Source organism: Mauremys mutica, chromosome 10 (genome assembly GCF_020497125.1).
Source record: "Mauremys mutica isolate MM-2020 ecotype Southern chromosome 10, ASM2049712v1, whole genome shotgun sequence".
Taxonomy (NCBI): domain Eukaryota; kingdom Metazoa; phylum Chordata; order Testudines; family Geoemydidae; genus Mauremys; species Mauremys mutica.
In genome coordinates this window covers 30,240,667-30,294,840 of record NC_059081.1, presented here as the reverse complement: position 1 = coordinate 30,294,840, position 54,174 = coordinate 30,240,667, and the positions used below count along the sequence as shown (strand labels likewise).

The 54,174-nt window shown below is 41.9% G+C and overlaps 1 protein-coding gene across 2 annotated transcripts; it reads left to right on the top strand.

Annotated features, from left to right (window-relative positions):
- Nucleotides 1-15,842: 15,842 nt before the first annotated feature.
- On the top strand, nucleotides 15,843-46,703 carry LOC123343454 (cytohesin 1 interacting protein). 2 transcript variants are annotated; one of them, XM_044978596.1, is made up of 8 exons: nucleotides 15,843-15,875; nucleotides 30,147-30,196; nucleotides 30,606-30,660; nucleotides 37,389-37,491; nucleotides 37,615-37,708; nucleotides 40,201-40,270; nucleotides 45,007-45,073; nucleotides 45,810-46,703. In XM_044978596.1, the coding sequence occupies exons 1-8, from the start codon at nucleotides 15,852-15,854 to the stop codon at nucleotides 46,274-46,276; spliced, it is 930 nt and encodes a 309-aa protein (XP_044834531.1). In that variant the 5' UTR covers nucleotides 15,843-15,851; the 3' UTR covers nucleotides 46,277-46,703. The 2 variants fall into 2 exon arrangements, with proteins under 2 accessions (XP_044834531.1, XP_044834530.1); XM_044978595.1 differs by lacking the exon at nucleotides 15,843-15,875 and adding an exon at nucleotides 25,161-25,347.
- Nucleotides 46,704-54,174: the final 7,471 nt, after the last annotated feature.

Genomic DNA, 54,174 nt, shown 5'->3' with positions numbered 1-54,174 from the left:
AATTTTAAAGATTTGGATCTTTTTAATATCAGTGAATGTGGAAAAAATAGAAGAATCGAGCCTATGAGCTCGTACACTGTAATTCAAACCCAGCTTGCATTTAAAAACAAACCAGGCCTGATCCACCTCCCACTGAAGTTGATGGAAAGTCTCCAGTTAACTTCAGTGAGAGCTAGATCAAGCTCAGAGTACTTCCAATTACTTTTCAGATATGGTTTTATTTATATGAGGCTGTATTTTCAACAACGATCAGTGCCTGCAATTGGGGCTAGATTTACCAAAGTGCTCAGCATCCAGCAACTCCTATGTATTATTCTCACTATTCCCTTAGGCTTTATCCATCTACTAAAGAAACTAAATACTTGTGTATTTCCCCTACAAAACACTGACACCCAGAGAAAATTTTTTAAAATGGTCTATAGCACAAAAATGAACTATTAAAAGATGTCTAATATTCTTACTCAAAATCACTTTTGGTATTCTGAAATCCAGTGTAAACCCAATTATTTTAAGTAACTTTTAAAAAATGGCTCCAATGCAGTTTTGGATTTCTACTATTCATTCTGTACTAATATTACTTTTCTGTGTACAGTATCTAATACTAAAATAAAAACTGAACCCACAACTGCCTTCCTCATAAGTTTTAATCTTGCAATTTTCCTTTTTTTAGTAACACGAAGTTGTGCTAGACCTGTTGTCGCATCAAATCAGGCAGCATTTTTATTTAAACTATGGAATTAAATCATGCACAGAGATAATTTTAAAGAAACAAGGCTGCTGCTGCTATTCTTTGGAGTGTGGCTTAGATGTGCATTGAGCGCTACAGATAATAAAGATAGTATCCCTGCTAAGGATTTTCTATTCTAAGTAACTGTCCTTCATATATGAGCATAACTCCCATGTTAGATTTCTATTATAAATATGATGTGCTTTTTAAATTCTATGCTGCAGATTGACTACTAAATGCTAGAAAATATCACCTGCCCCAATCTAATTGCTACCCAACAAAATCCTAACATTTAGACTACATTAATGACAGTAGATTACAGATGGAACCAAGCACTTGTGGGATTCTGTAGTGCCCTAGTGAAAATACTGGTAACAATGAATTTATCATGACATAGTGAAAGAAAGGAAACAAGTTTGATAGGAAAATTTCTGACTACAAAGAAAAACAAATAATTATATAATTTTACCTTTCCCACATCTGCTTTCATCTTCCAATGTGCAAAATAAATTGTCCTGCCTCTTACCAACTCATTTTATTCAAAATAGGTTTTCCAAGTCATGTCACTTCATTTTTTTTCATGCTCTCACTCTCTGTAAAATTATATATGTAGGTTTATCTCTTTTCTTAGCTGCATTTTCATGATTCTCTTTGTTTCCCTACTTCTTCAGTTTTTCTACCTTTGCTTCTATCAGTTTAAGTCCTTATTTCTTTATTTATATTATTTTCTCCTTTTTTTGTTTGTTTCCATTTCCCTTATGGAAAAATCTTATAGAATTTAATAGAAGATTTAAAACGTTTCTGTAGAATTATTGATCCATCCTGGAATTTGAATTATGCTCCTCTTAAAGAATTGTATAGGTTGCTTCAAAAAGATTTCCTAAATTTCCAGCCCAAGAGGAGACCTTTTTTTTCTGTTTTGGTCTCTGCCCCATGTAAGCTCATTGTCTCTCTTTAAATCTGAGCAGATTGTGTATTGAGCCATTGCTGAGTTACAGTGGGGAAAACTCTACTTGTTTGTGAGGAATGATTGATTCTCCTGGTTTTCCTCATTTCTGGGACAGGGACTATCTCAAACTAGTAGAATATTTCACAACTGAAAATATTTTAATGTGTGGCAAACATAAAGAGGCACAAGTTACCAATTTGTGCTGCCTGTTAGTGGACCCAGGGACTCTTTTTTTCCTTTTGAATAAAAACCCAGAAAATAAAATGTAAAAACTTGCATTAATGCAACATTAAGGTTACATGGTTTAAATCTTAACTTTTGCAGCACCTGACTTTTTTTTTAAAGTTTCCTCTGTGAATGTTAACTCTGCCACAAACTAAAATCCTGACATTGTTTTGCTATGTTTATTTGCACTAAACCAAATTTATCTGAATGAATCCTATGTTGAGCCTATATTTTTAGCCCTTATTTAATACCAGCCTTCTCATTGTTACTTCACTATTCTCTGTTACAATTCTTTATTACCTCACATCAATAATTATAAGTAATCTAGGAATGAGGACTATGGAACTTGTATCAAAGTTTTTACAAGAATAGTGTGAAATTCTTCTCTCCAGTTTGCAGTGTGAGTCTCTTACCATAGTAAAGGTCTGTATTGCTCTGCAGATGAAGAATGTAGAATATACAGTAGATATTCACATTGCACATTGGACAGAATCTAGCCCTATTTTCATCAGCATTTGAAACAAGATATCAGACTTGCCTTAAAACACCTTCTGTTTAACTTTACAGATGTTAAGCTGTAATTTGTAATGTTGTAAACTTCTCCCCACCTGGGGCCAGCTCAGAATTCTATGGAATTCCTTAAGAGTTTTGCCATTGACTTCAGTGAGGCAGGGATCAGGCTGCTACTGATTGCAGTAAGGTAACTCAGATGCAGTGAGCAAGATTTGGCCCAAAGACCTGAGCAGTCTTCAGGCAAATCTTTCACTGAAGTTAGTGGGACTGATTATGATTTCAGTAACACCAGCATACATCAGGAACAATTCCATGGCAGTTAATGGAGTCTCATATGAGATGAGAATTAGACCCAACGGGAAGTTTCTGAGGCGAGAGTTCAGGATTGCAACCTAAATAAAATAGAATTTACTGTGAAAACGATGCTGGCAGAATGCATCTCTATATATGTGAAGATTGTGGCTCACAAAAACCCCATTGTTCAGGTACTAGTTTTATAAAGTTGTTTTTGCTGGTTTCTAAAGCACCATGCTACCTATAGTATGTTCTATATAAGAAATAGAACTAATTATTAGTTGCCTTGTATAAAATAAAATCATCTTAACAGCATATTGCAAGCTATATATTTGTGATTTGAAATACTGTGGTAAGAATTATCTTTTGACACATTTGTCTTCATGAAGTTTTTAGAAAGACGTAAACGTTCCTTTTATTAGACTGCACCAGTGCAGGGAAATAAGCATTAAAAAGAACAAAATATTTCTACAGTAGGAGACGTGCAATAAATTGTATCCAAAGGCTTTGAATGTATTTTGTGGATAAATGGACTGAATGCATTTTAAACATAACTCTTGAGTTTTAGTGACTAACTTCTCTTTCGGGACTGAGCTCCATAAAATGTGTAGTGTTTGTCAATGTACAAGTCTCTGTATAAGCTGTGCATTTTATAGAAATATTAATATTTTATCTAGAAGTAACAGAATATTTTAGAACTTGGTAAAGTACCTAAAAGTGATTAAATCAATCTCCATACTGTAAAATATCTAACTTAGCATATACTGTAGCAAATACAAAATATTTATTTTTTAAAAAATGGTTAATGTTCTTGCTTAATATTGCAGCTGCCTCTGGATGTAAATAGTTTGTTTAAATGTTGTATTTTATATGCATAATTCACATATTAGATTTTCAGAAAGTGGCAATTGTAATAAATTAAGTACTTCGCCATTGTTTCTGTGAAGCCTAAAATTCTATTTTAAATTAATTAAAAAAAAAGAGTTGTATTGTCTAGATAATGCTTTCTGCATTGTTGCATTCTCTTTCAATAATGGGTCCTGAAAACCACTTTCTATAGAAAAGGTCTTAGGTGTTTGAGCATACTGGATTATATCTTCCCTGGCATGGAAAACTTTAAATATTTGCATAAGATGCAGTGTCACCTGTCTCTCTGCCACAACTTCCTCTCCGATAGGGGAGACTGTGTAGTGGCCCCCACACACCTCACTCTGCTGGATCCTAAAGCTCATGCTCTGTGCATACCCATAGATTTTAGGCTCTAAATGGGGTTGCTCCACTCTTCCCCAGACTCCAGTGGCAGATTGGCTAAAAAGGCTGCTAAATTGCCACTGGCTGCCTTTCTGCCCACTCTCTGGGGTTTCTGAATGCTGGAAGGGTCGTTTACTGATGCCTTGAGCAGCAGTAACTTATCATTTGCTTCCTCCGTTCCAGAGCCCCGGGTAGTCTACTTTCCCGAAAGCGTCACCCATGAGTTTTGCACATTGTTTAGGCTTCAGTACGAAGCTGATGAGCCAAATTTTCTTCTCCGTTATAACAGTGTAAATCTGGAGTACTCCATTGATTTCACTGGAGTTGGTCTGGAGTAAGAGTCTGTTTAGCAAAAATTAGCCTGAACTTAGTAGCACTTTTTAAAGTCTATGCATATGACTCCCTATTGGACTCTGTCACTATTGTCCCTGGATTTTAGTAGCACATTTAAATACATATAGAAATGTATATTGTCAGCATATGAGCCTGAGGAAATGGTTTGGACTAGGAAGAAGAAGCAGAGAAGGGGCCCATGGGTGGGAAAGGAGAGGACCCCGAGTAGAAAAGATTAAAGAAGGTGTGACAAAGTCAGGCTGGATGGCTGCAAGAGGGTGCTGGAAGGCCAGTATGTTAGCCCTAGAATGTTAAAGGCCCTTTCCCCCTACAAGCTGAGAAGGGGTTACCTCAGGTCAATTAGGGACACCTGAATCCAATTAAGGGCTGCCTGAGACCTTTTAAAACCCCCCTCCTCCGGTGAGAGGAGAGGGAGAGACAAGCTGCTGCCAGGCTAGTCGCAGCAGGGAAATAAGCTTCTCCCGAGTGAGAGGCTGTGATCCCTCTCATAGGGAAAAAGCCAAGTCTGAGTGTCTGCTATGGGAAGGACTGACACTCCAGGGGCAAACAGGACAACACCCTGCCCCAGTGAGGAGACAGGAAAAAAGGTATCCTGTTTGGTTTTTTTTGGTGAGACTTTCCTTTTTGTTTGGAGGATTGCCTCTTAGGCTAGGGTTGCCAACTTTCTACTTGCACAAAATCAAACACCTCTGTCCCATGTGCTGCCCCTGCCCCCCACTCACTCCATCCTCCCCCCTTTCCTCTGTTTCTTGGTCTTTCCACCCTCACTTTCACTGGGCCGGGGAAGGCGATTGGGGTGAGGATTCTGGCTGGGGATGCGGGCTCTGGGGTGGGGCCAGAAATGAGGAGTTCAGAGTGTGGGAGGGGGCTCCAGGCTGAGGCAGTGGGTTGGGATGAGAGGCGATGAGGGCTCTGGCTGGGGTTGTGGGCTCTGGGGTGGGGCCAAGGATGAGGGGTTTGGGGTGCACGAGGGGGCTGAGGGCTGGGGGGTGGAGCGGAGGCGTTTGGAGTATGAGAGGGAGCTCTTGGCTGAGGCAGGGGGTTGGGGTGTGGGAGGAGGTATGGGCTCTGGGCTGGGGGTGCAGGTTTTGGGGTGGGGCCAGAAATGAGGGGTTTGGAAGGTGGGAGGGGGAACATGGCTGGGGTAGGGGGTTGAGGCATGGGGAGGGTGAGGGATCTGGCTTGGAGTGTGGGGGTGGGGCTGAGGGATTTGGGGCACCTGAGGGGGCTCTGGGCTGGGGCTTGAGGGGTTCAGAATGCAGGAGGGGGCTCTGGGCTGGGACAGGGGGTTGGGGAACAGAGGTGTGTGAGGGGGCTCTAGCTGGGGGGGTGGGCTCTGGGGTGGGGCTGGGGATGAAGGGTTTGGGGTACAGGAGGGGGCTCCAGGCTGGGACCGAGGAGTTTGGAGGGCAGGGGGTTGGGGCCTGGGAGGGGATCAGGGGTGTAAACTCCATGTGGCGCTTATCTCAAGCAGCACCTGGAAGCAGTGACATGTCCCCTCTCTGGCTCCTATGCAGAGGCGTGGCCAGGTGGCTTTGTATGCTGCCCTGTCTGCAGGCGCTGTTCTGTGGCTCTGTGTGTTACCCCATCCCAGGTGCTGCCCCCGCAGCTCCCATTGGCCACAGTTCCCGGCCAATGGGAGCTGTGGGGGTGGCGCCTGGGACGGGGACAGAATGCAGAACCCCCTGGCTGCACCTATGCTTGGGAGACGGAGGGGGGACATGCCGGCTGCTTCCTGGGAGTTGCGCGGTGTGGGAGGCTAGCAGAGCGCTTGCCAGCCCTGCTACGCAGCACTGCCAACTGGACATTCAACAGCCTGGTCAGTGGTGCTGACCTGAGCCACCAGGATCCCTTTTTGACAGGTGTTCTGGTTGAAAACCGAACACCTGGTCACCCTAATTTAGGCTGACCCTGATGCCTACCCTGAAAATACGGTCAAAGGGGGAGAGGCCAACACTGCCCAGAGTTGGGCTGATTTATCCCAGGCCCGCCATTGCCAGAGGGGGAAATGCTAAGTCTGGTGAGATTAAAGAGGTACCTTGCCACAAAGGGAATTGATGTCCTGACCGTGGTGGCTGTGCCTATTAGTGTGAGTGACACTGGTGAGGCATGAAATCACCCAAAACAAAATGCGGAACATTTAGCATAGAATTCAGTGAAATCATCATCCTTCTTCTCATGCTTCTGAAGACTAGGTACAATAATCACAAATCCCAAGTGACAACATAATATGATGGAACTTTGTAATTGCTTGTAAACATGAACTAAGCAACATTAAAGAGGCAACTGGTGTCAGAATATTTAAGGCAAAGATTTTCAAAAATAGCCACAGAATTTAGGAGCACATGTCCAATTGACTTTCAGTAGGATTTGTACTCCTCAGCCCCTTAGGTACTTTTGAAAATTTTTCCCTAAGTAACTGTTGTGGTTGCAATTATCCATGATTTTAAAAAGGCCTAATTCAAATGTGTAGATCTTGTGTGTGTATGTATGTATGTTTACCAGCTCTACAAATGTATATGTATATAAAAACAAAAAGGCAGGACATAGCTCTTTCTGATATCTGGAAAATGCCAACCACACTCTGTAAAAGCAGCAAAGAATCCTGTGGCACCTTATAGACTAACAGACGTTTTGCAGCATGAGCTTTCGTGGGTGAATACCCACTTCTTCAGATGCAATTAGTGGAAATTTCCAGGGGCAGGTATATATAAGCAAGCAAGAAGCAAGCTAGAGATAACGAGGTTAGATCAATGAGGGAGGATGAGGCCCTGTTCTAGCAGTTGAGGTGTGAAAACCAAGGGAGGAGAAACTGGTTCTGTAATTGGCAAGCCATTTACAGTCTTTGTTTAATCCTGAGCTGATGGTGTCAATGCATTGATGACCTTCCAGAAAACACCATTCTAGCCACCATGGATGTAGAGGCTCTCTACACAAACATCCCACACGCTGATGGAATACAAGCTGTCAGGAACAATATCCCTGATGATGCCACAGCACAACTGGTTGCTGAGCTCTGTGCCTTTATCCTCACACACAACTATTTCAAATTTAATGACAATATATATCTCCAGATCAGTGGCACTGCTATGGGCACCCGCATGGCCCCACAATATGCCAATATTTTTATGGCTGACATGGAACAACACTTCCTCAGCTCCCGTCCACTCATGCCCCTTCTCTACCTACGCTACACTGATGACATCTTCATCATCTGGACCCATGGGAAGGAGACTCTGGAAAAATTCCACCACGATTTCAACAGCTTCCACCCCTCCATCAATCTCAGCCTGGACCAATCTACACGGGAGGTCCACTTCCTAGACACCACGGTGCAAATAAGTGATGGTCACATTAACACCACCCTATACCAAAAACATACCGACCGCTATGCCTACCTTCATGCCTCCAGCTTTCATCCTGGACACACCACAAGATCCATTGTCTACAGCCAAGCACTGAGGTACAACCGTATCTGCTCTAACCCCGCAGACAGAGACCAACACCTAGAAAATCTCCACCAAGCATTCTCAAGACTACAGTACCCAGACGAGGAAATAAGGAAACAGATCAGCAGAACCAGATGTGTACCCAGAAGCCTCCTACTGCAAGACAAACCCAAGAAAGAAACCAACAGGACTCCACTGGCCATCACATACAGTCCCCAGCTAAAACCCCTCCAACGCATCATCAGGGATCTACAACCCATCCTGGACAATGATCCTTCACTTTCACAGGCCTTGGGTGGCAGGCCAGTCCTCGCCCACAGACAACCTGCCAACCTGAAGCATATTCTCACCAGCAACTGCACACCGCACCATAGTAACTCTAGCTCAGGAACCAATCCATGCAACAAACCTCGATGCCAACTCTGCTCACATATCTACACCAGCAACACCATCACAGGACCTAACCAGATCAGCCACACCATCACCGGTTCATTCACCTGCACATCCACCAATGTAATATATGCCATCATATGCCAGCAATGCCCCTCTGCTATGTACATCGGCCAAACTGGATAGTCTGTAAGGAAAAGGTAAATGGACACAAATCAGACATTAGGAATGGCAATATACAAAAACCTGTAGGAGAACACTTCAACCTCCCTGGCCACACAATAGCAGATCTTAAGGTGGCCATCCTGCAGCAAAAAAACTTTAGAACCAGACTTCAAAGAGAAACTGCTGAGCTCCAGTTCATCTGCAAATTTGACACCATCAGCTCAGGATTAAACAAAGACTGTGAATGCGTTGCCAATTACAGAACCAGTTTCTCCTCCCTTGGTTTTCACACCTCAACTGCTAGAACAGGGCCTCATCCTCCCTGATTGATCTAACCTCGTTATCTCTAGCTTGCTTCTTGCTTGCTTATATATACACCTGCCCCTGGAAATTTCCACTACTTGCATCTGAAGAAGTGGGTATTCACAGACTAACACGGCTACCCCTCTGATACTTGAAACCACACTCTGGGCACTCTCCACACAATCATAGTAATAATCACACCCTACATATTTTAGGGAACTCTTTGCTTGCCACATATGCCTCTGTTTTAAAAACAGGTTTTTAAGTTCTTAAATTGAGCTAGGAGTTCTGAACAGTGTCTAATCTGCCTTTGGTTGTTTCACTAGCAAGGCGCTTGCTGTCTGCTGCGTGTTTGTGAGAGCAGTCTGCCATCTGCTGGAGTACAGTAAGATGTCATCCATCTGTTTACAGACTGCTGTTGGGTTAATGATGGATGAAAAAATCTTGTGTGTAGAGGAAATCAAGTTTTGCCCTTTGGCTGCATGTGTAAATTTTCTCTTTCAGATTTTTTTTTTTACCATGAAGAAAAAAGAGCTGCTTTGCTGTTTGGTGAAATGATGCCCTATGTTGTTGTAGTGTATGTATGTACAGAATGTTTTTTGATGAGTATAGCTCCTCAAACAAAATAATCTATACAGGAAAACCCATTTTTGGTGGGATAGTTGCATCTACAATGAGGGCTTTTGCGTATATAAAAATGTCATAAAACCCATCATACACCTACAGATATTACTATGCCAGCAAAAGTTTTAAGTATAGACTTGGACTTAGTGGTTCGGCATATAATATGTCAAGTGTTTGTGATGGAAGGTGTTGGAGAAATGTAAGGTATTGGAGAGATTTTTTTATGCGGCCGAGGGGCTGTGCACAATTGTCTGCCCTTAGTAGTGTCTGTAGTTCTCACTTTTGCAACCACAAATCAGGAATGTATTTGTCAGCAACCCTGAGGTTTTTAAATCAGGCTCTTGTTAATGCCATTTTTGTTTTCTTTTTATTTGTATGGTTTATTTATTGGGATTTTTCAGGGGCTGATGGATAGTGGTATTTAGGGAAGTGTGTGATCTTAAGAGTGCCAGCGAAAGTATGAAGTAAAAGCCTTCAAAGAAAATAAAAAGGGACAAAAGAGCAGAACTAAAGCAAGAATTATCCAGAACCAATGGGTCTGTACAACATCTTTATTATGCTCTGGATATAGACTCAGTTTCTTTCCTCAAAATTTATTTCACTTGCTTGTAAATGAATTGTAGCATTTCACTATGGCCTCTATAAATACCTCTGTATCCTTTGCTGAATGTAACTTATTCCAACAATGTAAATCACAAGACAGCAACTTATGAATTTTTCTCTTAGCCAGTGCACTCTGTTATGCCTTTGGAAGTTAGAGGCGGGTGACTACATTTTAAGGTTCTGTCACTTACTAACAGAGTTCAGGGACAGGACCAGATCCTGCTCTCACTTATACTGGTGTGAATAGGAGCAGGATGTGGCCCATAGTTGTCCCGTGTTTGGGACCAGAAGAAATAAAAACTAACTCTAAAGAGAAGGCAGGAATTTTCTTTAAAATCATTCTACACTTGTGCTTTTCAAAAGTGTAATATTCATTTCTTCCAGAGGTTTAAGTGAATTTGTAATAACTTAATTAACTAAATGTTCCACATATTGTATATTAAGTCTTGCAAAGATGTTCTTTTGATATGTCACAACCTTCCTTTTAAGAAAATAAGCTCCCATGGGCAGGTTTCGGAGCACATGGTTGGCACTCAATAAATAATCATGGTACGACTGAGTTGAAAAATTCAGAGCTGAATCCAGATCCAGCCTTAGGGAATGGGGCAGTGTTTGAAGTTAGATTTGGTTCAAGCCAGTCTGAGAAAATGAAGGATGGTCTATTGAAAACTGCTCTCATGGCACAGGTGTGTTGCAGCATCAACAACAGCATTACATGTCCTGTTTAGAAATGTATTTCTAGAGACATAAAGATTAAAAATATAGTAGGAAAAAAGTAGGGTTAGATAGTTGTAGGCCATCTGGTGGATTGACCAAGATATTGCAGTAGTGGTTGTATACAGGGAAGTTTGAAGGGTTTAGCTTAATCTAGCTTCAACAGGGAAAGAAGTGAGATGAGACAGGCAAGGCTTGTGCAAAGTCATGCTCATTATAGATTTTTGTAATGATATTAACATTCTTTGAATACCCACAATAACATCAGCAGCCTGTACTGTAATGTGGTTTTTCATTACAACCCCACAGGGAAAGGAATAGAGGTAATGGTCGAATAAGCCAAGCAAACACCTTTTGGTATTAAGGCAGAATTGCTGAGTCTGATTCACTAGCAGCAGAAAAGAACATTAACAGGTACACTACAGCAAGTAAAGAAATACTGAACACCATATGCAAAACATTTTGTTGGCATTTGCCCATGAATACAAAGCTATTTCTTCCTTCAGCTGACTCCTAATAATATGGTGAAATCTTCAATTTCCAGATCCTGTTTTATATACCAAGTTCCTTCTTGCAAATCTGGTAGGTATTTTCTAAGACACAAATATAAACTTTCCTGCTGTGGAAGTGAAACATCAAATGACTAGGAGACAAAATGCAAGGCGATTTTTTTTTTAGAGTGCTTCACTAAGTAATGAAATGAGTATCTGCATATTTTCTATTCTTAATATTGTGTTATGTAGCAGGTGCTAGAACTTAAAACTACAGGAGAGGAAACAGCTACAAAAGTTATATGGGAAGTGAAAGATGGGGTGCAGAAAAGTTACATGAGATTACTGGAGTTGGTATGAAATTCAAGTTCAGATGGACTTTCATAGCAGGGAAAAATTCAAATATATTGAGTTTAAAAATAAATCTATTTACCTTTCAGATGTTTCATGGCCCACATCTTATTACCACCTTATCACTCAATTTCTCCTGTTTTCTTCTTCAATCAAGTCACAATGCTGAGTCATTAGATTATATTCTTACATCAAACTAATATGTCAGGGACACAGGGCTGTGACAACACTGCAAGAACAAATAGGAGAAGGTGAACACTAGAGGAAAATATTTTTATTGAAACATTAATGTAATACAGGTACTATAACAGCAATACTGAAACTGGCTCATGACAGTCATCTTGTGTAAACATTGCAATGAACTAATGTGTGTGTGGAGGGGTGTGCATGTGTACACATGCTCTTGCCTGCTGTTGGGTGGAATCAGAACTGTTAAGCCATGTGTCATTGGGTCTATACTGTCAACAGCTAACAGATTCTGGTAGGGAGCTGTGCTTTTAAACCAGGATCTAAGTTCTATCCCTGCTGTTAACAAAATGGCTATAAACTCTCATCCTTTCTGCTGAAGTTCCATGTAGCCATGGCATGCAGCAAAGTGACGACAATCATGATGTTCCTATGTGTCCATAGATTTGTTACAGTATTAGTTTGTTTCACTTTGGAAGCCTTTTTTTAGCTTTATACATATTTTGCTTGGCAATTTCAGTGAGATGTTCTAAAAACCATTTATAAATTGTGAAATCATGATACACTGATCAAGCTTTCACTGCACCATTGGTCTAGATCCGGGGTGAGCAAAGTTTTTGGCCCGAGGGCCACATCTGGGTATGGAAATTGTATTGTGGGCCATGAATGCTCACAAAATTGGGGGTTGGGGTGTGGGAGGAGGTGAGGGCTCCGGCTGGGGTGCGGGCTCTGGGATGGGGTTGGGGGTGCAGGAGGGTGCTCCAGGCTAGGACCCGAGGGGTTTGGAGGGCAGGAGGGTGATCAGGGCTGGGACAGGGGGTTGGGGTGTGGAAGGGGGTCAGAGGTGCAGGCTCCAGGCAACACTTATCTCAAGCAGCTCCCAGAAGCGGTGGCATGTCCCCACTCTGGCTCCTATGTGGAGGCACAGCCAAGCAGCTCTGCGCTCTGCCCTGTCTGCAGGCGCTGTCCCTGCAGCTCCCATTGGCCATGGTTCCAGGCCAATGGGAGCTGGGGGGGCGGTGCTTGGGGCGGAGCCCCCTGGCTGGAGAGGGGATATGCCGCTACTTCTGGGAGGCAAGCAGAGCCATGGCACATGTGGAGTGGGGCAAGCCCCCAACCCCACTCCCCGGCTGGAGGGTGGGAATAGGGCAAGCCCCAGACCTCACTCCCTAGCGAGAGCTCAAGGGCCGGGGAATCTAAAAACTTCTGAAGGGCCATAGTTTTCCCACCCCTGGTCTAGATTCTCAATTGGGGTAGCTCCATTGACTTCAGTGGCATGACAGCAATTTATACCAGCAGGGGATTTGGCTGATTGGTTTTTGATGCAGCGTTTGCCTCTGGATGATTTACACCCACAAGTTTAATTATTTCCCTAAGTTGTGCGGCACTTGAGTTGGTTTGTATTAGTTTAAAACTGCATTACACGGGTTGTGTGAATTGCTGCTGAAGCCCTCGATAAAACACTTGTCTATTAGATTTATTTTGAAATGACTTGGTTCTTTCCTTCTAAATGTAAAGCTCTGTTTAAAATTCACTTACCATAAAAGACCTGGCAAAAACATCTTGTACTTTTATAGATATTTGCAAATCTGAGATGTAAACATAAACTAGAGTTATGTGGAGACTATTGACCTGATTTTCAGAGCACCTGCAACTCTCATTTAAGTTAATAAGATTGAGGGTGTTCTGGGCCTCTTGAAAATCTGTCTATTTGTCTCATAATAAAATCTATTGTGTAAAAGTTCTAAACTTGATTGGGAAAGCAGATATAGCTGCATATGTTAAATTTGGGTTGTAGAATTAGTTGGCATGCTAGGGGCTGAACTGAATGCCACTTGACTTACTCATTTAGGTACTCAAACCGTTATTCTGAGTCATTGCATGGTTCATATGTTACTTATGAGATGGAAAAATTTGTGGTCCAAGAGACGAGGCGCCACTTTCTGTAAAATGTGCTTCCGAAGCTGAAATATGACAGTTTGAGTTTAGATTTTATGTATAGACAAAACCTTATAGGACACTTCTGTGGGTTTTTCTACGTTTAGAACATGATACATGGAGCATAGATATCTTTTTGATGTTACACAGCAGTTTTCAGCATCTATCCACTGCAGCAAAACTAGACTGTTTCACAAGGTATGGAATTTTTCAGACTAGACCAACTAACTGGGACATTTTTATTTTACCTTTCCAATAAGATCACTTAGGGGCTGAATTCTTCTTTCAGTTACAGGGTACAACTCATGTTGATGTCAATGGGAGTTGCACCCAAGAAGTTTAATGCAGAATCTGGCCTCTAATGTCCCAATATTTCTCAGCTTTGTTGTGGAACAACTAGAAATAAGGCTCAGTAAATAAGACCAAGGACACGGGGGAAAGCAAAGTAATTTCCCAGTAAGAAAAGGATGACCGAGAAATTGAATATGGATGGGACAATATAGGCAGCTGATATAGAAATAATGGTACTGAGAAAGAAAATGATAGTTCTTTTGATATACTTGCAATAGAGCAGCAACTGGTTGCAGTTGGCTGCTGGTCAATATCAGATTATTTAAAAGGTTTCACAGATTGCATAGTTTACCAGGATAATATTTGTCCCCCACCCCTCCCAAAATAGGGCTGGCTACAGAAATCAGAGCTGGCCCTACAACTGACTGGACTTTCTGACCTCTGGCACTGCAGAGTCTGCAGGATTTAAAGCTACAGACTATCTGGAGGGCCCAGGATGTGCCAGATGCCAGAAATTGCTTTAAAGTACATAAAGTACACTCCTCTAAGGCAGACATTCTGCTGCTGAGGGCCTAGAGTTCATGTTCAGCTCGGGTCTAATATCTTCATTTTACAGGTGGGAAACTGAGGAGGAAAGTTTTAAGTGACTTTCCATGGCCACAGAGTAAAAGGATGGTGGAGCAAGGATTAGCACTGCCTCCAGTGGGCTGAAACTCAGGATTTCCAGTTTGCGAGAAATTTAGGCATTTAAAAATTTGGTTTTGTTCCAAATTTTTCAAAATTTCTTGCAAACCCAAAATCCTCTACCTTTTGTTCCGGAAGCACTGACACATGGTGTTTCTGAAATGAAATATGCTCCTGGGACTGGCTGCTGCTGACTGAAATTGACATTCTATTGCAGTGCTGAAAATGACAATGCCAATTGCACTCTGCAGCTGCCAGGGCTCCCAGATCTGCTGTCCCAGGGACTCCTGGGCTAGCTGGGTATTTGGGCTGCCTGACTCTTGGCACAGCTGGCCCAGGAGTCCTGAACCTCTGGGGTCCTCAGACTGCCTTGGAGCCATGGATTCTGGAAACCCTGGGGCTCCAGCAGGTGAGGTGGCAAGGAACCCAAACTTGCAAAGAATTTTGGGTTTGTCGAACTGGCAGGAGACTTGTTGGTTCTGACTAGCTCTGTTCCTGACTGCTGACCTTCTGCTGATTCCCCTGGTCCACGCTGTCTTCTAAATTAATCATGGTTCTAGGTATCAGGACTTTGACAGCCAGGCAGTGTAGAAATGAGAGCTCATATATTAAAGACAGAGACCATAAACCGAGAGCATGCTGTCCTTATTCATGTGATGTACTGTTTAGTAAGGACTCAAGTTTGTGAGAAGAGAAGGCACAGCATATTTTTTAAGTGCACAAATACTCAGCTCAGTCTGAGTCTGCTCATGCTTCTGGAATCATCTAGTTCACATTGAACTGACTCCAACATATTAGCATAGTCACGCCCACATTAATATTACATCATTTTACTTGTATAATCCCATTCTGGTAACATAATCCACCCTGACATACATCAGTGGCAGCAACACAACTAAATGATTCTGAAAATCTTAATGTCTGTATGTTTGTGTTGCTTAGTTACCAGGCACTTTGTTGTCTCCTGTTAATACTCAGTTGCCAGAGTTGCAAGTTGACCAAATTTGTGTGTTTATTTTCTGGTGGGAGCTCCAGTGTGTCAGGAGATGAGTCACTTGATTTTAAAAAAGGTAAAATGAAACAAAATCACTTAAGGAACTGAAATGCACAGTTTGTTTGCAGAGATAATCAGCAAAATAATGGCAAATAGGAAAAATATAACTGGGATTGAGTCACAGAGGAACTGTACCTTACTCATCTTGTGTTAGCAAGTAAAGAGCTGTCATTGCTGAGATAACTATCTAGTTTGTATTAAGAGAAATAGGCTCTTTCTGGTCTACCATAATTTGTTTCCTTTTACTCTAGCTGCATTCATCTAATCAAGTGGTGTGGAGGAGGAAGACTGGAAGATGTGTAAACTGCTCTTAATAAATGTAAGTGGAATGAGTGCTGGTGAAAGGAGCTAGGATGAAGAACTCTATTTACCACAGAATAGGGCCAGCATGGACAGTAGCAATGAAAGCTGTTTTACCCCTTCTACCCCAATTTTGATCCAGAGAAACTACTTCCTGTCTCTGAAGTTATTTCAGCTTTTATGCGCACTCTAATACCTGTCACCTCCCTTTTCTGAGGTGAAGGGCCTGAACCTGATGTTTTTGTTTTGTTTTTATGTATAATGTGCACGCTTGTCCACTAGAAAAAGGACAGAGACCACCGTGAGTTCATTACACATCAGCCATCCAGATGCATTTATACAGTGCTTTTCACTTGGAATGATCTCAAACACTTTATAGCCTATTGATATACAATGAAATGCAGCAACCTCTCGGGTTGAACACAGCCACTACCTAATTGTAAATCTGTTTGAAAATATTCCATTGGCACTGCTTTGGGACAACAAATGGGTTTAGACTAAATTCATTTTTTGCGTGTGGAAAGTGTCTGCTTTCCATAGAAAAAAAATAGGTATTTTTGGTTGAAAAATTGAATACCTGAAAAACAAAATATTTAAATTTGGAAATTCAGATGAGGTGGCTCATGAGAGTTTCTTTGGCTGCCTTATGTCCCCCTTCTCCTCTATGGGCTGGGCTGCATCTTCCACCATGCACCATGACCAGGGTCTCCAAGGTGCATCATTTCCCCTCTCCAAAGGAGAGCCATAGTGCTTCATGGGAGATGTAGTTTGAACCCTGGTATATAAAGGAGAACAGGAATTAAGGCATCTGAACTATAACTCCCACTAGGCCTTGCAACAGCACTTCCAAATTGAAATATTTTGGGTTTTGAAAAAAGTATTTAGGTTCTGGATCCAGGGCTGGTGCAACCATTTAGGCAACCTAGGTGGTCGCCTAGGGCGCTGGCATTTGGGGGGCGCCATTTTCTTCGGCAGCGACCGTGGCAGACAGTTCTTCATTTAGGCGAGGGAGCTGGGGCAGGGAAGCGCAAGGAGGGCAGCCTGCATCAAGTAAGGTGGGGAGCGGCACGCAGGGGAACTTCCTGCCCCAGCTCACCCCTGCCCTGCCTCACCTCCTCCCCAAGCCACGACGTGCTCGGGGAGGAGGCGGGACAGGGGTGAGCTGCTTCACTTCTCCCGCCTCCCAGGCTTGCGGCGCCAATCAGCTTAGGTGCCGCAAGCCTGGGAAGTGGGAGAAGTGAAGCGGCCACGGGGAGCTGCTGCAAGGGGGGCGCCTAAGGGCGGAGGGGGGGAGCTGCCACGGGGGGGGCCTCAGAGCGGGGTGTGGGGGGGCATAAGGTGGACGTTTCGCCTAGGGCACAAAACATCCTTGCACCGGCCCTGTCTGGGTCCTTGGTTCATGTGGCCCTAGCCAAGCACGAGGGTGATCTTCAGCTAGGAACAAACCTTTGTGGAGTGTTATATTTGCATATAGAATCAAATTAGTTAATTTAATGGTCAATCAATTAATGCAATTGACTAACATAAGATCAAGGGGACTCATACAAGAAGAAGGGGACATTCAATAACATCGAAAGGCAGCAAATTCAAAACCAATAAGTAGAAATTCTTTTATGCACAATGAACAATTAGACTCTGGAACTCATTGCCATAGGATGTTGCTGAAGCTTGCGCTTAGCAAGATTCAAAGTGATATTGGACATTTATATGGATAATAAGAATATCCAGAGTTATGTTAGTAAATAAATAAAAAATAAAAGGAATAAAACCCCATATGCTTCAGGTTTTAAACCAATCTCTAACTGTTAGGGGTTAAGTGGAGACTCTCCTGGAGGGCAGATTATTCCAAATCTGTCTATAGCATGTTATCTTGCACTTTCCTTTGAAGCATTTGATGCTGGCCACTGTTAGTGTCAGGATACTGAACTGATACTAGCTGGATCTCAGATCTGAGTCAGTAAGGGAATTCTTATGTTCCTATGAGTTAGACATTAACACAAAAATATAGGCTAGACAGGACCTTAGAAATTTCCCAAGTAATGAGTTGTTTTAACTCTGCTTCACTTGTGAAATCTGACTAGGTTGCATAGGAAAACTGTGGCAGAGCCAGGAACAGACCTCCGCTCCTTCTGCATTCTAGTGCTATATCTGAACTACAAAGGTATCCTTTGTCTCCATCTTGTTTTCAGAGTCTAGTCAGGGAAAGGTCATGTCTGCGTTAGAATATTACCAGCTAAATTATGGAATAGGTTTTAAACTGAATGAAATATTTGTACTCTAATCAGGGTTTGTTTGTTAGATCAGTTTGCTGCCATTCATGGACCTATAGTTCCACTAGTTTTTGACTGGTTCTTTTTCAGTGTTTTTCCATTTGCTGTTTGTATTAAGATAACATATAGGAGCCCTGTCATGGATCAGGACCCAATTGTGTTAGGTGCTGTACAAACACAACAAAAAGAGAGTCCCTGGCCTAAAGATGTTACAGTCTAGAGAACTGTAGAATCCAGCACTACTGAGAAAACAGCATTCATTCAGCTCCATCCTATCATTGATTTTTGTTGGTCCACTGGCAAGGACTGAGCACTAAAAGGACTGATTTGTTAGACTGCTAGAATCTCTCTAATCTGAACTATTAATACCATGCTAAGACCTATAGAAGACACCTAGAATGCCAGCACCAGCACTTTCTTTGGAAGATCCTCAATATAAAGTGGCACTAATGTCAGTTTCCTCACAGAGGCCAACCTCTTCAGTGTTGAAGCCTTGATTATCCAGCACCAGTTGAGATGTAGTGGGCATTGTGTGCGCATGCCTGATGTACGCCCAACTCACCAAAGGAGAGAAGAAACAGGGACGCCAAAAGAAAAGCTTTAAAGACACCCTCAAGATAAACATCAAGAGATGTGGCATTGACACCACACACTGGGAGACAGCAGCCCAGGATAGGGATAACTGGCGAAGATTTGTCAGAGAAGAAATGTCCACTTTTGAGGAAAACCGCCTCAAATGGCCTTGCCCGGTCACAGAAAAATGCCAGAAAAGAAAGGACAGACTACTGTCACACAACAATCATGGCCCAACCCGGTCTTCCAACACCACCTGCAATATCTGCCAACGAGCTTGTGGCTCAAGGATCGGACTCCTCAGTCACCAAAGGACCCATGAAAAATAAAACCCGTGAAAGAGATCATCCTCGACCTCGAGGGATCGCCGATGATGCGAAGAGCAGTTTTATCATATGTTGGGTATTCAGTCAGTCTACTTCTTGGGAACTCATATACTGGGCAGTTAAAATTGTAGTTCAGGTCGGTTCTTTTCTTTATCATCCCTCCTGGTCTGATTTGCCAGAATGTTTACAATTTGGTCTTGCTAAGCAGATTACAGCATGCAATGGTTCTAATGTTCACCCTCTGGGGATATTGATGGAACTAGGAGACTGATTTGTAAATTCTCAGTTTTCAGCATTCCATGGGGCTTGTTTGCAAAGAGAATTTAGCTGCATGAAAAAAGCCTGATGTGAATGATTTGGATTACAAGAAATAAAAATACAAATCGTTTTTTTTTCTGGCATAGTTACATCCTTTAATTGAGGAGGGGATGTATTCCGTTCTTTAAGATTTGTCCAGATCTTCTGCAACTGGAAGATAATTTAGGTGAAATAAATTCTTTGTAGACATTGCCCTCAAGTATATGAGATGCCTGTACAATTTTTAGGGGTGTTTCTTCCAATTAAAATCCAGTGTTTGCTTTTCTTTTTATTCACCATAGCATATTCAGATAACCCTAACCTGTAATCCCTGGCAGTACTCCTGGGAAAGTGGAGAGATGGTCTTGAAGGCTCCATTCCTACAAACACTTGCACACACATTTAACTTCACTATGGTAGTAGTCCCATTGATCCAAGGGTTGCAGGGGTGGGGCCTAAGGTATACCAGGATGTAGTTATTGTGATGGATGGCTGAATCCCCTCTATTTAAATCTGGAGGGGAACAGCAATGGTCCTGAATGGAAAAATTGTAGCCTGGTTTTCTTCTGTGTTATTAGTAGCAGTAGTGTATCAAGGGTAAACCTAGGTAAATGGGGTTTACCCACTTCTCATTTGGCGAATGTGGTGTTTAGGTTAGGTTAATTTACTTGCTTCTTCTTTTACCACAACACTACTGAGTAGTAGGTATTATGGTAGAGCCTGGCAGCTCTAAACAAAATTAGGGTACCATTATTCTAATCACTGTGCAAGTAAGAAACAGTCCATGTCCCAAAGAGCTGTCAATCTAAATATATGAGCCAGACAATGGATGGGAGAATGGAGTAGTTGTTGTCTGGGTCTGGTTCTTTTAGAGCCAGGAGTCAGTATGGCCCATTATGGAGATAAGGGTTAGCTACAAAGCTCAATCCAATCCGGATCCAGCTTGTAACCCCACCAAAGTTCTATGTTCTGCTCTGGGCTATGATTTGGGCCCACCTCTATCCACATTATACATAAAGGGAAAAGACTCCATCTGTGCCAAGTACAAGAAAATAACCGCATCAACGCCAAGGTTAGAACATCATGAAGAAACTTAAATTTGTGGGTAGGGTTTCTGTGACACATAGTCACCCTTTGGTAATGCTGGGAGAGCAGGAACTTGTAGAAGACAGAGAAGAAATGGCTGAAACAGATGTGCTGTATCATGTACCTGGGGAATATCTGATTTGCTTTACACATTTTTCTGAATTAAAACTGCAAACTTGGGCAAAATTTTGTGAAACTGATTAAAAAACAAAACACCCCCCCACAAGTAATTGGTGGGATTTCACCACTGTGCAGAGCCAGCATCTGAGCTTGTGCAGGAAACTTAAGGCCTGGGAAAGTCTGTGGAAAAATTCAGTGACTGTAAAAGACATTGGATTTGGATGATGGAGTTCAACCCCCAACTCATGGGCAGTCCCATGGTACTACAGTACAGTTATTCCATGGTCATTGTTTTAACCTAGCAGTTGGAACATCAGGGCCTGTGTGGAGAATCTGGGTCAAGAGCAGATTCATTATCATTATTTTTATGTTTATTTTGGCAGTGCTAGGGACCAACTAAGATCCAGACTTCACTGTACTAGGCACCATATAAACACAGAGTAGCAGATGGACACAGAATGGGGGAAGGGGTATAACACAAGCAGAGTGAACAATATGATAGCAGCAAATATCATGATAATGCCACCATTTAAAAACAAATTTGGGGTAGTATTTGGAGCCAGCATAAAGACCTCTTCCATGGCACGTAGGCATCTGCTTTGCAGCTGCTATGCAGACCCTGCATGGGATTTTAAATGGTGTGGAAAGTCTTGTGTAGACTATCAATGCTTAGGAAATTTCACCCTTTTAGAAATGTTACACTGGTTTAAATAAGCAAGTCAATTTGTGAGGATTCTGGCACCTTTCTCCAAAGCATCAAGAAGTGGCCACTTGTAGCCCATTGGTAATTTTGCCAGTCTGGAAATTCCTATCGGTCTTAAATCTGATTTTACATTTTTGTGACTTTTTTTGGTTTTGGTGATTTGACCACCTGCCTTTCAAAAACTTTTTGTGCTACTGAAACTTGCCATTGCTGGTATTCATTTTGAACAGCACCAATATACAAGCACCACAGGAAAGGATTTGTGAATGTGAAGGACTTTAGAATAATGGCTGGATGAGGCTTCAAATCTCTTCAGTATGTAAAATGCATGCTAGGTAGTTCAGATCATACTTCAAGCCATTCGAGGTTTCCTTCCTAGCACAAAAGATTGTGTGCTCTACATTGCTGCAAACTTTTATAACAATACAGTAATTGTCCAAAAGCATATAACAACACACTTGTAACCTGCCATGTTTTGTACTACTATTGCAGAACACTGTGGGTTTGTCCTGAAGTCACCGGGAATTTTTCTTGAGAAGGAATGCAAGATCAGGCCCTATATTATTTAAAAAAAAAATAGAATAAGAGTATTCCCTAGCAACTCTAGGGATTATGTGAAGTAGATGTTTCCCTGGCTATCCAGTAGAGCAGTGGTTCTCAACCTTTTTTCATTTGCAGACCCCTACAAAATTTCAAATGGAGGTGTGGACACCTTTGAAAATCTATTGTCTGTAGAGTTGAATTCTGTTCAGTCAGTTTTCAGTCTGTCTTTCACGGACCCCTTAGATACAGTCCGTGGACTCCTGGAGGGTCCGCAGACCACAGGTTGGGAACCACTATGTGAGAGTAGCTTGCAGAATTCACATATGTGCTGCAGTGCAAAGAACATCTTGAAGGCGGCTTTACTGCTCTTCACACTCTAGTGCTTGTGGCCGGTTGTCAGTTGATTCACAGTTGTACAGGAAACCAGAGCTAAGGCAAATCTCCTTTTGAGCTAGACACTGGAAACAGCTGAGTTCAGATCAGATAGGGGGAAAATAGACTTACTACAGCTGAAAAGAGATTAACAGCAGCTAAGAAAATGAATTGTGCTAGCAATTACATTCTACTTGCTTTATATTTTTGAAAGGGGGGCCCCCATTCACCACTTCCCAAATATGTTGTTACTGACTTAAAGCTTCTGTTTTGTCTTTCTAATTTTCAGGGTGATAAAGGGATCAGATCTCTGCTTTAAAATGAATATATGGCTGCTGTATCCTCCACAATGCATCATTTAGAGCCAGTAATCTTTTTGAGAGATTCCACTCTCACCCCACTCTCTCCCCCAGGGCGTTTTACTAAAACTGTACAAGTAAAAGGGAAGTACAAACCAGATCTAAATCAAACATTGTATCAGATTCCACCCTGCATAATATGGATACTAAAAAGAATGCACTGAAAATCCATGTTGCTAGCAGAAGATAAGGAATTAGAATCTGTAACTTCTGCCCTAGTCTGAAGTTTTGGCAGAGTTCTCTAACCCTTCTTGTACTTAGCTCACCACAATCCATATTCTGTGTGATCCATGACCCCGTGATTTTATGTGCTGGAATTTCCTTTTGGTGGTTGGGAATTCAAGACATACGTAGTTTTTTAAAGGTACATAGGAAGGATGTGTTGAGAAAAAATAATGTAACTTCTGAGATTCTGTGATAGTCTGAAGCCCTAAATCTTCTGTTCAAGATCTCAAGAACCTGCTAGTACTAACCACTATAGATGACAAATCCTGATGACTTTAATGTTCGTTTCACACTCATCCATGAGTCTCAAGTGTTCATCTTCATACACTGAACAAAAATGAAAGTGAATTTCAGAGAACTTCCATCAGACCATTCAGACTCCCCCAGAGGCTGGTTTTGGCCATCAGAAAATGGCATTCTTGGCAGAGCAACAGTTCTGGGTTGGCAGGCTAGACAGGATTTCTTGCATTAATCAGCTTCAGAACTCTGGTGAAGCATAGGTAATTCCTTGTTTTCTCTCTCACATGTTTTTGGCTGTTAGGTTCAAAGGAGGTAAGGCTGGTGGATCTGGCAAGCATCTCAGGCTTATATTATACTTGTATTGACATCTTCACACTCCATCTTTCTGCTTTGTTGATGTCTGAAAGTGATAATGTCAACTTTTATACAGGACCTATAAGAAACACAAAGAGGTGATTTTATATGTGTGTGTGTGTATGTGTTGTTTGGAAAGTTCCTGTATTCTATCCCCAGTCTCTTCTTGAACTGTTTAACTGTAGCTAGTTGGTAGCTGGGCTCTCTCAAATTTGGGTTTATGAAATGTCATTTGCCTCTTTTCTATTTGTGACGTACTTCTGAAATTGTGGTCTATGGACTTCTTTGTTTCCCCATAAATAAAATATTTTGAGAACCAAGCAGTGAAGAGGCTGCGCTAGGAAGTTTAAAAAAACCAACCAAACAAAAAACAAAGAGAATAAAAAAACCCAAAACAAAACAACCCCAACCAACTGTGACCCATTCGCATGTCCCAGCAGCAAGTGGAAACAATACCAGCAAAAATGTGCAAGGAAAAGGAACCAGTTATAAAATTCCATCTTCAAGCTATGGATATTTACAAAAATCAACCATCTGTGTGGCGGCCTAGGCCTATGTAAAAGTGAATGTGGTCCCAGTCCTGCTCTGACTTTACACTAGGTGAGAAATCCTCTCTATCTGGCCACATACAACCTGTATCATGCCCTTTTGTATCATGAGAGAGGTATAACGGAGTCTGATCAGGGGAGAGAGTCCGAGCCATTGTTTGCAATGTGGTGCTCAATATCTTGTGAGTATGCAGTGTGTGTAGTGACAGACTGATGGGTGATGTGTGTGGTAGAGCCTCCTCAGAGGTGCTGAAACTAGGGGTGTTGGGGTTGCTGTTACGCCCCATGGCTTGAAGTGGTTTCCATAATATACAGGGTTTATAGATTGGACCCCCACTATGCAAATTGTTCCAGCACCCCTGCCGCTAGGACCTTGGAGTGCCTTTAGGTAGCACTGTAGCTGATATCCATTTGAGCCCACTTGCTGGGGGACCAATTTGGAGGGGACAGTTTTCTGACTTCCTTGTCTGTCTGTGGCTTGCCTGGTGTCACCATCCTTCTCAGGCCCCACCTACCAGCAAACTGACCATCAGCTGTGAAATACCTAACTTTATCCTCATGCCATGGCCCTCTCTGACTGTGAGCTGACTGGCATGCTCCTCCTCCCCTCATGGCTCTGTCTATGGGTTGCCTGGTATCGCCTTCCTGCTTGCCTGGAATGACATACATTTTTCTTTTTGGAACAGAATTGATAATTAACAGAAAAATGCAGTTTCTCTTTTAAGAGCACCACTGTGCAGGAATAGTGCTTTCTTGCAGTGAATACTTTCTGAGAAGTCCTTTTAATTCTTTCTGATGTCCCTAACTCTTCACCGAAGTCATTATTTGCAAAAACATTAATTTTTGTCATGTCAATGATAATTTGAGGGATATGAAGGGACATGGGGGTTGGACTAGATGACCTCCTGAGGTCCCTTCCAACCCTGATATTCTATGGAGCAAATGTAAGAATGAATATGTCAAATTCAGGGACATTTTTAAAGCAAGATGGTCTTTTAAACACAAACCATCATAGAACATAAAAACTGCATGATGTGAGTTCTGCTTGTATCCAGGAGTGGAAAAACAAGCAGATTTCTTTAATTGCAAAATGCATCTCCTAGCTCTCCCATGAGCTTAAAAACACCATTGAGTAATGTTGGCGATCTGCGAGAAGTGATTTATGTAACATGCACCTAAACCACAAGTCACATGGGCTCTTTCTGTTTGCTACTTTTGATTGCTTGCAGAGGAGGTTATAGTTTTAGTTTCCTCAGCCAAGCAATGTTCTTTAGCAATGCCAGTCTAAGTGCCCTTCGTCCAACATGTCCTTAAGAAAGCTCATTCAGCAAAACCGCAATGCCAATTTTGTGGGCTACTGTGTTAGTCCAAGTTACACACCTTACTTAGATCCAATGTGCAGTCCCCAGATGGATAATAGAAGAATTCAGAGTCTGGCAAACACAGTGGGGACGTTACCAAGGGGACGCAAACAGGTACGTTTTCAGTTTTTGACATTGTGGAAAGTCCAATTTTTGCAGGACAGATAACTTGTTTTTCTATGTGGTTTCTTTTTTAATTTCTAAGGGTATCAACATGTGATTGTTAATGGTTTGTTGTAGAATGTAGCAGGCCACATTCTACCTTGGTTTAACTTTAATACAGTCAGTGGAATTACACCAGGGGGAATTTGTTTTCTTGGAATGTGATTAAAACCTTTAAAACAAAACACTAATATGGTAAGTTTCTAGGGCAACTCGGAACATAAAGTTCTTTTGCAGCTAAGTCACTAGCTGTGCTGCATCAGGGTTTGTTCTGTTTACAGCTGTGTTGAGAAAACTCTCTTGATTTCTGGGTTTTTCTGATCATTTAATTTACTTTGCTCCGGTATTTGGGCTTTTGGTTCCCTCATGAACTGCCTTCTAAATCTATGATTGAAAGCACCTCTCATTAGTTGTGTCCATCTGGTTTGAAGTATTTTGCTAGAAGTGATTCTTATTTGAATTGTTTCTCAATACAGTATTCTTTGTTTTTCTTTTTCTTTCAGAGCATGACAGATTTCTCATTGAAATTGGCTTTTAAGAAAGCCCGTTTCTATTCTTGCTAATGCTGTGAATTGGCAAATAAGCACTTATAGGATATATCTAACAATCTAATGAAAAGCAGTCTAAATTGAAAGTACGTAAAACATATTAACACAAATTATCAAAGAATATGTACATACTGATTGTGCACTTAAGCATTCACTTTGTATAACAATATAAGTGCACTTAATCCTTCTCTTTGTACAATCCTGGAGAAGATAAAGCAGAGCCAGAACTAAACAGATTAATGTATTTCTGTGGAATGCTGTTGATGATTCTTTAAGTTACAACTTCTTGTGATAGGCACAGTTTTCTATGGTTTTCTGTTGCAATCATGACTGATTTAGAGATAACATCTACAGTAACGATTGTGACGTGACCATGTTTGTTAAAAATAAATTGCAACACATGTATTTGCTATGAGAACCACCCTATGCAAAGAAGATGGATACTTTAGAGAAGTAGATCAGTTTAAACTGATGTGCCTATTTAACTCTCACAAACAACCTGCATCTAACACTCCTCCCCAACCTACATCTAACACTCCTCCCCAAAAACAAATACATGTTTCTGAAATAAGATTTGGACAGAGATGGTTGTTTTATGATGAGGCACAGTTTTATCCCTCTGAAGTCTGTCATATGTTTTATTATGTTAGCTTGCAGTCCATAGACATTTTTGTGATACAGGCCAGTAGTTCCTCATTTGTAATATACATTTTGGCAAGAATCTTTGCTTAAAATTAGTGTTAGCCTTTTCAGAATCCTTCCTGATTTCTTAAATACTTTTCTATTTGGCTGAAATATCAAGTTGTGGTTTTCTGGCATCGTGAATGTGTGTATGCTGTTGGACTCCACCATGCATGGAGATAAGAGTATTCCTGCAACGATGAGCGGTGTCACACAGACACTCCTATACCTGTTCACACATGGGGATTTAGTCACCCCAATAACTCCTGGTGAAACCTAGATCTGCCTTTAGAAATGCTGGAATTAGCATTAGCAAATCAGCATTTCCTTTGCTATCACAGCACTCCTGGAAGTACCGCTGTGTAGATGCAATACTCCTACTGTGGGGTTTTCAAAAGTGCTCAGCATTGGCCTAATCCTACTCCAATTGAAGACGATGGAAAATGGACTTCAATGGGAGCAGAGTTAGGCCAAAACTGTGGTCTCTGAATCCCAACCCAGGTGGTCTGTTCTTCTGGTGTATCTCTATTTCTCATTGGTGTCAGTAGAGACGGTAATAGGCCCATTTGGCTACTCGTGGATGAATGCTGGCAGAGATAAGAGTGGCTTTGTGGTAAAGGCACAAGAGTGGGAGTCAGAAAGATTCAAATCCTACTGCTGGTTCTTGTGTGATCTTGGTCAATTAATTATCTTTGCCTCAGTTTCCCCATTTATAAAACAGGGATCATTCTACTTGAGTTTCTCATGGGGCGAGATATGGTGGGTAATGTAATATCTTGTACTGGACCAACTTGTGTTGGTGAGAGAGAGACACTTTTGAGCTTACACAGAGCTCTTCTTCTTTTCATAGGGTGTTAAGTATTAATGTTTGTAAAATGCTTTCAAGTCCTTTGCTGGAAGGTGCCAGAGAGGTGTAAAAAGTATTCGTGCTATTAAAATACACTGTTGGCACGATAAAAATATTAACTCTGATTAGAACTACCTACACCCAGGAGCAGCCCTACCCATTTTCCATTTTGCTGAACAGGATGGAAAATATTTTTAGCACCTGCCACCCTTGGAGGAAAAGGAAAATAAGAACTGAGCGGCACAGCAGTTCAGCATGCCCTGGAAGACACCTACCTTGCTCTCCTGCCCCTAGAACCAGCCTTGCCCATGCCCTTTACTGGCCTTGGAGCGCCACATATTTCAGACTGCATTTGGAAGGGTTCCCAAATGTTTTGAAAAACACGCTGCATGATTCATGTACATTATATGCCTCCCAACGTCACTCCCAATAATGCATTTGTGATACACCTACAGTCCCCTAGTAAGATAGCATGTCTGGGGCCTGTGGATTCTGGCCATGTGTAGGCTAGGCTGTGCCTGATTGCAGAGAGCAGGTGTTCAGACCTGCACAGCTCAGACTTTGATCAGGTTGTACATTTTCCACAGTGCACAGCAGTATAGTTTCCACAATATCAGTCAGGGCTTTGGAGCTGTGCTCTGGCTCCGCTCCAGCTCCAGGCAAAAACCTGCAGCTCTACTGCTCCAGAGCTGCTCCGGGCTCCACTCCAAAGCCCTGATATCAGTGAACATTAAGTGTCATTCCTCCTATCTGAAAGTTCCACAAAATACTGTCACATGTCATTACTACATTATGCAAAATAGGTTCTAGAATCACAGGAAACACTTCAGCTACTCGACCAGCGCAGGGTTTCCCCCTACAGAGTACGGCCTATTGTCCTTTCCAGTTTTTAAAATGTCCCAAGCAATTAAACTCCCAGCACTTCAATTGCGGGGTGAAATCCACAGTCGAACCAGTCTCACTCTCAAAAAGATTTTCTTATTATTCAGCTTAAATTTTCCCTCTTCATAGTCTCAGCCCATTACTTTTAATTACAACTGCTTTCATTACCCTAAACAACCCCTTCCATTATGTTTACAGCCTTCAAACTCTTCAGCAGATATCCTAGTCATCGCTTAGCCAAGTTACGTACCTCTCCAGGGCTTTGGTTTTGAGGCACCTGTTTCTGAGCTTTTGAAAGCTGATCACAAAGGTCCTAGGTGGCCATTCCCAGTACAAAAGTGTGCTGTGAGTTACTTAATACTTCTATTGGCCAGTGGTAACACAATATATCAATGGGTTTCATCTTTATCCTATTAGCAGCAGGATCATGCCTGACATTTGGCTATACAGATATTGGAGAGTTTTTCAAATAAGGCTTGATTCATTGCAGTTTTCCAGTGGAGGACTATTGCAGATTTTACAGTGGCATAACACTGGAGTCACATAATGGTATATCACGTCCAAAATGTTTTCACATGGTAGATTCAGAAACTGCAGTATTTCCACTTTGTATTAAAGAGTCTGGAAAGACCATATTAAGTGACTTTCACACCCATTTGGAAATGTTGCTCCTACTGATGACTTTCTGTATCATAACAATACTGAAACAATGTATGATGAATGACCTGTAAAAGCACTGAGTGTTACACATGAAATTGTAAGTCAGCCCTAGAAAGCAGATAGGTTTATATACTGACGGTTATTAATTAGAATTAGCCAGCCAGCTTTAAAAAGATGGATATGAAGAGGAATGGAAATTTGTTTGCAGTCTTTATATTTAGCTTCTAAAACTGAAGGTCTACAGTTGTCATTTTCATCAGGTTGATCAGATTTACTGTTTTAATTAAAACTTTTATTTCAAATTAAATCCAGTTTGTTTATAGTTTACCTTTCTGTCATTCAGCGCCATCGCTATGGACCTAGAGACGACTTAACAAAATGAAATCTCTTCTCTCTTCTGTCTGACCCGCTCCTACTTGCCACTGTGTGTTTATTACTGAGGGATGTAGTGTCAGAAGTGCCTTTGTTATTGACTGGTACAGCACTATGCAATCTACCAAACTTCCCAGAGACATGTCTCTTCCCTCATCATTCCATTTGGAAATGAAACAGAGACTGGGAATGGTATGGAAGATCTGAGAGATTTTGTTTATAGCAGATCTATGGAGAATACTGAACCTTGCTGTTGAATTCATGCATGATGAACAGACCACCCAAGTGCCAACCATTGGATGGTGGTACCAAGGCCTTGAATGGGACCTCTCTGTTATGGTCTTCCTTTACCCAATATAGTTTAGGACTAGATTCATCTCAGGCTTATATTGTTTTTTTAGGCATTACCTAAGGTACAGCACCCACAAGATGAAAACTGCTGGGGAGAGGTTGCAAAGTGGCTACAAAGTCTCCCCTCTACTGAGGGACTTGCGTGCAGCCAATGCTATCCCCAAAGTGGCCAGGAATGGCTGGAGAGAGTGGATGTGAGATGCCCTGATTCAGCACATCCCCTAAGCACTCTGCACCTGCTCCTACACCAGGGGGAACACCAAGGGAGGTTAGGCAGCAGTAACACCTTCTGTCCTCCTGTAGGGTACTGGGTGTAGTTTTTCTGTTAACTTGTTGATTTTTATTTACTGTACACGTAAAGTTAAATGTATGGACATATTGACAATGGCAAATTTTATTTCTGTTTCCAGCTTGCTTTAACCAGATCAAGTTCCTTAGGTGACTCTTCTGGGCCACAAAGGTAAAGAGATTTGCTTTTTACTGTAATACTTGCTCTGATTTATATTGTGCTATAGATGTATGGATAGTAAAAATATAAAACAGAAAATGAAATAAAAGCCATTCCCTGAAGAGCTTACAATCTAACAGCAAGAGTAGGTACAGCACAGATACCAGGCAGAGAATGGTGGTTCATTCATACACAAGCAGTGTAGAATAGGTGGGTTTAAAAAGTAATTTGAATATTGAGAGGAAGGGCTCCTAAGATTTATGACTGTCTGTAAACGTGCATGCCATGAATCCAGACTGTTGATAGGGCTGATATGTCACAGATGGATAAATAGCATCATTTTGCATTTCTTAGTAATAAATAAACCCTCCAAATGGGGTGCTGTGTTCTTTATATGCAGATTTATGTATTTTTCTTACAGACGACTTCTTGCTATTGTCAAAGAAGATAATGAAACATTTGGATTTGAAATTGAGGTGAGACTTCAGCACTGTGAATATAGATTATCTAATTCACTGACTATGATAGGTCTGTGTTCATGACGAATTGAAGTGATGGACCCGGAATGTGATGGATTTCAAAGGGTTTGCAAATAGAGGACACAGACCAAATCTTCTGATCACCAGCCATTACACCTGAACTTCAGAGAGATTCAGATCTGAATCCAGATCCCAAATTTGCAGGTGGCCCTATCTTTATTATGGGCCAAAACAAAACTCTAGATCCAGCTACCCTCAACTTCCATGGCTCTTCCTATTCCATGACATGGTTGTTTTAATCCTCCTTCTGAATTCACAATATGCTTCTTGTTGCCAAAAGCAGGGGGTGTCATCAGCTGATTAGAATAGAGGGTTAGAAAGCAAGAGGACTCCTGATATCAATTCCCACCCCTGTCGCTAACTTCTTGAGTAACTTTAGACAAGTCATATAACTTATGTTGGCCTAAGTTTACCCATCTGAAAAATAGGTAATGATGGTGCTTACCTGCCTCATAGCGGAGATGTGAGAATTAATAGTTTTAAAGTGCTTTAGATTAACGCCCCTATATAAGTATTCTAGACACTTACGTTACCCAACTCAGGGATCACGTCTCTATAGCCTCAATGTGTGTATCTAACTTGTATGGGATTTCCTCATGGACATTGAGGGGAAACAGCAAAACATCCTTTATACAGAGCCCAGTGCAAACTTGGAAGCGGTAAAGAACAAGTATAGAATATAGATATTTGACCCATGATGGGAAAATAACACACATGCTCTCTTCTGAAAACACTGTACTATCTTTTTTAAATCTCTTTTTAAACTTTAAGTAGATATATTTTTGGAAGTAAGTGTCCAGAGGAACTACATTAAGAATTTTTTAAATAATAATAATGAGCATACTAAGTTCAACTATTTTACTTTTCATGCAATTTACTTAAAAATAACTGTGTGTGTGTGTATATATATATATTTGTAATGTATGCATGTGTGTATCTTTCTTTTTCTTTCTCTCTCTCTTTGTTTATATGTATAGAGGGAGACAAAGACACACAGACAAGAGTCAATATAAACACATCAAATCATAAAAATAAAATAAAATTACTTATGGTTCATAATAAGTCAAGAGCTTGATCCTGTAACCTTTACTCACAGAGGTAATCTAGGATTACAGGAGCAGGCCTTTGCAGATTTCTTATATATTTTGGGAGATATAAATCTTTGCTATTCCTCTTTCAGCAGACTACTTTAATACTTTGACCTGGATCACTAGAAAAACAAAACTGATGCAGTTTTCAAAGCAGTTGTCTAATACAAGTATTATAGAACACCTCCTCATACTGTATTTCTAATCTATACACACACACATTTGTACAGTATTTGTTTATATACTGGTAGTCTTTATCTGCGTCCATTTATCATTTTGCATAATTACTGTGGGTGGCATGGTTGTAGCTTTAAAATAGATCACTGATGTTAACGATGTGAGATAAATAAGATAGATATTTAGCAGACTATATAAATAATAAAATTAGAAATGTTCTCAAGGAAGCATCAGGCATTTAGGATCTGGTTCCCCACTTGCAATACATAGGAATGAAACCACCCATTTATTTACAGTGCTGTTGTTGTACATCTTTGAAGCATTTCCCATATTTATGCACAGAGAATAAATAATTTTTCAGCCAAATTAGTGTATTAGGAGAAGCATAACTTTTTCTGATTTACTTCTGTGACTAATGAGTGTGTAAGTATTTGGGTCAGGAATAGTGGAGAGCTTTTAGAAGTGAAGATAATTGAGTCAATTACTGTGCTTTTGTATGAATTGACAGGGCAGATTTTCATTATTTGTGGCATTCAGATTAAAAATAGATATTCTTGGCATATCTTCCTGAATGTACATTGTCTGTGAGCCTCTCACTTGCTAGCCTGGTCTATAAAAAGCCAGTATCTGTTTGGTACTGAAACAGGTTGATTTAGCTCCAAATTTTGAAGGTATTTAGGTGTTACTCCACTTGCCATTGCACCACCTAAGTCCCATTTTCAGAATTGATTTAAGTTCTTAGGAAGCCTAAATCCTATTGACTTTCAGTAACACATAGGCTCCTAAAAGCCTAAATCACTTCTGCACACAAGACTTAGGCTCCTAAGCAGCGGCGGTGGAAGCTCCCTACAAGTGTGTGTGGGGGGACCACTGGCACCCGAACTGTAGCCCTCCCCTATGCTGCCCCTTCCCCTGAGGCCCCACCCCACGCTCGCTCCTCTCCGTCCCCCCACTGTCCCAGCACCCCTGCTCCTATGTCAGCTAGGGTATGTCTGAACTTGAGCTGAAGGTGTAACTTCCAGCTCGGGTAGACACACCCTTGCTAGAACTAGCTCTGATCAAACTAGCATGCATAAAAGTGTAGCTGTGGTGGCATGAGCCGCAGGGTAGACTAGCAGCCCTGAGTACATATCCAGGGTGTCAGATGGGATTGTACTCAGGGTGGCTTGTCCATCCTGCCACTGCAGCTACGCTTTTAGTGCGATAGCTTGATTAGAGCTAGCATGGGTTTTTCTGCCTGAACTGGAAATGACATCTCCATCTACAGTGTGGACATATTCTTAGGCTTTGCAATGCTGACTGGAGCAACACCTAAGCATCTTTTTAAAAAAAAATCTGGCCTAAAGGCTTTACATTGTGTAGATGTGATTATTTCAATATTACAGTATGAGTTTAGGCACCCCCGAATAGGACTGTATGAATCTCTATGCTACCATTTGCAGGTGGTTTATGAGAATTACAGTGAAAGTTTTGCATTTGAAAGTTTCTGCCCATTTGAACAATTCTACCAGTACTTCCCATTTATGGCCTCAGTCTGTTGTAATCCGATTACGGCAATCAGAACTGTTGTAATGGGACCATGCATGTGTCTAAAAAGTTACTAATGTACATACATGTGTGCGCAAGATTGAGGCCTAAATATCTAGATAATATTACTCAGGCTGGTATAAACTTTCAGTCTCGTAGGACAATGTTAAATGGCATATACTGGTGTGATTCTGAAACCCCTGAGTTTCACTTAGAATATGGGATTTAGCTGAAAGCATTAAGTTGTGCCTAATGTTGAAATCACTGAATTGCATAGTTTCTTTGTGAATAAGTAAATCAGCCCAGGTTTGCTAGAAACTCATGCCAGGTGTGCTCACCATTTGATCCATGTTGTGATTAGAAAGATTTGTGAACCTGCCGAGGATTTTAGGGTTGTAACGAAACTCAGAATTGTGTGGGTTTTGGCTGTCTTAGTTTCACTATTAGAGAGACAAGGTGGGTGAGGTAATATCTTTTATTGGACCAACTTCTATTGATGAGGGAGACAAGCTTTCAAGCCACACAGAGCTCCTCTTCAGGTCTGAGAAAGCAGGGGCGGCTCTAGGAATCTGGCCGCCCCAAGCAGGGCGGCATGCCACAGGGGACCTCTTGCAGACGTGTCTGCGGAGCTGCCGGTCGCCGGTCCCGCGGCTTCAGGGGACCTCTTGCAGACGTGTCTGCGGAGGGTCTGCTGGTCCCGCGGCTCCGGTGGAGCTTCCGCAGGCATGCATGCATAGGCATGGATAGGACCCAGGGGTCTTGAAAGTTGTGTTGTGGGGACTGTTGATCATCACAGCAGTGGAGATATGTCTGCAGGTTTTGCATTTGTTGTTCTGGCGGGGTCTGGTGCTGCTTTGAATTGGTGTGTCCTGGTCTGTGGGGAAATTGCTTCTGATGATGAGCTTGGAGAGGTTGGGGGGTTGTTTGAAGGCCAGAAGTAGAAGATCAGGAAATATTTCTTTCAGGATGGGGTCCCCATTGTGTATGGGTTGTAATTGTTTCATGATACCCCGATTGGGTTCCAGCGTAGGGTGGCAGGTGACAACTAGGGGTATTTGGTCAGAGAGGGTTTTATTTCTGTATTGAAGCAGGTTCTCTTGGTACATTTGGGTGGCCTGTTCCATGATGTGATCTACTTGTCTGGTGAAGTGTCCTTGTTTGGTGAAGACAGTTTTAAATGTGTTAAGGTATATATCCTGGGCTTTCTCCTCAGAGCACAGTTTGTTGTATCTGAGTGCCTGGCTGTAGATAAGATTTCTTGTGTGTTTGAGGTGGTTACTGGATCTACGAAGGTAGGTGCGGTGATCTGTGGGTTTCTTGTATATGGTTGTCTCTAGGATTCCATTGTTGAAGCTGGTTGTGGTCCAGAAAGTTGATGTTAGAGTGGGAGTGTTCTAGAGAGAGTTTAGTGGATGGATGGTGGTTGTTGAATTTGTGGTGGAAATCTACCACAAATAGGGAGGGAGTTTAAACAGTCTGTACAAAAGATGAAAATATCAGGTATATCACTGGTTTTGTGCTGTTTGTCCAAAAATTCTTCTTCAAAGTGGCCCATGAAGAGGTTGGCATATTGGGGACCATCCTGGTACCCATGGCTGTTTCCATGGTTTGGACAAAGTGTTTGTTGTTGAATGTAAAATAGTTAAGGGTGAGGATGAAATGGATGAGTTTGCTGATGTCTTTGGGGTGGATATCTGAGGGTAGTCCATTATCTTGTAAATATTTTGAGGCAGACAATGATGCTGACATTGTGAGGTATGTTGGTGTATATGGAAGTGACATCCATGGTGGTGAGGATGATGTTCTGAGGGAGGTTGTTAATGGTGCAGAGTTTGTGAAGGAAGTCAGTTGTGCCCTTTGTGTAGTGAGTGGTTAGAGAATGGTTTCCTATGAGTCCTGATATTCCTTCAGTAAGAGTGCTGTGGCCAGAGAGGATGAGTCTGCCTGTGTTCCCTTGTTTGTGTATCTTGGGAAGCATGTAGGAGGCCCTTGGGATGAGTTTGTGGGGAATGAGTTTGTAGAGTTACTCTTGGAATTGTTTGGGGAAGGATTTGATGATATCCTGGGTAAATTGTGGTGTGGGATCTTCTTTGAGATCTTTATAGTAGGTGATGTTGGAGAGTTGTCAGTTGGCCTAATTAATGTCTGCCTGCACCCTCCCCCCTGCAGCTAGACTCCTGAGACCCCTGCCCCTCCCCTGTGGCCAGGGCCATGAGACCCTGACCCACTCAGAGGAATATCGAGCACGCCCCCATCCTCCCCGCTCCCCTTGGCCAGAGGAGCCTCGCATAGGCCAGAAGCTGGAGCGCCCTCCCCCTCGGCTGGAGGAGTCCTGGGCCAGCCGAAGCCCTGAGCCTTCCTCCGTCCCCACCTGCCTGGAGGTGCCCCAAGACCCCTCCACCTGCCCAGAGGAGCCCCAGCCCAGCCACAGGGAAATGTGTCTCATTGTCATTTGAAGAAGCTTTTCAGATGCCCCATGCAGGTTCCGGGGTGGCTGAGGAGGTGGTATTTGCTACTCAACTTCCTGGGTTCATCAGTTGAGGGAGTCCAGGGAGATTACTGATGAACCCAGGAAGCTGAATAGCACATACCACCTCCTCAGCTGCCTCAGAACCTGCATGGGGCATAATAAAGCAAAAACTTCCCCTCAAAACCCCGCAATTGGGCATCTGACACCCATGGCAGAGCCTCCCCTGGCCTATTATATTCGCCACCCATGACAATGGTGTCCCCTTTGTCTACAAGTTTGATCACTCTCTGGTGGTTAGATTTCAGGGACTATATGGCGGTGGAGAGATCATGGTAGATGTGATGTTTGTTAAGGATTTCACAGTCAATTTTTTTCCTGAAGCGGACATGGTAATTGTGAGTGGTGGTGTCATTGTTGTTTCACTATTAATGTTTTGCACAGCTCCAGTCCTGTATTGTGGTAGGAAGAGGTGGTTAAATATTGATATTACCAGGCAACCAACAGGGCTGGTTATTTCTTATGTCTTTGCAAGATAACAGAGATGTTGATTAGGTATTTACAGTTACATGACCTGTCTGGCTATTTTTCAAAGTACATGTGATATAGATGATGGATTTTGCTTGATTTTTTTAAAATAATTTAATAAATGTTCATTTCAAAATAAAAAAGAGGCAGCTATTTTTTTCTTGGAGCAGGTGTGGACACAATGTTGCTCTTTGTGACTCAGAGCTTTTACAGCTTAAAAAATGACTTAGGACAAGAGTAGGTTCAATTTTCCTTGCTTCTCAGTTATCTCATAATAGCCTGTTGTCCCATCTAATATTACCTGATGGTTAAAATGACATTTGAAATATGGTAGCATAGATGGGGACAACATTTTTAAAACCATGTTCCCAGGCTGTGTCAGACTCTACACTGTTATAAGTGGATCCTACAAGATGGTAGCTTGTTGTAGTGTAAGCAAGAGAATAATCTATGTCCAGGTTGTCTAGAACCAGAAAATTGTTCTTGTCTACATTTAAAGACAAGTTGTTCTTGTCTATAAATAGGCCTAAACTATTCTTTTTACTGTTTAATAGCCATCTTGGTTTAAAACTATGTTCTGTAGGAATGGTACATATTGTAAATAAAATAAACAAGGATAATTTATTAATTGTTTTTCTGTTTCCACGCATTACTCTCCTAAGAAGGAAATATCCTATTCCTATTGTCCCAGGCTTTCTGACTTCTCATTTACGATGATAACAAAAGTAATAAAACATTATGCAATACAAAAAATAAGAAAACACTGAAAATAAGATGAACACTTACTGTGCACTGATGGGGCTGTAAGACAATATTTAACTTTTTACATTGATTTTGAGGTTTTAATATTGGTAACACTGTCAATTTGATATTTATAGACACGTAGATTACAACACCAAAATGCTTGCTCCCTGCAAATATGCACTTATGTCTGCAAAATACAAGAAGAAAGTCCTGCCCATCTTTCTGGCCTGCAAACAGGTAACTATTCGTGTTTTCCTATGGTTTGTGGCTCTGGTTCCTTTCCCATTTGTTTCTGTATCATTTAGTTTTTGAATGGTGAGTACCTGAGATGTTCATTTTACTTGTGTTTAAATTTACCAGGTGATATTCTAGCCAATATCAATGGAGTGAACACTGAAGGTTTTAGTCACAAGCAAATGGTGGACTTGATAAAATCTTCAGGGAATTATTTAAGGTAATTAAGTGTTTTTTCAAACATTTTCGTTTAATCCCTTCTCACACTATGAGCCTAAGAAGAAATGTTTACTTGTTTCCTGATGCGCCATTTGCTGTTTCTGATGCTAAGGCAAAAAGGATTAAATTAAATTCTGCTGATGAAATAAGATCCACAGTTCTGCCTGTAGACAGGAACACAGTAGCAAGTTCAAAATCATAAAGCCACACTACGTGACAGTTTAGGACAAGAAGTGCAGAGTTACCGTAGCCCATCAAATATGCAGAATGTAATTGCCCAAATTAGAATTGAACCCTGCTCTTCCATAGGGTGACCATATTTCCCTATGGTGAATATGGGACATCTGGTAAAATGACTCGTATCCAAGCGAGTTCAGCTGCAGTCAATCAGAACTATGCAGAACAAACAATCAAATTAATATCAAGTTGACTGAGCCCCTATTAAAAAGAAATACTGAGCAGTTGGATTCTTCTTATCTTTAAGACTTTAGGGTTCACACAGGGAGGGGTGGCACACACCCCTCTCCTCCCCCCCAGACACAGGGAGAGGTGATGCGCGCACAAACTCCCATACACCTCTCTCATATGGGGGGGTGACCAACTGATCTGACCCTCCCTGCCTGGCACACTCTGCCCTCCATGCCTGACTGGGCCCCCGAGACAGACCTGCCTCTCTTGGTACCTGGCACCACATCTTCCTGAGGCAACACGGGTGGTGGTAGTGGTTTGGGCACTCAAGGTCACATGCCCCCCCCCCCCCACCTTCGCCCCCCCGAGTTCTGCCAGGGTTCATACCAGAATGTGGCCAGCAGCAGCCTTTTGGCACTGTGGGGGAGGGAAGGGACGGGAGCTGCTTCCTTCCCTCCCACCCCCCACTCCTCCTCCCCTGCTGCTGGGATGATCTGGCCTGTCTCTTTGCAGAACTCATCTCTTCTTCTCTCCTCCACCCCCAGTGGCTGGAAATAGCTTGTCCCTTCCTGCCCACAGAGTGTCAAAAGGCAGCTAAAACCTCCAGGCTGCTGCTGGCCACTGACATAACCCAGCCGCCTCCTGTCCCCCGGCTATAGTGTGGGCAGGAAGGGGTTACACTCTAAGGATGCATTGTGCACCAGGGCCCAGGGAACCTGACTGCAGGGGCTTCAGCAGCTGCGGAGCCTGGTCAGAGAGGTGGGTCAGCAGGGGAAGGTGCCTAGGGGTCAAGCAGCTCTGGCCCCTGGGGGCAGGACCCAAGGCAGGAGGGTCTTGGACTTTCCTGGGGTTCTGGCCCAACCAGACAGTGGGGGAAGGAAGGAGCCTGCCAGCCAGGCTGCTGGTGAGCTGAGTGCTCTGACCAGGGGCTGGTTCTCCTCACAGCGCTGGGAGTGAGACACACCCTGACGGGGGGGATATGGAGGAGCAGAGAGGTTGGGGGGAGGGAGAAGGGGCAAAACAGGGAGAGAACAGTGGGAAGGGGAACATGTAAAGGACCAATGGGTGGGCAGCACAGGTGACACGTAACCTGGCGCTGCCTGGCACCTGCCTGCACCCGCTGGCTGCCCCAGCTCGCAGCCAGCACCAGCCAGAAACAGAACAGGGGGCAGAGCCTTGCTGGCCAAGAGCCAGCATGCAACGGGGGTGGTGCTGACAGACCACCGGGGAGCAACCAGCCCCACATAGTGCAATCACCTCCCCTCCAGCCTTGCACACCCACCCCCATCGTCAGCCACAGGACCCCTCCACTCACCACTGGTGGGCAGGTGGCTGGCAAGCAGGGATCGGGCCAGCAGCAGGACCTGCCAGTACTGATGAGGAGAGGCAGAAAATATGGGACACCTGCAGGAGGGCTTAAATATGGGACAGTCCCTTTAAAAATGGGCTATCGTCACCCTACTCTTGCAAGCACTATTGAGCATGAGGCAGGTTCTCGCAGTGGATCAGCACAAAGCTGTTTGTCACAGGCACTTATCGAATGATCCATTGGAAGAATTCCCAGGCCATTACAAGACCCCCTCAATCTCATACTCACATACTTGGATCTTTGTGGTAAGTAGTGTTAGTTCTCTCACTGCTTGTTGACATAAAACATGTAGGAAGACTAACTGGTCAAGACTGTTACACTTACCTGCTTGTCCCCATTGGCCCTAGGGTCCCCTTTTTTATATTTACTATTCTTTGTGTTGGCCCAATACTCTCTCTTCACCCTCTCCTGCTTCTCCACACTCCTGTGTTTGGAATTTTCCAAAGTGGCTCAATTCCTCTGTAACACAGGAAACACATCACTCCTTAAAATAGCTGATTTGAGAGAGAGAGCATATCCAAACTGCATCCCTCTCCCCAGCCCTCCATATTCCACTTGCTTTTTAGATTGTGAGCTCTTTAGGGTATTTACTGTGCCTACTGACTCCTCTGAGTGCTACTGCAGTATAAACATTAACTACTAGTAGTAATGTAATACCCATACATGCTTAAATGGTCTTTGTACATTTCAGTCATGAAAACAATTGTTCTTTACAGATTAGAGACTGTTAATGGAGCCAGGATTGTTAGGAGAATGGAACTTGAAACCAAGCTGCAGTTATTGAAGGTAATTTAATATGTGGTTTTTAAGTGCGGTATGTCTCATGTAAATATGTTATGTGTAAAAAGACCGAAGTCATCTATTTATCTGCAGACAAAGAAGGAACAGGCAGTGGAAATCCAACCTCTCGCATTGCCCTGCCAATATGAATCAACCCCTCCTGCCTCAAGTGCTGAGAGGCTAGTTCATTTCCTATGTCTTTGACCTTGCTAGTTCTACACCAGCGAGGATACCAGGTGTGTTGGCAGTCTTTGTGAAGAGGATGCTTCTCCACAAGGGGAACCCCAAAATACCCAAGGCCCTCATTTAATCATCTGCTTAAGGTCATCTAGCTTGGGACATTGTTCATACGTAGCATGTGTGAGGAGTAGAATTAAGGAATGTTTGCTGACTCAGGATAGCCCAAAGCTGCTGGATGATATTTTCAAGACTGATTGAGAGGAAGGATTGTACTGTGGTTAGGGCACTAGCCTGCCACTTGGGGAATTGGGGTTCAATTCTCTGCTTTGCCACAGACATCCTGTGTACCTTGGGCAAGTCACTTAGTCTCTCTGTCTCAGTTGCCTACCCAAAAAATGGGGCTAATAGCACTTCTCTACATCACAGGCTTTTGTAAGACACTCAAATACTATGGTGATAAGGGCCATATAAGTACCTAAAATATCTAGATGATAGAATTACTTCTACTTCTGTAAACCTATAATAATCTCTGCCATGTCAGTGTCAGTTACGGGCAAGAGCTAGGTATTATGACACAGACTTTGATTCATTCTTTATTAACAGAGTTGGTATGATTTTTAATTTGATTTGTATTTAGCAAATACCACCAGCAGTTTTGTACCATGCCATGGAATTCACAGAGTTAAAAAAAAAAAAACAACCAACCCACCCTCCCCCCATCCTGAACATCTACACTGCCATTAAACAGCCCCACAGCCCATGCCCCGGAAGCCTGAGTCAGCTGACATGGGCCAGCTGCAGGTTTTTAATTTCAGTGTAGACGTACCCAATGTATACAAGTTAAGTCATCAAGTTGATCCAATTAACATATCTGTCTGATGTAGTCAAACCATTCACTAGTGACCACATATCTGGAGTTGGTGTAGTTGAAAGCAGAATCTGACCCATCCTCTTTACTGTTTTACTTTTCTTTTAAATAATGCTGGGCCTGATTCACCTCTCACTAGTGACACTAATGATTTCAGTGGAGTGTAACTGAGATCACAATGGTGCCCACTTACTCTCTCATTACAAGGAAAGTACTCGGCCTTTAAAGTGTTTGTTTGTAATTTAAACAGATTAATTTTAGTCAAGAATTTAAATTTTTAAAGTGTCCCAGAAGTAGTAAGTAGAAAGCGCCTGTTTAAAACTATTAAAATACATCTGATCTCCTAATGAATTACAGCAAAGTTGGGTTTTCTTTGGGTTTCTCAGAGCAGGATGGTTTAGTGGATAGGGTACTGGACTGGAAGTCAGAAGACCTGGGCTCTGTTCCCTGTTCTGCCACTGGCCTGCTGTGTCTCCTTGGGCAAGTCTCTGTGCTCCTGTTTCTCCTTTGTCTTCATTTAGAATATAAAGACAGGGACTATCTCTTACTCTCCTTTGGGACCTCTGGGTGCTATGTAATGCAGCTACTCTAATAATAATATTTACCAGGTGCTCCTTTGTAACGCTGGTTCCTAGGCAAAGCTCCTTCATATACAGTGCTGCTTTTATGCAATCTACCATGTTCTGCCCTGTCCCTCAGTGTTAGGAGATTTAGGGAGGTAGGGGAACTACACATGCCCAGCACGTTGCTTACATCACATGGGGCCACCACCTCAGTTTGACCTCCAAATGACCCTGATGTTGGGATGGCAACCCCACCCTCGATTAAATCATCTAAGTATGCAAGCAGCCACCACCACCTAGTCCAGAAAGAACTAGAAATAAGCCAAGTCATAGAGCCAGACATTTCATTGCTGTGATTAATGAGACCACAGCAGTTGAGTATTATGTCGGCAGGCTCCGTTATAGAGTCCATTACTGTTAGTGGTACAGGCTGGGATAAACTGCCTGACAATTGATCTCTCGCTCTCTCAGATAAAAGCTTTGAAAAGCATCTGAGCCTAAGAAAAACATCATAAAGTTACTGTGCTTTGTGATATCCCCATGTACATTTTGATTTGACAAACAGCAGGTGGGACAGAGCGACTTACTTTACAGTGATGGATTTAAAATATCCCCAACCTGTTTCTTAGCAGCCGAACTTTAGCCCTGCTAAGTGGATTTGTTAAATATGAAATTCATCTCCCTCCTTTCCCTTTCCAGATTCAGAATCTAACCCCATCCCCCTCTTTCTGCCCTTGTTCAGGATTTAATTAAAGCCGTTATCTGCTTCCAAAATGGCTAGTCCTCTTGCTGCTGTGCAGACCACATTGTAATGCTCCATGATGGTGCTAATAGGGCCGGTCATTTTGAACATCCTGTGACCTCACAGCAGAGACCACAGCATCTCTAAGCTTAAGTCACTGATAAAGCAAAACTGCTGCATCTTTAACTATATGCCCTGTTATCAAGAAGGGGGTTAATTTGGCAACTATAGTTTCCCAGAAGTGCAAAACCACTACCTCACAAAATAATTGTCATACATCAAAGTATTGTGCGGCTGTGGGCCTGGGCCCACTGGTTTCATATTAGTGTGGTTACAATGGTAAGAAACTTATTTTTGTTTATAAAAGATCAGTCCCCAAAAAGGCTTCTATAACTGAGACTCTACTAAAGTATGTGATAAGTAACCACAAGTACAAAGAGTCATTATAAACCAAATTAGAGAGATAAAGTGGGTGAGGGAATATCTTTTATTACTTCACCCATCTTGTCTCTCTAATATCCTGGGACCAACACGGCTACAACTACACTGCAAACAGAATAAGCACATTTAGAGTTTAAGAATTGTTTTGGTTTTTGACATAACCTGCCAGATTGATACAAATAACCTTTTTACAGAACTAGGGACTGAACATGTAAGCGCGTTGTCATAGAGATGTGTTCTAAACTTTTGGGCCAACAAACTGAAGAGAAGTCTAGCTAGCATCTTGGCAGCAACAGATGGATGCACATCCTTTATTTGAGAGTCCAAGTGCTCCCAAATTTCAGTTAGGTGCCAGAAACCATAATTAGGGGATAGCTGGGACTCTGATGTGGTGATGATGAGAATAAGGAAAATCCTGGATAGTCTGAATAATCAATAAAAGGTGTCTTGCTGCCCTCATGAGAATTCAACCAGATTTGGCCAAATTATAGGCCTCTGAAAATCACCATTTGGAAAAGTTCAGTAGTGCTTGTTAGAAGCTTGCTGCTAACATTTCCAAACATCTTTTTCTCACGGTTTTTCACTGCAGCAAGAAAGAAAATATTCACTTTGTTTTGTGTCGACCTGAAACTAATTTTATTTGGGTTTTTTTTTTTGGTTCCAAACCAAACCAAAAATCAGTTATCCACTTACTTCTAGTCATTAAGAAGGGAGGCGGTAGTCTAATATGACTGCACTAATATAACAGTCCACACAAATGTCTGCACACACGTGATATTAACAAAAATTTGCATTTGTATCCAACATCAAGCTTTTGCCTATGTAAATCAGGAAACGGTGTGTCTAGCTCCTATTTATAGGTGCACTGAGTTAATTTACATCATTGCAGATGGCCCTATTGCATCCACCTTAAAGCAAAATGTTACAGGTTTTATAGTTTTAATTAAAATCTGTAACTGCATTTGAGATGTGTCTAGATAAGCATGCAGCAGGGAAGAAGCAAAAATGTTGAGCAACATCAGGCTAGATCATCCTTTATAGGCATCAGACTGAAAATGCTGTTGCTAACCATGACATCAGGACATTGCTCATGGCAGAACAAGCAAGAGAAGCACATGTGCCTTGTTTTTAAGAGCTTAGCACCCACGACCGGGGACAGATTTCCAGAAGAGATCAATTCCACTTGGACACTTAACAGGGCAACATTTTTCAAAAGTATTGGGCTCCTGATGTGCTGAGCTTTTTTGAAAAATCTGGTCATTCAATTTGGTGACTAAATGGTAGCTGAGCATTTTTCAATATCCAGAACACAGTGCCTAACAGCCCATGATGCTGGCATCACAGTGGGATGACTGGCAATTTTAATACAGCAACCAATGCTGGAAATTCTGAAGATCTTCTTATTCCAAATAACTAGATAATCTCTCTCCCAACCTTTCTTTTGGCAAATGAGTTTCACTAGATACTGTCCTTGCCGGTGATTATTATATAGTTATTGCACTACAGTTATGGCTTTTGCTTCAAAGATGCTATCTGCTTCTATTATAGGATGTACAGATAGTATTAAAATGCTGTTGGTACAGGTAGTTATAGTTTCATGCCTCTGAACTTTTGCATTCTCTTCTTTTAGGAGGTGAACCTGGCTTCAAATAACTAGTGTTATCATATCTATGGGTAATAAGAGAACCCAGATAATACTTCATAATAGCATGTGTTAGGTGCATCAGCAAAAGTCAAACAAAAATTAACAGAATAATTTGTTTCTGGGAGAAATTTACTAATTTTCAAGCAGGCTCTCTTAATACAACTGGTAAGAGAACATACACTTTATTGAAAGTACCTGCTTCCTAGAACTAAGCTGCAGTTTTTCTGAATACACCATTTCTCTAAACAAGCTTGACATTGTGAAAGTTAGTGCTAATCATCATTCACAATTTACCTTTCACAGCAAACTTTGCAGGAAAAATGGGTGGAGTTCCGATCTCTGCAATTACAGGAACAACGCTTGCTGCATGGTAAGTTTTGATTTCCTGTTAGGAAACCACAGTACGTTTCATGACCGTCACAGCTTCTTCGGCAGAAATTCTGTGTGCTCAGTCAAAAGCAGGTGTTTGCTTGGGTCTAATTTTCATTTGGCTTATTTTTCCCTGTTAATGAGGGTACTGGGTGGAAAAACTGTTTCAGGGATTAATGAATGGGGATGTCTGTCTCCTTGGCTGGTGCAGAACAAAAGGTCATTTGTATGAATTCTAGAAAACAGAAGTTGGCATTGGTTACACACTTTTCTCCTCCCTTCCCTTACTGACTGACTCAGGGAATGACCTTCATTCTGTTTATCTAGGGGGAAGCGATAGGTACACAGCTAATACACCTTCCTCTAAAGTATCAGGTATTGGCCACTGCCTGAGGCAGGACACTGGACTTGATAGATCAATGTTCTAAGATGGCATGATAAATCCATGGGTCTCTTCCCCATCTCTCTGGCTGGAAAAAAGCTGATACCATGACAGTAAGGAAGAACAGAGAAATCTAGGGGAGACAAAATAAAACTGTTGACGTGCCTTGTGCAGCTCTCTTCAACCAGCCAAACATGTAGGCGTGAATTGCCAGTAACATATCTCTCTAATGACACTTTGGGAAGTTCAGATTGCGATGTTGTAGATTATCTTTGATACACAAACTTCCTGTGCTCTGGTCTTTACCGTAATTTACGTTGTATAATATCGCTGCTTTTATACCTTTTTTTCCTAGGGGAGGTGAATGACAACAACTTTGACACCCTGGAATTGGAGTCCAATTTATTTGGTAGTTGTGCTTCACCAAGGCCTGCCTTCCCAATTAAACCCCGATTCTCCAGTGAAAGCAGCTGTAAAAGCCGGCTAAGCTCAATGACAGTGGACAGTGAGGATAGTTTCTACCAGACCTGTGTTTTTGAGGATTCTGCTCATGAGACTCTGAGCCGGCAGTCGAGCACAGATGACGATTGCTTCTTTTCGAGGGACAATGACACTGCAGTAGGGAAATATTCACTGAGGAGGAACAGAAGCATCAGTCTGGCTAGCAGCGGATCAATGTCGCCCTCATGGGAGGGAGGCAGTTTTTCAAATATTTTTGGAACACTCCCACGGAAAAATAGGAGAGGAAGTGTCCGAAAGCAGCTTTTAAAATTCATTCCAGGTCTTCACCGAGCAGTTGAAGAGGAGGAAAGTCGTGTCTGACATCTTAAGCATCGTCTTCAGTAGCAAGGACGGTGTTATTATCCATAGGCAGAAACTGCAGCAGTAAAACCACATAGTGCCCAGGATTCATACTGACTCACCCAGCCACACATTTCCCCCTGACATAACCTTATGACAGGACTGACATTATTTAAAGTGCTGATTTTTTTTGTAATTCTTGAATGCAGCTAGCACACTGTGGACCCAGCTTTGTTAGTATAGAATAGATTTTCAGGGACTAACTTTGGTTTGTGGAAAAGCTTTGCAGAACCTCCCCATCGACCCTTGTGTTACCAATGTCGTCCTCTGTGTGTGAGAGTTACAGCTATTTATTTCCTATGTTAGCGAGCCAAATAGTATATTCTTCAAAGAACTTTAATAAATGGCCTGCTGCTGCTGCTGAAATCATTGGCAGAAGTCCCATCGTGAGCAGGATCAGGCCCCATGTATACAAATGTGCATACCACAGAAGAACAAAACTGTGAAAGGATTTACTTGTATGTTTGTTAACCTTGTTGCCTGTGCTGTGGCTCAGACTAGGGTATATTTGAGTTTCTGAAGCAGAGACTAGGGACTTATATTTAAATGCAATTGTCATTCCAGTCAGTAAGCTAGAGACCACATTTCTCCAGTCAGTCACGCCCATAGGACAGCATGCACACACTGCAGGGCATAGCAGTAACTCCTAGGATATCATTGGGATTTTTCTTGTCTCTTCATACTAATATTTTAACACAAATCATAACCTATGGCCCACACTTTCAGACCTGTCTGGTCCTCATGGTTGAAATCACTGATATATCATGCTAAGTCTTTACCATCACAGGGAATTTGAAATCTAGGGTCACTCACAAACTTACATGATTCCTCAGATAACAACCCAAAGCTTTTGTCATATGGCAGCTCATTCAGTACCATTGTCTTGTTTTTACACTAGACTGGCCACAATAGCTGAGTTACTGAGCTTTTTAAACATGGTGTGTGTGTGTGTGTGTGTTTGTTTCATTCATCTGGGTGTAGTGGACAAACTGGGGCCATTGAACGTAAATGAACTTGGGAGTCAAAACATTTCAGTTTTCTAAAAATTGGTGGAGAAAAGCATAAAGGGTTATTGGCTTAAAAAATGGAGGGGGTATCTGAAATATGAGACAACTGCAGAGCCACACTCCTTGGACTATGATTGAGTATGTTTGGGGGAGGTATTCAACTGAGGTATGTTGTTTGATCTGCAGCTGCACGGTAGTATAGAAAGAGAGAGGAAGTGGCTTTCTGGTGCTGCTGGTATCGGACTGACATTAGCTTCGGTGACATGAATTGACCTTGTACTTAGCAGCCGTGATGACAAAGATCATTGAAATGGTGAACACCAAAGAAATACTGGACAGATGTGTACAGAGCAAAATAACATCCATTGCAGTAGTTTGGTAACAAACGGTTTGGAATAGATTTCAGTGATTTGGAATGAGATGCCAGAAAAGGAGTCTTCCAGGGTGAACTGATTGAAAATAGAAAGAAAAGGAAAACCGAATGGCAGCACAAGGTTCTGGAAAACTAGTGATATAGTCTGACTGCTTTTGTGTTTTCTCTGCTTCAAGACCCTGCTGTGACAGCTCAGGTGGACCCATTATCCCTGCTTATAGTGACATGTCTCTAACTCCTGTCACTTGTTTCTGAAATTCTAATCAGGCTTATTGAAAACATATTTCCCTGTACTGTGCATATGTCAGGCTCAGTAACAAGTAATTTAAAGGTTATGCTTCTTCACTGTCACCAACTGAGATTGTTGCAGTCAAAGAAGCATATGAGAATTTCAGCAGTCTTGAGAAAATATTGATCAGTGAACAATGACCTAAATACATTACATCAAATGAATTCTCCTTCTTCAAGGTCCCATAGAAATAAGTACATCCCTTCCTATGCCATTCTCATGGGATGTCCTGCAGTTACCAATGGGATTTTGTTTTGTTTCTGAATGGAATGCGAGATTTCAGTCTCACCTTCAAAAACTCCTTACAAATCAGTGTCAGGGAAGTGTGCCTTTTGGGATTCAAACCCCATAAACAAGCTTGCACTCTTAAGGACTTCATGGAACTCTCTATACAGTATTTTGGTGTTTTACTGCTGCTGAAACAAAAGGGTCAGCAATTGTCTAGGTTTTTTAGGACTAAAGATTTCTATAGCATATGGAATGAAGATGGAAGGGATAGTTTACCCAAGATTATAGGAAATTATTTAATAAGTTTGGATATAGAATGGGAAGGAAAGGAGACACTTTATGTATATATCAGGCATTATATGTGCATAACACTTATAATAGATTAAGCACAAATTAAGTCCTCTAAACTGTGGCAAAACTTTTCAAAACATAGCATAGATGGAAGAAGTGTGAATGTAATTATCTATAAGAATATCTTTTGTTTACATGACTCACTTGGTTTTAACTGGCGACAAAAAAAAAGAGCATTAAGAGGTAGTTTATGCCTCAGACATTTCTCTAACAAGATGTCAGTTGTGTTTAAAACATCAGTCAAACCAGCAAGTTTCACCACCACAAACAAAAAGTCAAAGGAATATCCTCCATTGTACCCAATATTCCTTTAGTTGATAAATTTGTTTCAAAGGCACATCTTCCAAGGTGATTTAGCCACCCAATGCTTGTTAAACCAACAGGAGCCATGAACCAACATTTTAAATAGTTTTTATATTTTTTTCTAAGAGGATTAAAAAGATTGTAGTACAGCAATTCTCCATGTGAAGTTGAGGGAAGGGAAACATTACATGAACATGGGGGAAGCTTCATTGCTCTGTTTATTACGGGAAGCACATTCATTTGTTTATTCAGTTTAACATATATGTTTATTATTATGCTAAAAATTGAACTTGTGCTTTAACCCCCTAAATTCCCATGTCTCTGGTGGTTCAAAGTCCAACCCTTGATCCAGCTGAGCTCTGAATTTCCTGGCTGGCCCTTAAACTGAGCAAAACCAAAGCTCTTGATTCAAATAACCCCACACCTGGATCCAATCTAATTTTTGCATCTGGAGTCCATTTCTGAGTCAACACAGTAAATCCCAGGCAAAAAGTTAAGATACATCACATGTATTTTCAGAAATTGCTTTCTTGTTTTCTTTTTTTTTCGCCCACAGTTATTTTTAGATGCAATGTCACTAGGATGTCTTGTGGGAAAAATTAGATGCTTAGATGTCCAAGTGAAAGTGACTGCAGGCACAGTGATGCTCTAGTGAAGGCTGGATTGAAAATTATGCCCATAATACCACTCTGAGAACATATAGGGCCTGACACTTCAACCTCAATCCCAAATATTCAGGCGCAATTTTGCAAATGCAAATAATTGGGCCCACATCTTGCACATGCAAATAATTGCAGTTGTACATGGTAGCACCTAGACATCTAACAATCCAACATATAGGTACAAATAATGAGGCAGAGTTATTTATGCAAGCAAAATTGCACCTGCCAAGTTAGAAGCCATCTCTGAAAATCAGGCCTTTTAAGTATAGGAAGTTTCTAAGTGAAAATCCTGCATTAAAGTAAATATTTTCTTTCTTAGCATGTCTACTGTACATGTAGGCTAGAATCCTAGCCCTACTGAAGTACATTGATTTCAACAGGGCCAGGATTTCACCCTATTTAGGAACAGGAATTCCATAGCTGTGTTAAAATTTTACTCACAAGTAAAAAATACCATTTCATATTAAAACTGTAGAATATTGTTGCAGGAAAAGGGTCTCTGATTTGTGCTGAAGTACCACAAATTGGGAGGTAATGAATATGCAACTGATACGTGCAAAGGTGGGCTTTGCATAAAATGGTTTGCATGTACATGGATCAGGGGCCCTTCGAACATATGACCCCGTGTAGCTAAAACCTTTCTCCCCTGTAAGGGATTTACCTACATCCCTGGTGGTTATATATCAGAGCAATGAAAATGGCTGGAGTCAGTCTTTTAATTTGGGCTTGATCAGTTTAACAGAACATATGGATCTGAATTCTGTGCTGCACTTTAACAGCAGTGAGGAACTAGAGATAGGCCAGAACCACAAATTTCAGATCCAAATATGGATTTCAAGTCCTTTAGTGTTCGAGAGGTTGTTCCACATGGAGCAACCCAACCTTCATCAGACCTCCTTCTCCCCAAGGTATGAGGGTGTTTGGAACCAGGGTTTTGGTCTGAGACCATCTCCACAAGCAACAGATGTTCTCAGACTTTCCTGTTGGACCTGAAGGTGAAAGTTTGTACCCTTGCACCGTCAATAATGTGAGTAGCTAAAGGCTGACTGTGTGCACTTGATAAGAACCCCCTTATAAGTCAACATGATGAGATATTGGTTAAGTACCAAGTTATTAACCAACCAGCCAGGGAATTCAGCTGGCCAGGCGAGGATGGTTAAAAGAGAGACAGGAGGGAGAGGGGCAGGCAGGGCAAAGGAGCCCATTTTCTCAGAGAGGTGAGATCTCTCCCTCTCTTCTGCACTTTGCCTTGGTATAGGTAAAGACCTGAGGAAAAGTCATATGCTATAGGGAACAAATGTTTATAAAGCACTTGGCGTTGAACTTGCTACTAGTGTGTATGAGGACTATTTGCAGTAAGGATCCAGGATAAGGGAACCCTGCCCTGTGACAATAAACAGACATTTTATTTGTGTTGAGTCAAATGCAACCTCAAAGTCTAAACTGTAGCTCTTTGTATTGAAAGAACATAGACTAGATAGTAAACTCATGGAAATTGTTTAAAATAAATATATTTTTGTTTCTCTTCAGAATTCTTTTATAAATAATATTTTGAATGAAAATATCTCTCTGACTATATTTACAAAGACCAGAATGGTTTGGACTGGGGGGGGGAGGGGCAAAGGAGAGGCTTGGTGTTTTGCTTAAGCATTATGTCAGCATGATGTTACACTTTTTTAAAAAATAAATTATTTAAAATATTCTATAGACATAAACATTAAAGTCCAGATCCTCAGCTGCTGTAAACTGGCATCTCTCCATGGCCCATAGTATTTATGTGCATTTGAATGTCAACTAAGCAAGGTTAATTGCACATGTCTTTTAATGCAACAGAGGAGATATTATTGTGCAGGCTTAACTATTGTCTACCTTTTATGTAGCCAACCCAAGCCTTATTGAGGAAATCCAATATGCTGAAGAAAGAGAAAATTCTGTTACAAACGCCCAAGCATATAGTGAGCAAACTTTGGTTATTATTTTCACCACAATCTGACACTTACACCAAGCTCTTCAGGGCCACAAGATGTGCAGCTGATCAAAAACAGGATGTGGGTGATAGAGATTCATGTGAGGCTGCCTACGTGTGTTTGCTGAAGCTCAAAGATGGCGTGACAATTATGAGAAAAAAGAGTCTCTATGTAACCTAAATATCATCTAAAACAAAGAAACTAAGGATGTTTTCTAGACTACGTTTCTCCATGTAGAATGCATTTTAGACCATGTCTTGCACCTGCACAGGTTTACAAACTGAAATGGCTCTTTGCACTGAATAGCAGGGGGTAGGTGCATGAAGATGATGACCTGGGAACATGGCCAGGGGTGCACACACTCATGAACAAAGAAAGGAGCAGCCCATGATCACTACTGCCCTTGTACTCTGCAGTACTTGCCACACAGCAACTGGCTATTGCTCAGTTGCTCAGGATTCAGCCCCATACAGGTATAAGTGCAGCCTCTACACATGGGCTGTGAGCTCTTTATGAAGCTGTCCCTATTCATGGGCAACCCTGTATTGCTATTTACTGTTTATTCCCACACAAACATAAATGTACATGGCATCTGGAAGGAGTTTGTAGCCTATATTATGTAAATGATGTGCCAGTAGAATACATTATTGAAATTATGATAAGCATAACACTTCTGTAATGGACTGTTCCCCAGGACACTGGGAAAGGCAACCTCTTATTGAGCCACTTGGGATTCCCCAGCACTCTGAGTTAGATTGGGCATCGTTCTATGGAGAGCGTGTACAATGTACCTTCCTCTCTCCTGCACAGTGCCAGTCCTTGCACTCCAGGCCTGTACCTCCTGTAGCACCAGTTTTCCCATAGGGGCGGGGCAGGACAGGGAGGGGTCAGGGCAGAGCTATGGCCTGCTCCCCTTTGCAACAGCAGCTAGCAGAGTTGTCCTTGTACAGTCTGGCCTCCCAGAAAACCTCAAGTGTCCTGTACAATCCCCACATCTCATCCATTAAAAATGTGGCTGTTAAAATTGCTCTCCTGCCCCATTGATGTGGCCACATCACCCCACATTTTGAATCTCTCCTTTGGATCACCCCCATACCTCTTGACCCTTCACTTCAAGGGCTTGCATAGTTCCTCCTCTCTACCTCTCTGGTCTTTCTCCTTGACTCCCCCGAGTCCTTTTGCTCCACTAGCGATGCTATCCTTAACACCCAAATCATCTGTTCCCCCTGCAAGCCTCTCCATGCTGACCCCTATGCATGGAATTCCCTTCCTGACCTAGCTCGCAATGGTGCCACCCTTTCCTCACTGACCATTGGAAACAAACATGGTTTTATTTGTAAACTGAGCTCATTTTATAAGAAGCCATTCAGAAACAATAAGCAGCGAGCCTCTCAGTGTCATCACTTTTCAGAGTGCAACCATACTTTAAGCTGAGGTCACTCCAGAGATAGAAGTTAAAGATCCTGTGGTGTGTGTTTTAAAAGAGGAGGGGACTACACAAGTAAATTTACAAACATTCCCCTTCTTCCTAATGTGTCTGACTAATCTACAAATAAATGATTGCTGAGAGAATGATGGTTGCTTTGTTGACCTACAAGGTAACCATATTACCAGAGTGAGTTTAAGTGATCTGGCATATCTTGAATATGAAAGAATCTATATGGGCATTCTGTTCTCTACTCTGGGTGGTGTCACATCAGTGTGGGTAAGGTCCAGTCCAGGGAATTTTTCAAGGTTAATTAATATTCTGCAAGAAGTGTTGCAACTTCTACATGTGCAGCTCTGTTACTTGGTAATGACAATCACTGATGACTTGCGTTTATAGTATACACCGTAGTGACTTTCATTCACTAGGATGCTAAAGCGTTTAAGAAAATGATCGATATACCATACATCATATAGGAATCACACCAGCCACTACTGAAGTACAGTCACCTCGGAGTGGGATACAGACATTGTCAGCAGTGCCTAGCAACATCAGACATCAGTGTAGGATAGGAAGTGAAACCTGCCTGATTTATTCTATTTAAACTGAGGAGAAAAAGGTAGAAAGTATAATAATCACCCAAACTGGTATTAGCTTGGGGCACTAGAGCTAACTGGCAAAAAGTGTCATGACATCATTGTGGTGAAACTCTTGATTTTAAGTTTTATTTGGAAAAAAAACCCAAAACCCTCCAGCAGCACTGTGCCCCTAACACTATTCATATGGACTCGCAGAACAGAATGCCACTGTACCCTTACTACTTGTAACATGTTGGCTGTTCCTTGAAGATCTCCTGCCCAAGTCCTAAGCAGGCATAACCCTCCTCAGTTATATGAGATCTGGCATAATCACCGTCCAAGACGGTAAGGCCGCACATTCACATGGTGTACAGTAAGATAGCATACTAACTTTAGTTTAGGAAGCTGTAATTTCGGTAACTTAGTTCTGAGTTTATTTTTAATGCATTTTAGACAATTCCTGTTTAGCTTTTCAGTATCATTTGCCCTAGTGTTTGAAAAGAGCAGCTTGTTAGAAAACATAGTGGAGAAATAGCACATTTGAATTTGCCAGAACACACAAAAAACAGCAGTTATCCATCTGTTCAAAAACAGCTTTCACCTATGGCCGTAGTTTGGACAAACTAGCTTTGTAGATACCATGTAAGAATTATGGCGTATGAAAGACAAAATGCT

Coding starts and splice junctions, on each gene's coding strand:
- LOC123343454 (XM_044978595.1), top strand. CDS start 25,177: ATGTCCTTAAGAAAGCTCATTCAGCAAAACCGCAATGCCAATTTTGTG. Junction 30,661..37,388: donor CATTTGGATTTGAAATTGAG/GTGAGACTTCAG, acceptor TGATATTTATAG/ACACGTAGATTACAACACCA. Junction 40,271..45,006: donor CCAAGCTGCAGTTATTGAAG/GTAATTTAATAT, acceptor TACCTTTCACAG/CAAACTTTGCAGGAAAAATG.